The following is a 72,089-nucleotide window of genomic DNA, read 5'->3' as shown; positions in this document are numbered from 1 at the left end:
GTGTAAGCCGCCTTGAGTTGCCATGGGTGAATAGGCGGCAATATAAAATAAATAAATAATTAAATACACAATAAATAAATAAATAAATAAATAAATAAATAAATGTGCAGTATGTTCAATATATTTCGGGACTACTTTTCTTCAGTTGGAACTGGGGCTTAGACATGTTGGAGGGAATTATGAACAATTCCAAATATCAACTATGGCACAAAATCTTTAGGCCTCTGCTAAAACATTGAGGAGGAATTTCACCTTTCAACGTGACAATGACCCAAAGCATACCTCTAAGTCAACAAAAGAATGGCTTGACCAGAAGAAGATCAAAGTTTTGAAATGGCCCATCCAGAGTCTGGACCTGAATCCAATTGAAACTCTGTGGTGTGACTTGAAGAGAGCTGTTCATAGGAGATGCCTTTGCCGTCTGACAGATTTTGGAGCACTTTTGCAAGGAAGAGTAGGCAAAGATTCCCAAGACAAGATGTGCCATGATGATTAGGCTCCTTACTCCAAAAGATTGGAAGCTGTCATAACATCAAAAGGTGCTTTAATTAAGTATTAGTTCAAGGGTGTGCATCATTATGCAACCATTGAAATTTTTTAAATTGTTTTTCCTCCCTAAAAGATTTCAGTTTGTTTTCAATTGAATTATGCAGCTTATGTGTTATATTAAAGGTGGAAGAAATTCTGAAGTGATTCATCTTGGTCTGATTTTTTTTTTTTTTTACATCTCAAAAACCTGGTATTTTAATAGGGATGTATAGATTTTTTTTAAAAATACCGGCTGTAGTATGAACCCATATATTTTCAGTCCAGTTATGGTAGATCTATCCCAAAGTTTTCTAAGGATCCCTTTTAGAAAGCCCACACATGGGAAATCTCAACTAAACAATATAGTTACGTTGGAGCAGAGGCCAAAAATGCCTAGGAACTGAGGCCTTGGTGGAAGTTCCTTTATGTGACCCTACATTAGGCATACCGCCTTTGATTGCAGAAATCCAAACAATCCCTTTTGCTGCCATCTAGTCTCATGGGGAGTTTTGCAGCCTGGATATGGATGGAATAGCTAGCCTAGGTCCAATTATATCAGTTCCCAGCTCTATAAGTAGCCTCAACTTACAACGATTCATTTAATGACCATTTAAGGTTACAAGAGCATTAAAAAATGTGACTTAAAATGTGTCCATTCTCTTACCACCATCAGAGCATCTCCCGGGTCATGTGATCAAAATTTGGGCATTTGGGTTACCAGAATGGGAGCTCTATTATCTAGCAGCGCCATTGTTCTGAATTAGAGACTGAATAATATTAAAAAATAGAAGAATATTACAACTGGAAGGCCATGACCTGCAGCAAGGATGGCACACATTCCTATGGTCTGATAGGCCAGGCACACATCATCATTTCCAACAACATAGAATTAGGCAAGCGTTACTTAAGATTTGGAATAAAATTAAAAATCAAATATATATAGAAATGCCAAACTGGGTATCAGTTCTAGAGGTGATATTACATCCAAATTTGTTAAAACAAGGGGAAATAGTTACCTATAAAGATGTTATAAATGAAATTGGAGAACTAAAATCTAGAAAAGATTTAAAGCAACAAGGGACGAATTTAGAATGGTGGGAATACTTACAGATCCAATAGAAGTATGGAAAGGACAAAAGCGAATGGGGGATTAATGGTCAAGAAACAGTACTAGACAAAATTCTCTTGGTGCCAGATGACAAATTAATAAGGAAAATTTATAAATTTTTATTGGCATATAAATTGGAGGAAGAACAGGTAAAAGAGATGATGGTGATGTGGGCTAGAGGTTTTGGATATAACATAAAATTAGACCAATGGCAAATATTATGGGAAAAGAACAACAAGACGCATGGTGGAGCTGTAAAAAAGCACAAGAGTTTTGGCACAGGATTGGGAAATGGCTGGAAGAAATGATGAGATTTAAAATAGACCATAGACCAGAATGTTTTTAATTGGGAATTATACCAAAAAATATAAGGAAGAGTTATATTTGATAATACACGTCATTACTGTGGCAAGAATGGCATTTGCCCAGAAGTGGAAAGGAAAAGAAATTCCTAGTGAAATGAAGTAATAAATAAAATTCTGACGTGTGCTGAAATGGATAGGCTAACACTAGAGATGAAAAATAAGGATGAATCGGAATATTATACAATTTGGAATAGATTTTACTATTGGTGGGGGCAGAAAGGAAGGGTTTAAGAATGAAAAGAGCTGTTGAGAGGACATGAGACGTAAATAATACCAAGAATGTTGGAAGATGTAAGTAAGGATGAGCAAATGTATATAAGATTTATGTTCTACTATATTTTACTAGAATGATGAAAAAACGTTATGTCAAAACGACTCCACCATGTTCAATGTTTTTTATATGTTATGTTTAATATTTTTTTTTTTTAAATTGGGCATTTGGTATCTGGCACATTTAGGACAATTGAAGAGTTCTGGGATCATGTGATCTCCATTTGTGACCTCTTCAGCTAAGCAAAGTCAGTGGGGAAAAGTAGATTCACTTAAAAACCATGTCATTTACTTGACAGCTGCAGTGATTCATACAATAACCATCGCAAATAATGTCATAAAATCAGGTGTGACTTACTTTTCAACCACCTTGCTTGACAATGTTCCAACCAAAGTAATAAGCCAAGGATTACCTATATTATGTTTTTCCTAGTTTATTTACTTATTCTGCCTTTATTATTTTTACAAATGACTCAAGGTGGTGAACATATCAAACACATCTTCCTTGTCTTATTTTTCTCACAACAACCCTATGAGGTAAAGACATCCAGCTAAGGAGGGATTAGAACCCTGGCTTTCTAGCCTAGTGCCTTAATGACTAGATCAAACTGGAAAATGTATATAGTCCATATACTTGACCTATACTCCAAGATACCAAGAGTAACAATGCCCTACTTATTTGTTTTGGTAGACAGGGAGATGGGAGGGGGGACACTCCTTGAAAGCAGGATTTTGATGGCTGGAGTTGAAGGAAAAAGCATTCTATTTTATTTAAAAGAGGGCCTTCCTGCTATTTGCCAGACAGGAGGAATTAGGTAAAGTCTCTCCGCTTTGATGTGGATTAATTACCTCTGCTGTGTTTTTCCAGATGGCTCAGTTTGGCTCAGTTAGGGAAAAGTCAATCAAAGTGCCAGAATCTAAGTGTTCCTCCCCCATTATATTCTTTACTTCTATCACTCTAAATCCAGTTGTTTCTTAACACCAATAAAGCAGCTGAAATTATCCATTTCTGTTCCTATTTGGATCCTTAGGAACTGTTTACTTATTAACAATATTTGTATGCTATCCCCCAAATAAAATTCACTATGCTAAAAAAACAGACTTAAACATTTAAAAAACATAATAAATAGGACAATAGAAAATAAAACCTATTTCTTTAAACATCAATTTTTAAAATGGTCATATTACAGGAATTAATTTAAACCCTAGGCACCCGACATACGTGGTGGACAGAGAGGCGTGGAAGCAGTACTCAAGGACATTAGCGGACCTCGCCAGAGCGCGAGACAAACGCTGAAGAAAAAGAAGAAGAATTTAAACCCTAGGTGAACAAAAAGGTTTTAATGTTCCAAAGCCACAAAGGTACCCTTCCTAGGAAAAGCCCAGGTGATTACTTATCTTGTATCTTAATGGTTACTTATCTTACTAAGCTGATGGATCACCTTACTTGCAGGGTGTTACTTATGTTACTTACTCCAAGCAAAGTAAAAATCTGGTTAGGTCTCTATAGGTGGTTATGACAGAAACTGGTTGTTTCCAAACTGTCTAAGCCTTCAAAGATTAACCCACATTTTAAAGTTGGTCTGCAAACTGGTCATATCCTGAATCAATGTTGTTGAATTAAAAGCTACTACTTTTCAGTAAGGGAGCGCAATGGTTCCATGGTTAAAGATGCTGAGCTTTTCAGCTGGAAAGCTAACAGCCAGGGTTCGAGACTCAAGCACTGTGCAAGGGAGTAAGCTTTTGTTCTCGCCCTACCTAGCAGTTCGAGCAAATGTGAGTAGCTAAATAAGTGCCAATTCAGTGAGAAGGCATCAGCATTCCATGAATTTCAGCGTATAGTTCTGTTGGTCACAAGATCATAGAAATGTCTTCAGACAACACTGGCTCCCTTGGCTAGGAAACAGAGATGGACACCTCTCTCTAGAGTTTGAAATGACTGGACAGGGGAAATATTTACCTTTACCTTACTTCTCAGTAGCAAGAGAAGGAGAATGTGTCAGGTAGGTACAGTGGGAAATATCTAAAGCAGATGAAAAGCACTTCAAATCTCAACAGTACAAAACTGATTCATTAGAGTACAGTGATCTGCAATAGCTCTTGAACACCATTCAGCCCCCATCTGTTTCCTCTATAGCTGAGGAGCCAGCCCCAAGGAATTCTACCCATGTTTTCTCCACTGCGCAGCTGGGTGATAGGGAACAAGTTACTGTTTCATCAAGCTTAATCAAGATCACTGGATGAAGATGTTAAAACCTCCTTCTGTTCTAGGAAACCTGAGCAAAATTGTTCTAATAGCAGTAAGAAAACAGTTATGTTTCTTTTGTCATGATCCTTGAGAGAGATTAAAATCGAGAACATTGCTGATGCACTGAACGTGAACTAGTCCAGGGCTGTCAAACTCACTGCCCGCACGCTGGATGAATCACATGCTGGCCATGGCCAAGCCTGGTTTAGCAAATGACAAAAAAGTCACAATATGTGATGTGACGACACCGTGACGATGCGAGTTTGACACCCCTGAACTAGTCTGTCAGGGAAGAACCCATCCTATGTACTTAGGTGTGGTGTGTTATGAGAATCTTGAAAACTAATGAAGCAGAATAAATCATGGTTCAGTTTGCCATGGGTATGGGCAGGCAATACTCCAAATGTCTATGAGATAGACCTACCTACTCAGAATTCCAAGTGATATTCCTGGGCAAATGTAAGGTTGACTGCCCATTTCCTCTTTAGACTAATTCCATTTGAAACAAGTTAAACATCACTCAGTAGTGATGATGATTTTCCATTTTATCTGTATTATTATTGCTATTATTGTTATCATTGCTATTATTATTATTATTATTATTGCTATTATTGTTATTGCTATTATTGTTATTGCTATTATTGTTATTATTGTTATTATTGTTATTTGCTTTTCCCCCCCAATCCTTTCCCATGTTAAAGTATTGGTTGGAAGGAGGAGGAGGAGAAGGTATCTCAAACCAAATCTAAAAAAAAAACTACATAGCCAAAAAGGCATTAAGAGTTGTTAACCTAATCCTACGTAGTCTTTTCTCTGGTAATATCACACTACTAACCAGAGCATACAAAACATTTGCTAGACCAATACTCGAATACAGTTCATCAGTCTGGAACCCACATTACGTATCTGATATTAGCACAATTGAGAAAGTCCAGAAATATTTCACAAGAAGAGTTCTCCACTCCTCTACTCGTTGTAGAATACCTTATGCCACCAGACTTGAAATTCTAGAACTAGAAAACCTTGAATTACGCCATCTTCGGTCTGACTTAAGCATGGTATATAAAATCATACATTGCAATGTCCTACCTGTCAGTGAATACTTCAGCTTCAACCATAACAACACAAGAGCACACAATAGATACAAACTCAAAGTAAACCGCACCAAACTTGATTGCAGGAAATACGACTTCAGCAATAGAGTGGTCAATGTCTGGAATACTCTACCCGACTCTGTAGTTTCTTCCCCAAACCCCAAAAACTTTAACCTTAGACTGTCTACTATTGACCTCACCCCTTTCCTAAGAGGTCTGTAGGGGGCGTGCATAAGCGCACCAACGTGCCTACCGTCCCTGTCCTATTGTTTCTCTTATTCTTCTATTTTTCTTATATGTACCCATTTCATGTATTCATAACTATGTATACACTTATACTTATTATCTTGTAAACAATTGGCAAATCAAATAAATAAATAAATAAATAAATAAAAATCTCTAGTTGAATCTCCTAACCGTTTTAAAAATTGATATGAAATAGAAGAAGGAACAGAATCTTAATAGCTGAATCCTAAGAAGTTAAATAATCATCTGAGGTCTTCCAGCATCCTTTTCTAAAAATAGAATTTAAGCAGGAGAGGAGCCATTGTCAAGATTCTTATACTTAACCTAGATAGTTTATCCAGAAAGAAACCACGGTAGATGGTACCAAAAAATAGAGAGAAGATAATAATTAACATTATTTTGTCTTTGGAAAAGTTCATTGCAAAGGGAAATGTGCATTTCTGCTGTGTTGAATTACAGCTCCCATAATCCCCAATTAACATGCCAGTCTGGAAAACACCCTAAATCTTGGTTTAAAAAAGTAGGCAAAAAGTAAAATCCATCTGGCCTTGACCTGACTATTTTGTTAATTTATGCTAATTGCAACCTTTGAGGGATAATTGTGGAAGAAGGGTATAATGGAGATATTCAGCTGATTGCTGCTCCCCCCCTTTATCAAATGAAGTTGAATATGAACTCCACTATTTCACCCACTCTTTGTTGTGGACAGGGGTGGATTATTGGTTTCTCTTGAAGAAAAGCACCCTTTGCATTTAAACAGACAGATTGATTGCATAATTCTTGGGTATATCACTATAATTCAAAGTTAGGGAAGGACTGGCTGCTAAAGCTTTCTTTCTTCCCATCCCAGCTGCTCAAATCTGATTTGCACAATTGCACAGAACAAATGTGCAAAGGGGGAAACACCTAGGTGGATCATCAGTAATGAGACACTGTTCGGAGCAATTTTTAAATGGATGGAATAGGTAAAACCCAAGTGTAAATCACAGGTGGTACAGTACAAAAACCTAGAGGAATGGATACTAATCTCCAACATTATTTTTTGCTATACTTTCCTGCGCCTTTCTATTAACTGAAAAGTTGGCAATTTTCAATATAGCATGCATCAGTTTAAGCCACTTACTTGCAAAGCAAAATATCACTGATAAAGTTCTCCTTTTGCCATAAACCATTTTATGTGGTTTCTTCCCCAAACGCCAAACACTTTAACCTTAGACTGTCTACTATTGACCTCACCCCTTTCCTAAGAGGTCTGTAGGGGGTGTGCATAAGCGCACCAAAGTGCCTACCATCTCTGTCCTATTGTTTCTTTTTTATTTTTCTTATATGTATCCATGTATTCATAACTATGTTTATACTTATACCTATTAGCTTGTAAGCAATTGATAAATCAAAATAAAATAAAAATAAAATATGTCATCAAAGTGAATTTCTGGCTTTGGGGGGGGGGGGCACACTAATTAGTCAGGCCAATTTTAACCTTATGTGTTGAGTGAACACAGCTTATGTGGTTATTTATGATTCAATGTGTCATGCAAAGCCAGAAAAATAAAAGATTTAATGAGGCAAAATATATGGCTAATAACATATAGCCCTATTGTACAGACAAGTATTTTGTGGTATATTGAATTGTGTTTTTTATGGATCACAGCAAGAAAATTCTATAAATGACTTTGTAAATTTATAAATAATAAATGCATTTTTTCTTAAGTTGAAATGTGTATTAATGTTTATGGTACAACAATAGATAATCATTTTATAATCAAATTTAGTAATATATTTGTTTACGAGAAAGTAGCTCAATACTTTTGGGGAAAATGAGCTACGCCATGATTCATGCCTATTGGTATTGCCCCTAGAAAGGTTATGATATAAACTATGAAAGCAATTAGGTTTGGAAAAGATTAATATGCAAAATCCTGCAAAATCTATAGAACAATCAGAAACTTGGTCAATGAATTTTGCTCTGCACAAGCCTTACAATTTTTAAAACAATTTTCCTATTTTTAAAATAGGAATGTTATTTAGAAAATCTTATTGAATATGAGAATGACCATAAACCAGAGAGCATAGACAGAGAGAGGAAATTAACTTAAAACCAACATTAAGAGTGGATAAACTCAGCGAACCAAATGTGAGAATGTGTCTCATTTTACATTTATTCTGTACGCTTGTTCTGTACATTTGAGTGTGAGAGAGATGAAGACAAAAATCAGTAAGCATATTGAGAATTAACTGTTGAGATTTGGTCAGCTTGCATTTAAATGTCATCTGCCCAATTTATTCTACAGTTTTGTTCATGATGCTATCTCTCATTGTTATATCCTGCTTTCTTCCTTTATGAATCTTAGAGTGCTTTTATGGATTCCAGGAATATGACTTCAGCAACAGAGCGGTCAATGTCTGGAATACTCTACCTGACTCTGTGGTTTCTTCCCCAAATCCCAAAAACTTTAACCTTAGACTGTCTACAATTGACCTCACCCCTTTCCTAAAAGGTCTGTAGGGGGCGTGCATAAGCGCACCAACGTGCCTACCGTCCCTGTCCTATTGTTTCTTTTTATTTTTCTTATATGTATCCATTTCACGTATTCATAACTATGTTATACTTATACCTGTTATCTTATAATTGCTTGACAAAATAAATAAAATAAAAAAGTGTCACTTGCATATATGATTCAAGAGTATTAGGTGTAAGAAGTCCACGTAATTAAGTTTGCAAATGATACAACAGTGATTGGTCTCATTCGAGACAACGACGAATCTGCATACAGATGGGAGATCGAACAACTAGCCTTGCGATGCGACCAGAACAATCTTGAACTAAACACACCCAAAACCACAGATAGAAATGATGATAGATTTTAAGAGAAACCCTCCTACACTACCACCTCCTACAATACTAGACAACCAGTACTCATTATCAGCAGTAGAGACCTTCAAGTTTCTAGGTTCTATCATATCTCAAGACTTAAAATAGACATTTAACATAAAAATGTCATCAAAAAGCACAACAAAGAATATTATTTCTGCACCAACTCAGAAAGCTCAGACTACCCAAGAAGCTGCTGATACAGTTCTACAGAGGAATTATTGAGTCTGTCATCTGCACCTTTGCTCTGCAACCAAACAAGACAGACATAGACTTCAGTGGATAATTAGAACTGCAGAAAAAACAATTGCTACCAACCTGCCTTCCATTGAGGATCTGTATACTGCACAAGTCAAAAAGAGGGTTGTGAAAATGTCTACAGACCCCTCACATCCTGGACATAAATTGTTTCAACTTCTACCCTCAAAACGACACTGTAGGGCACTGCACACCAGAACAACTAGACACAAAGACGGTTTTCCCCCCAAATGCCATCACTCTGCTAAACAACTAATTCCCACAACACTGTCAAACTGTATTACTATTATTCTTCTCATCCTTCCTATTACCTGTCTCCTTTTCTGCTTATGACTATAACCTTGTGCTTGTATCTTACAATTTATATTGTTTTATTTAGTTTCCTAGTATGATTTTGATTGCCTATTTAGTATCCTATAACTATCACTAAGTGTTGTATCTTATGATTCATGATGAATATATTTATGAGGACTATGACCATGATTCATCTCTTACATCTTTTATGTACGCTGAGAGCTTATGTACTGAAGACGAATTCCTTGTGTGTCCAATCACACTTGATCAATAAAGAATTCTATTCTATTCTGTTCTGTTCTATTCTATTCTTTGTAATGCAGATTCATGTTACTGCATTGTAAAGAACACATATGCTCACAAAAATGGCAATAGTTAAATTAAAAGTTGAATGCAAAAGAGAAATTCCAGAACCACCCACTTTTCTAAAATACTCATTATGGTCAATGTTGATTGTCACTTCTGGATATCAATTCTGGAAAGTAGTCCTGTCCTAAGTGTTACAGGTCTTTGTTCCAAATTGTGGGCCCCTCCAGCCTATTTACACATTTTGAATCCTATGTTATTCAGAGATTTTGCTTTTTCGGTGCATTTTCAAAATAGGGCAGGTTAAGGAAGTTGCAGGGTGGTGTTTTCTTCTTTACTCTATACAGTGGAAATACCACTCTAATTGCCAGCATAAATACTTAGAGTAACCCTTCAGAGGAAAAGTTCATGATTGGTAACAAAAAGGCAAGAGGACAGTTGGAGGAAAAGGGAGACAGAAACAAGCCCACCAATCCATTACCTGGAAGTAATCTGGCTACACGTTGCTATGACAACAAATTATCAAGCCTTCATTAGAGAAGGTAGTAAAGGATGAAATAGACTGGGCACTGCAGTCTGCTTTCATAGGAAGCCTGAAATAACTTTTTCAGCTTTAAAGGATGAGAGGTTTAATTAACAGACTAACTAACATACCAACTGGGTTCAGTTAAGGAGCAGGTACTGTAACAGTCTTGACTCAAAGAACTGGTTCCTCCAGTTCTAGATGACAGAAAATTGCTTATATATTTGTGCCTACAATGTGACCAAGTGTCTAAAAGTTGGTCTGATGCATAGGATGAGATTTTAGATTTTGGCAAAATCCAGCAAACTCAGGGCATTCATTGAGGCTGATTCTGGGCTCCATCACAGTGTCCGAAAAGTAGTGTATAAATTCCAAGCAAGGAAATCATAAACCCAGATAAGGCCTTCAGCTAGATTATTTGGCCGGTGGTGTAGAACACAGAGATAATATTTAGAGATGAGAAAACCAAAGAGAAAAAAATATTTCCACGAACAGCTTGGTTTTAGAACAAAAGCAACTTGCAAACATTTGCTTAACAACTTTTCTGGTGCAATATTCAAAGTCCAGGCACCAGCAGCATCTCCCAACCTGGGAAGCAAGGATCCATATTGCAGTACAAGATATCAACCATCTTAAATGTGTCATATGCCTACAATATTCCCACTCCCCATCCACAACCCTACTTGTGGAAACAGGCTGCTTGATTAAAATAATTCTTTTTAGCTACTCAACTGATTAACTCTCTCCAAGCTGAGTGATTGGAATAGATGGAATCCAGGTTTTGTTTCCTCCAAAACCCTCTTCTATGTAAGTCTAATTTTACCACAGGTGTCAAACTTGCTGTGTCACATTGCTGTCACGTGACGTTTTGTGACATTTTCCCCATTCACAGAGCTGGGGTGGGCGTGGCCTGCATCCAGCCTGCGGACCACTAGTTTGACACCCCCCCCCCCGAGTTATACAAAGGTATAATTGGTGAAAATTAAACCATGCTTTAGCAAAGATTATTAAGAAGGTGGGTTTAGATAATTAGATAATTTCTTATTGGGAGCTGCTTTCAGGACAACTTATGCGGAGCGTTATTCCTAATTGGGCAAAGGAACAATCAATATCTTCAAAGAGCCTGGCTTTCACTTATCCCCTAGAGTCTAAAAATTGGGAATGTTCAGGGGGGAAAAGAAGGAAGGAACAAGGAAGACCTGCCTATAAAGTATCCAAACAGGAGGCCCAGATGACTCCTCTCCAATCAGCTCCCCTATAAGACTAACAGGTTGCACAGCTATTTCTTGGATTTCAGGATTAAGTTCTATATGTCTAGGCTTCTGGGAAGATCAGAAGAACCTTCCTTCCTCTTTTCCTAGAGGTGGACTATTACATGATGAAATTAGAGCAGAAGGATAAGAACCCAGCTGGACTTACTGGAGGAGATCAGAAGATTTAGTCTGACTGGGGACAGCATGTTTCAACCTTTGAGTAAGGAACACTTGGAAGGGCTAAAAGTATTTCCTCCTACCGTGTACATCTTCTCAAAAACACTGGACAGGCAATCCTTGGCTTAATTTAAAAAAAAAAAAAGGAATCTACCAAAAATTAACTCAAATATTCAAATTAACTTGGAAAAGTGGAAAAACAGTTAGAAAAGGGGGTGGGGAGATGTCTCAGAGTGATTCACTCACTTTGGACATATTCTTTCTTTTCATTCATCTAACAAATTATTGCCATTATAGGGGAAAAAGTTCATTCCTTATGCTAAAGGATGGGATCTTCATTCAGTTCATGCAGGGTCTAAAGATTTGCACAGTACATGTAGCTGTGTGGTCAGAACACCACCAACTAGGGAGGTTCTCAATCATCCAGGTCATGATTCAGTTTTCCACAGATTTTCTAACCGATTCAGTAGGAACTGAAGAAGCTTCTTGGATAAGAAGCAAAATGTTTTAAAAGAAAAAACAAACCAAGAAAGTCCAGTTGCCTTTTAGAAAATCACTTTTAGGACATCACCAGCAGGAATTCATTCCACATGGTCTCTTGAACCTTTTGCAAACTCAGTTAAATCAAATGAAGTGGAACATGTCACATGCCACTCTGTTGTTGGTCCTGCCACTGTCCAAGGCATAAGAAGATTAGTTTATTTGCAACCCCATAGTTGTGTCTCTCCTTATAGAAAATGTTCTATTGTTGGTGCTATTCTGACAAGTCTTTATCATGGTACTGTTGAGTTTGCAGATATAACTTAACAAAGTGGCATCCCTTCCCTTCTTACCATGTGTCTGGTCAATGATAGTGAACAGGACTAAAGACCATGTTTTCCTAGGATTTATATTCAGCAATTCCTCTACTTTCTCCTGAAGCAGCTTGGAAGGTCAAAAACAAAATATGCATTTACCAGAAATCCTCTGACCTTGCTTCTTATAGAAATATTGTGCAAAACCACGAAATTGCTGAACTAAGGAACTGGAAGTAAGCATGTTTCAGTGAATAAGGATGGGTCTGGAAAATAACAGATATGTACTTCTCCTTTTTGGTATAGTTTAACATAAGAAACGCCCTGGGCTAGGCTGAGGTTATGAAATGTATAAAAGTGACGCCTCAGGAAGAGCCAGGGGTTCAGAATTTGCCATGCTAAATGCTCTGAACCTTGTGCACAAATAAACCCGTATTCTCCAACCTTTCGTGGTCTTGTGTCCTGATTTGGAAACAGGATCTGCTGCAACACTCCCACTCTGGCTCCAGAGCATCTGAAGGCACAGACATCTTAGAGTACATATGAAATGGTTATTTCTGCCATGTTGAAAGAGTCAATCCCTTGGCAGAGAAAAGGAAAGAATGAATGCCCTTTGAGTCAGTTACTAACAAGATCAGACTGTGAGGCAAGAGGTATGTCAGGAGTCAATTTAAGGAATAGACATATCACTCTAAGTCATGGTTGTTCAATCTTTTGGCTTGCCTGGGCCACATTGAATGAAGAGGAATGGTCTTGGATGGCATATAAAATATATAACGTAGTTCAAGTATATATATAACAAACTTCCTTTATTTTTATATTGTTATTATATCTTATGGGGCTGCATTACCAAGTGTCCAGGGTTGCATGTGGGGATCCTGGGTTGGACATGCTCTAAGTCATAATGTGATGTTATTTCTGATTGACTCAGGGATTACCTCTCTCCCCTATGCCTGCAGAGGATGACATTTATCTTGAGATTCCCGTCAGCAAAATCTAAGTATTTGTCCATTAACAAGTTTCAGCTCTTACTGTAACCAACATGATCCTAACATAGATTATTGGATCTCTAGGCCAGCAGCTGGGAGTCAACAGGTATCCATAATAATTGCTATAAGCACTGGCTTTTGAGTATAGAGGGCAGATGTAAATGAATGGAACACTTTCCCCCTTCTTCTCTAAAATGATTGTTGCTGGCAAAAATAGCAAAAAGTCAGCAGGTTGCTTCAACTTACCCATTCTGATACATCTACGTTAGTCCTGATCAAAAATATTTTACAAGTAGTCATATTCCTTTGGTCACAGAATGTTAGGCTCCTCAGTTGTTGGTTTTCCTAGTTCCTCCTTTCTCTAGCTACTTGACAATGTCTCAATAATTCTAAGCTTTGTGCTAGGATAGTTAGCAAGCACCTTAGGGGTGGTATATTGTTTAGTATGCAACAAAAGAGTAACCGGTCAGTACGCAGGTTTAGAAATGTACAGAGAATCCTAGTTCTTGCTGTCTGCAACCAGATGGTTTATGCACTGGAGGGCACTGTGGCTTCATTGCCCTTGGCCAATTGTGTATGCATGGAAAGGCTAGGGTGATTTTATGTGGACATCTTCCCACTGCCATGTGTGGATTGGGTCTTTCTCTGTTTGGCTGAGGCAAGGTTACTGTTGCTGTGTTATCTATCCTATGATTGGAATAATTAATTGTTTGGGATGCTGGGCATGGGTCTGTAATGGGTCTAAGTTGTGGTTTGAAGGGTGACTTTTTTTCCTCCTCTCAACTTTTAAATCTGGAATGTAAGTAGAGCAGAATATATGACACCTGTTTTACAGTGACCTAAGAAGCTTGCTGCAAACACGTCATCATGGCAGCATCATGTGATGTATGAGGGCTATCCACAAAATAGATTACGTTTTCGTCTGTAGCAAGAAGGGGTGGAGCTAGTGCGGCCATCTTTGGTCTGTGCGTCCACCGCTCAGTCTGCATCTAGTCGTGCTAGTGGGAGGTTCGTATTGTTGCCCGTTATTTCACAGCAAACGTTTGAAATGTGTGCTGCAATTGAAAATCCCGCGAGTTGTGAGGTGCGATCAGTGATAAGGCTTTTGTTGGCAAAAAACCATAAACCGATAGAAATTTTTCGGCAACTGTGTGAAGTGTATGGGGACAACATCATCACTGAAGGTGGAGTGCGCCAGTGGTGCATTAAGTTTAAAAATGGACGAACTAACGTTCATGATGAACAGCCGAGTGGACATCCGAGCATTGTGACTGATGAACTGGTCGCGAAAGTCGATGACAAGATTCGTGAAAATCACTGTTTCACAGTAACGGAACTTTCGCTTAGTTTTCCACAAATTTCACGCAATTTGTTGCATGAAATTGTTACACAAAAGCTAGGCTACCACAAATTTTGTGCAAGATGGGTGCCAAAAATCCTGACAGAAAACCACAAGAGTCAGCGTATGGCGCATCATTGACATTTCTGTACTCTTACGACAAAGATGGAGATTCATTTCTTGATCGAATCGTAACTGGAGACGAGACTTGGGTCAAACATGTGAACAGCGAGACCAAATTGCAGTCTATGGAGTGGGGGCACACAAATTCCCCCCAAAAACCAAGAAAATGTTTGCAAACGTTCTCTGCAAGGAAGATTATGGCGACTGTTTTTTGGGATAGGCAAGGTGTGCTTCTTATCAATTTTCTGGAACATGGTGCAACAATAAACTCTGTGAGGTATTGTGAAACATTGCAAAAACTAAGAAAAGCAATTCAGAACAAGCGTAGAGGAAAGTTAAGCTCAAAAATTTTGTTTTGGCATGACAATGCCCGACCACACACAGCAAATCGCACTTTCGAGAAGTCCTGAATGCTTTCAAGTGGGAGATTTTTCCTCATCCGCCCTACAGCCCTGATCTTGCACCAAGTGACTACCACTTGTTTCCGAGGATAAAGACTTGGCTTGGAACACTGCGCTTTGACGACGACGCGGAACTGCGGGTGGGCGTGACTGACTGGCTCAAATCTCAGGCGGCTGAATTTTATGACAATGGAATTACAAAGCTTGTTCACCGCTATGATAAGTGCCTCAATTTGTTCGGTGAATATGTTGAAAAGTAGTATTTAAGTGTCACTTTCAAGTGTATATAATAAATTTTTTTCCCTACACTTTGTTTTTTTTCTATCGCAAAACGTAATCTATTTTGTGGATAGCCCTCGTATTTGGACTTTCGCCCCCTTCGCTAAATCAGGTGTGGATGTGACCAGCATGTGACTCATCCAACCCGTGGGCCAAGAGTTTGACAGCTCTGAATTAGGATAAATTGGCTCAAGTTGTACTGAAAGCACAGATACTGTGCTTTCAGTAAATGTCCTCTTTTTTAAAAAAAAAATTAGTTTCTCACATCCAGATCAGGAATCTTTTATTCTTTCAGTTCCAATCAGTGGATTGGCTGCTGGACTAGATGGGCCAAAGATGGGCCAAGGATTTGATCCAATAGAGCACTGCTTATGTTCAGAAGCCTATAACCATATTCAGATTCTTCATTATCCCTTTCCTCAACTTTCTAACCATCTTGCCCATTAAAAACTTTAGAAAAACCTGAAAATACATCAAATTTTCTGGCTTTAAATTGGCATAGTGAAAATAAAGCCTTAAAGATCAGTTTTGGAATTTTAATGTAGGCTATTCAGGTGGGGAAGGGAGTTAGAAGGTAACGTCCCACTCCTTCTCTTTGTGGGTTCCTATCCCACCCCCAAACATTATTTGTTCCACCTAGCAAGCATCAGTCTCTCCACCAATTACTTTCCCCACTTTCTGTTGTACCTCTCAGTGCCAAGCCAACTATGACAAGAACAACAGAGGAAAAGAGAAAGAGGGAGGGGGGAAGCATAGAGAACAAAGCCCATGTGGGATGGAGGAGGTTTATTTCCTCTCTTCAAACATCTCCAGATGCTGAGAAATGCACTGAGCCAACAGTTTGAGGCCTCAAGATGGACAGAAGGGGGTGTTTGCATGTGATGGGGGGGGAGGGTGACTATATACAGGAAAATGAAATAAGAAAAATAGCACAAAATAAATGATGAGAAATAGGACTGAGAAAAGGTTAAGCAAGCAAGAAAGTAGAAAGGAAAAAAATTCAGCAAGAAGATCAGAGAAGAATGTTCAAGAATAAAAATAAAGTGTAAGGAACGAATGATTTAAGCAGCATTAAGGGAGAGGTGATGGAGAAGGGAGAAGGAGAAAGGAACTATGTTCTATGTATAGAAAGGAGTGATTGATGAATGCCCAGAATTGGAATATATCTCTACATTCCACAACATTTTTCCTGAGGCTAGGAGAAGCTCCAGGGAAGAAGGAAGAGGCTATGGTGTAGCTTTCTGAAAAACATTTAAACCATGAAAGACCCGGCATGTTGTATTAAGGTGACACTAACTCACACAGACCCAACTACAGCACTATGCAGCATGCAGTGGAGATCTGTAGAAGTACCAGGAAAATGGTAGAACCAAGCATCGTAGGAAGATTATATATGCCTCCCCTGGCAAATTAAACCATACTGTTGATGCTGTTGTTCTGGTGCCTGGAGGTTGTGGGGATCTAGATAGGGAACCCCAAGCTTCAACTGAACCTTGTTAAGAATGAGTGGATCTGGGTTTGGGGGCCTGCCAGTTCTGAGATCATGCTATATTTAGCACTTATAGGGTTGCCCTGCCCCAAATGAACCTGGTGTGCAACTTAGCAGTTTTCCTAATCTTACAACTCCTGGTTAAAGAGCAGATAGCAATCACGATTAGGAGGCCTTTGCATAGCTTCATGTTGTGCATCAGTTACAACTGTTCCTGCAACTGGAGATTCTGCTCGTTGCTAGCTCGGCTACTATCATGCAATATTCTTCAAGCTGTCCTTGAAGAATATCTAGAAGTTTCAGCTGGTACAAATGCAGTAGTGTACCTCTACAACAGAAAACATTACACCTTTGCTCCACATTGACTGCCAGTTTCCTACTGGGTTTAATTGAAGATGCTGGTTTTGACCTCTAAAACTTTTCATGTCATGAGCCTGGGTTATTTGAAAGACTGCTTCTTCTCAATTACATCTGCCTCTCCCATCAGGTCTGAGTATGTTGCAAGTCACACCTGCCAAACAGTTGCAGCTGACAGAACTCAGGCCTTTTCTGCTATAGGCACCTGCACTGTGGATCATCACTCCCCAAAACATGAGGTTAGCCCCATCTCTGCAACCTTTCAAAAGTACCTAAAAAATCTGGTTGTATCAGATAGAAGATAATGGTGATCTGATGAGGCACTACAGTGGCATTACTTGACACAGGGCAGTGGAAGCAAGTCCATAAATTTGATTTCTCATTCCATCAAGCATGGTCTTAGTTCCACAATGGCACCTGTATTCCCAAATCCTATTCTTTGAAGCTTCAACAATATCTTGTTGCTATTGCTGAAAATTGTAACAATTATTTCTCATCATTTTGAAACAGAAAACAACACTAAAAATAGTGTAATTTATAATAGAAAGAAAAAATAGCCCCATTTACTTTGTATCATTGAGTTCATCAATGGATCGCAACTTTCCCCAAAATGTTTAAGTGTAGCCTCTCTACCATTACTTATCAAAATGTTACCTAGACAATTTTCTGATATCCTCAGCCGCCATGACTTTCCTGCTTGGTGTATGTGGCATTGGGTATAAACTTTAAAGACTTTTAGTGGAATTGGACTGATGGATCAGCATAGGGTTACCATACAAAAATTTTGCTCTCTAGCTGCATTACTCACATTAAATGGACTGAGGGAGCCAAGTGCTAATAACTCAAGCTGTGAGCACTTGATCGAGCCACTGAATCTATTCTCAGATCTTCAACATTTTTGCACCTCTCCATGATTGTGCTTAGTCATCACTGTTACTTTCATTCACTTCATGTTCCCTTTATCAGTCTATCCTCCTAGGGTTGCTATTTACATTGTTCATTTCCATCAAATTTGCATATTTTTAGAGCTGACAGATTAATTATAATTTAAATAGATATAAATTTCACTGCAGTGAGGAACATGATAATTTTGTGTCTTATTTACATAATGATAATTGATATCTTTAATGCTGCTGAATTTCACATCATAAAATTCTTAATCTTTAAACTAGTCTTAGATTGGACAGTCATTCAACAGATCATATGGCCACTTCACACCTACTTCAGAGCATTTCACTTTTTCTCTTGTGCACAGCAACTTTGAACAATATTCAAAGTATGAATTGAATAAAGATTATTTTCTTTTAAGAAAAATGTTCTTGTAGGTATATAAGTTTCCACTAGTTTTTACTTTTTAAAGTCCTAATATCAGGAGGCAGGAAGAGGAGATCAGATTTCTTAAAAAGTTACACAAACATTTTTTCCCTAAGAAAAAAGGTTTGAAAATCATTAAGCATTTTCCAGAGGCATTGACTACGGACTAAACCTGATGAGTGATGGATGATGGAGTTATAATATAGCAGCCTAGAGGTATGATAGCTTAAAGAAATTGTGGTAAAGAGAATATGATGTGATCATTATTGTATTCTTCTACCCTGTAGTTACCATAGCTATAACTTGGTGCGATCTCATCACTGAAGTTTCATGATCAATTTCTCATTGGTATATGTCTTACGGTCAGGGGTGGGATTCAAAATTTTTAACAACCGGTTCTGTGGGTGTGGCTTAGGTGTTGGGCATGGCTTAGGTGGTCATGTGACTGGGTGGACATGGCTTGGTGGTCATGCTATTGGCTGGGTGTGGCCAACTCAATATCACTTACATCGAGGCACACATCTCCTTGCCTGGCCTCTCATGACTGTGGGGATGCTGCAACAGTCGTAAGTGTGGAAAATGGTCATAAGTCACTTTTTTCAGTGCCATTGTAACTTTGAATGGTCACTCCACACAAGCAAAGTACCAGCAAAAGGTGGGGGGGGGGAACTCCAGAGATGTTCCTGAGACAGGAAGTCTAGTCCTGCCAAGAATGTAATAAGGGTTAGCAGAGAGGCAGTTTCTGTAAGCAACACCAGAATTTCCTTCCTGCCTTCCTTACAGGATTAGGCCAGTAATTTCTTCTAACAACCGGTTCTCCGAACTGCTTAGAATGTTAACAACTGGTTCTAGCTAATAGGTGCAAACTGATAGAATCCCAACCCTGCTTACAGTTGAGTGAAAGAGTTTGACACAATGCATCTTAGTAACAGAATATAAAATAAAAGAATTAGAAGGAGACTAGAAGTAGAATCTTCTAGTTCTGCTCTTGCTCATACAGGAGATGCTATACCATTCCAGACAAATAAATGCCCAATCTCTTCTTAAAAACTTCCAGTGATGGAGCACCCACAATTTCTGAAGGCAAGCTGTTCCACTGATTAATTTCTCCTTAATTCTAAGTCAGATTTCTCTTTCTTAAACTTCTACCCTCCCATCTTGATAATCAAGAGAATCATCTCCTGGCTAAGTTAGCATTATTTACTGCTGTGCTGTTTCAGGATTTGCTATAAAGTTGTGGGTGATCCAATCCTTCAATAGATTCAAGGAATTACTATCTTCAGATTGTATATTGTACATTTGCTGACCGAAGTGCCATAGGTTATGTTTAAATTAGCCACTCCTCTTCTGTTATCACACAATCACACTGTTAATATTGACTTTAAATTTTCTCTCTCTTTAAAGTTTATGATAGGTTATTGCTGCCACTTCATTGGTGTAACTTCCTATATTTTAACATAAGCTGGAGTCTGAGAGTCACAGCAGCAGTCCTATCCTCTGATTGGAGTAATCTGAGGATAAGATTTCTGATATTGTTTAAGCCTTTTGTGGTCCCAGAATGGACCAAGAACAATGGGCACTTTGGGTGCATTTCCACACGGCACTTTACCAACCTTCCCATGGCACCCCTACATGCCTTTGTTCCCACATTAGTGTCCTCTCTGGACAGCCCAAACATTTTTTTTTCTAGTTCAGCTATCCACATCTCAAATAGCAAAACTTCCAATGTGCAACCTGAGATGCTTGAACTCTGCAGGATTTAGAGCTGAACAACTTTCCATTGGCTGAAACTCCTGCCAATGCCTACCTCCTGATCCATAGCTTCCCCTTGTTGCAATGTCTCCAGAACATTACATTGGTCTAGGGTTTTTTGCTGACATACTGTTCTCTTCCCCTCATGTGTCCCTTATTACGGGCTGAGCAACCCAAGCATTGGAAGGGTGCACTGGCAGGAGGTCAATCTCTGTTCTCCCTGAATGGTTGGCTGTTAGTTTAGCTGGGCTAAATGAAGCAATATTTGAGGATTGGGGAATGTTGAGCCATAGAGGAATGCCTTTTGAATACATCTAACAAGGCTGTGAGCAGTAGAACAGTATCAATTGGTCATAATGCTGGGAAAAAGCTTGCAACTAACAAGTTACTTGCCTGGACTATGTGATACAGAGAGAAGAAATATCCTGTTCATGCTCTATTATAACCTCCAAGGTCTCAAGATAAACTCTGAAATGAAGACACTCTGAAAGGCTAAATACTCCCTCAATATCCACTGATATTTGCGTCATAAAAGAGGCTACTCACTTGGAATGTAGAGGAATTTTGTTTACAGGGCTGAGTCAAGGCACTGATATTCAATTCAAGTTGAACCTATCTGACAGTATCATTTTATATTGCACTATATTGTATAGTATTTTTTACAAACAACCCAAGGCAGTGAACTTATCCAACACACCTTTCTCCTATTTCCCCCACAACAACAACCCTGTAAGGTGAATTGGATTGAGAGAGTGTGACTGGCCCAAAGTTACCAGGCACCTTTCATGGCTAATGTAGGACTTGAATTCACAGTCTCCTGCTTTCTAGCTTGATTCCCTAACCACCAGCCCAAACTGATTTTCCATTTATACTGACTTGATTCATAAAATTATGTTTTACAAAGTACAGTAGCTACTTTGCCATATCACAAACTACATAATGATTTAGGACATTTTTAGATGGCATCATTTCCATTCTGTAAATTGTCTGCAATGCTGGTATCTGCTTCTCTGTGATACCATCAACTTTGAAGGAGAATTGGTACTTGGCTGCTGAACCTATCCTGAACAATTTTGTTCTCTTTGAAAGAAGGTGGTTGGATTCTAACTCCAGAGAACCTTGGAGGAAATGGATTATCTAGACCTATTTTACTTGGGTTTCAGACCAGAGTTCAGTACATAGACAACCCTGGCCACTCTTCTCAATGATCTATGGCATAGCTGGACTGGGGGAGGGTGCATCCATTGCTTGATTTCCCAGGAGCTCATCAATTATGATCCCCTTCTGGGACAGCTTGGGGCTGGGAGTGAGATGCACCATTTTGCAGTGGTTGTCCTTTCACTATAGCTAGTTTCAAATGGGATTGAGGGGGTAAGAGTTCATACCTATAACTCTTCACTTGTGGGTTGTTGCAGGGCTTGTTTTAAAATTTATGTGAAACCAGTGGGTGAGGTTATCATCTGTCTGGTGATCAGGAACAATCTGTGATTGTTGAAGTCCTGGACAGTGCTTAAAGGCTGTGCAGATCCAGATGGGCAAGACTTAATATTGACCAGAGGATGTGACTTTATTTGCCCTCCTTCCAGTTGTGGGGATATTCCATCTTTAATCTTCAGTAGGACTATACTTCCCCACGGAAGACTGGTATGGAATCTGGAGGTCCTCTTGAACTCCCAGTTACTGTTCAGAGAGCAGGTGGGGCCAAGAGGACCTTTGCACAGATTTACCTGGTGTACTAGTTGCACCTGTTCTTGATCTCAGAGGCCCTTCAGACTGTCACTCACCTTTTGATCGCCTGATTATTGTAATGTGCTCAACATGGGCCTTCTCTTTAAATACATCTTAGAAGCTTCCATTGATCCAGAATACAGCAGTGTGGTCAATGAAGAGCATGTCATGGTATGTGCATGCTGTAGGAGAAGAGCTGGCCAAACTAGAAAGCAAGGTTAAATATATCATGAGTTTGGAGTCATTGTGTTGGCATAAGAGACCCAAATGTAACCCCCTTGAACTCTGTTGATCGTTATCTAATTTAGTTTTGAGCATTAGTTCACTAGATTCTTGTATATAGGTAGCAATAGTAAATTCTATGTTTTAGACTCAATGAATGCTCCTGATTATTTGTGCCTAAAAGCTGCTTTGGAGCCAAGATGGTTTCCAAGTGCAATACAAAGTATGGTTTATTATCTATAAAATCCTTCTGTAAAACATAACTACTTTAGGGAATGCAACCTCTATATGTTTTCCCCATCCCATGAAGTCAGTTAGACTGGACGTGCTCTGAGTTCCATTGATTAAACTAGATTATTTTGCAGAACCCAAGAAGTGTGCCTTCTCAGTGATGGCTCTTGATTAATGGAATGACCAACTTCAGAGGCCCAACTGCTCTCACCTTACTGACTTTTTACAAACTTTTTAAACTTACAAACGTAAAAGCTTGGTTGTTCTCATAGACTTTGGGACTGAAGGTGGTGGAGTCCCTTTGGGTTTTGGCATTTTTTTTCCTGGGTTTTTTCCTCCTTATTATGGCGTTATATTCCTTTTCACTGTTATATGTCCTGAGTCATTGTGGAGTTAGGTGGCCCAAAAACTAAATAAAAACAAACAAATAAATGTTAAAATTGACAATTTGACTATCTTTATTTCTGCTAACCTTGGAACATTGAGAATAAGCAAAGGATATTATTTTTTAAAAAACAAATTTTATTCAATTTTTCACATAAAAACAAAAAGTTCTTTTTAGTGGACAACATATTTCCGGGTCATCACTTTTACATACAAATATGACAATAGTTGTACATTCATATGTGCATGCTTAATTCTACTATTACCATTTCCATTTCAAACTTTCCGAAAGGAGAGAAACCAGCAAATTAATCCTAGTCTCTTACATTAATCTCAATCAAAACATCTTTTCGTTCCATTTCAATTATTTCAAATATAATCCTTTAATATTTATTTTAAAAATAAAACTAACAATATATATTTGCCTAATTAAAAAAAAGTTACCAATGTCTCTCCTTCCTTTTAATAGTCTGTATTAGCTTATTAATTTAAGTGGTTCTTTAATCTGTCATATTTGCTTTCCATCACACGTTCTTTCTATAGATTCTAGGTTAATACAAGTTTTAATACACACAAAAAAGAAACAAGTATAGGTTTCCCCCCTTTTACTGCTTTGAGTGCGACACCTCAGTGGTTAAAATATACCTTTATTCCCTCATCTTAGTTCCCAATAAACCATTATTTTTAAGTAGTTACAATAATAATCATTACATCTTTTCATTTGGATTCCACAACATATTTCCCCCCCTTAATTTTATTTCTAATTTCAAGGGAAGTAAAAGAGAAAAAATTGACTATTCAATTTCTGGACACTGATATTAACCTCATTTGTAAACATCTTCACATCCATTTCAATTATTACATTTCTTCGGTAAACAACTTTTCTTTTGAAAATAAAAATAAACATATATATTCATCTAATAAAAGTTATCAATATCTATCCCTCCTTTGATAATCTATATTACCCTATTTTCTAAGTATTTTTTTAATTGCAAATATATTCTTGTTACCCCTTGTCCCCCTGCAGAATCCCCTTTTTAATTCATCAACCATTATCTCTGAAAAAAAACAATTTCTTTTTATCATTTTACAATTTCCATAGTTCTTTATTTCATGCATCTGTTTCTTACTGCCTCTCCTCTCCCTCTTTTTCCTATATCTTTTCTCATTCCGGTTTAAATCCCTCTCTTTCTTGATATCTTCCTTTCGCCTTTTCTGTTGGATCTTTCTACCTCTCCTAATTTCACAGGTATTCCCTTTTTTGATTACTTTCTTAAATCTCAACTTGTTAACCTTCCTTCTTTCCCCTCGTCTTTGTAGTGTTCTTTGTGTTAATTGTCTATTCAAGATGGCTTCTCCTTGAATCGACTCCTCCTCCTCTGAAGTTCTTTCTTCTTGTTCTTCAATCGCCATTTCCATTTCTTCTAACACAGAGCAAAGTGATTCATCTCTCTCCTGTAGTAATTCTCTCATATTTTTAAGTTCCATTTTTAATTCGTGAAGAGATATCATCATTATACACTCTTATATTTTATAATTGTTAAAGTCCACAAAAAACACTTTTACTTTCCTTCTTTCATCTTCCAATTTTCTAAAGTTCTCAGTTGTTCCAGCCCAGGGTCTATACCAAAAATGTCAATCAATCCCACAATCAGTCTTTCCTTGCTTCTTTCTTTATTCTGGTTCAGCTTTCACTTTCTAAGATACTTTGTTTCAATATTTCTTTAACATTATATCAACACAAGTTCATACAGAAACAGGATGCTTTCCCTTTTGTTTGAATTCAAGTTTTTGACAGAAGATGGCACTCTCCGTTATACAAAGTCCTCACTTTTTCCCCTTATTTCTTTTATTTAGGGTTTTTCGAACCTCAATATTCCAGCACAATCCAGTCTCCAATTTGTAAATTTTATTATTATTATTTTTTGTCAATCTTAAGTCCAGCTTTATTTTATGCCTGTTTATTGCCGAAATATTTTAGTCAATTTAATTAAGTCTTTAGTTCCAGCTTTTTCCTTTCCTGGTTCAAAGCCCTGCTTAGCTGTCAAAATTATTTTCTTATTTTTTTTCCTGTCCCTTTGTATTTCCGCCGCTCACTTTTCTTTTCTTAAAAGTTCAATGTTACCTTAATCCTGGGGTACTTTTTGTTTAGTTGTTTCATCCAATTGTCCCGGTTCAGATGTTATCCACCTCTTTCTTCCCTCCTGCACAAATCTTAGTCCAGCTGACTCCTCCTCTTTGGGGTGGCCATTTTGGACCACCGCTTCAGTCATCTTCAGGGGGAAAAAGACCAAGCCCAGGAGGGGAGATGCGGCTCTCCTCAACCTGGCTTGCGGCTTCCCCTTACTCCACCGCCCCTCCAAGGCAGCTTCAGCTCCTAATCGCAATGTTTGGGGCTCTCCGACGAAAGAGCACAGACCATGGCCACGGGCAGTTGCGATCTACAGTCCGTCAGCGAGGAGGGCTCAACCCGGAAGTCGAGAATAAGCAAAGGATATTATGAGCATCTCCTAGTTCAGTGTTTTTCAACCCCATCAACTTTTTCCCCTTTATTTTTAATTCATTAGACTTGTTTGCTTTAGTATGCTTGGACTTCATGTCTCAGTGTTGTCCAGCCAGCATGATGAAATCTACACATCCTTAAAGTTTTGAAGTTGAGAAACACTAATCTAAAGGGCCAACGTAAATTATTTCATCAGCAGCCTCCCTCCTGACTTATGACACTTAGTTTTATTTTGTATTTGTCTAATTTCACATTAGTGTCATTTCCCATTTTTCCCGTTAGTCTCATCACATGCACTTCAGCAACAACTGTAGGGATGATCAGGCATAGACTTGGATCTGCCCACTCCTAGTGGCTGTTTTCAGTTGCTGCAGGCATTCCTTTCCCTTTCTAGGGATTTCCCTTTATGGCTTTTTGGTTTGGTTTGCATAGCAAGAGCGATAAGGCATTAAATATTTGCCCAAATGATGCCTGACCCAGCACTTTGCAAAGTCACCAGTAGGGCATTACATGGTCTCCTTAACCATACATGTCTAGCATTCTCACACAAGATTGATAAATACTTTTAGAGAGAGAGAGAAAAAAAATGTCCCGAGACAGTTTGGGTGATGGAACTGAAGTGGGAAATCCACTTGCCAAAACCTGTCAACAACCCTGATCAGCTGCTTTTAGTTGGAGTGAGAAAGACAATACAATACATGTGTGTAGGCAAGTGAGACAGTGAGGGAGCATGAGAATCAAGAGCATTGCACAAGCGAGCAACAAAGTGTACATGAGACAGAGAAAAAAGTGAGATAGATGAGCAAGTGATAGTAAATACGGCAAGCATTAGAATAACTATGAAGAACAATCAAGACAAACAAGGCAGACAAATAAAGCAATAGAGTGAAGGATAAAGCTAGAGTGGATGCAGGAAATAGTGTGACCAAGTAAGAGAAAGATGCAGAAGTCAGTGTGAGCAAGTAAGAGGCATCGTTTGTGGAGAGTTCTGCCAACTTATCTAGAAGATCAGAGTTTGACAGACAGCTAACACCATGACCAGTTGAGGAATTCTGGGAGTTTAAGTCTGCAAGTCTTAAAGTTGCCAAGTTTGGACGACCCCTAGTGTCAAAACTCACCTTCTTTCTAACCCCATCCCACATTAAGAATTGTCAGAAGGAAATTGACCAAGTGATGCACCTTAACTTGCTTTCATTAGACAGTCAAGACAATGACACTTGCTGGCCTTTTCATCTAGCTGGCAGAATTTGGACAGGCAAAATTAGGCTGGCAGCTTTTAGCTTCTCACAGGCTGGAGAAAAATGCATTAACCCCTCAGTTTGGTTACAGTGAGTGGAGGCAGTGATGACTCACTGGTGCTGGGAAGCTGGTAGAGGCAAATTCTTAATGCCGTCTTGTTGATATCAGCAGGAAAAACCAGGCTAGGCTATTTTTAAAATGAGGATTATGAAACTGCCTGAAAAGACTACGATCCATTTCCCATAAGAGATGGCCTGTGAAATCTCCTTGAGAGCTTTGGGAGGTGCGATGAGGGAAAAGGACCCAATAGAAAAAAAGACTTTCCCCCAAACCCTACCAGGATCCAGACTGCAAACAGCAATGCTTCTTGTCATTTGAGCTGTACAACAGCCAAGCAAGGAGGAAATTAGTTTGGCTACCCGAGTAGAACCAGGTGGTAGGCGCGTGACATTGATGTGGGAATAGTATCAGAGCCTTGTGCAGAAATGCCCTAAGAATGCTAAACGATCCTAACAGAGTTTTTTTTCACAGCAGAGGTTGAGTGGAGTCTGTGTAGCCAGCCCTGTCCTATCCCATTAGATTAAGTGTTCTCAGTTGGTAAACATGAATCCATTTATTAGGCAGAGAAAGCATTTAACTTGTGAATGATGTTAATTAGCTAGTGTTCAGATGTTACTGGGTTGTTGTTGTTTTGCAACTACAGTCTTCAAATTTTATTTATTTATTTATTTGATTTGTCAATCGCTTACAAGATAATAGGTATAAGTATAAACATGAATAAGAATACAGGAAATAAGTACGAATAAATGGGGACAATAGGGCAAGGACGGTAGGCACGATTGTGCACTTATGCATTCCCTATTAGGAAAGGGGTGAGGTCAATAGTGGATAGTTTGAGGTTAAAAATTTTGGGGTTTGGGGAAGAAACCACAGAGTCAGGTAGTGCATTCCAGGCATTGATCACTCTGTTGCTGAAGTCATACTTTCTGCAATCAAGTTTGGAGTGGTTTATATTGAGTTTGTATCTGTTTGTGCTCTTGTATTGTCTGGTCAATATATCAAATGCCTGGTCACCTTGCCACTTTTCTCACATAGGAGGAAGAGGATGTTATAAGTAGATGGTCATCTTCATCCAGCTTCTATTTGGATCAGCTATAGATGAAGTGGTTGCTAACTACGTATGAAATCTGGTGCCTAAAGCAGTTGTGTTGTTTCATGATTAAGTACACTGTTTGGGCAGACCAGGGCATTTTATGGTTCCTGGGTCACATCTGGCCCTTTGGCTGTCCCTGTCCAGCCCATGTGAGGTCAATTGGAAATTAAAAATCAAATGTAAATATTTGCAACACAGGGGACAGGAGAAGAAGCTGAGCCGGATCTGGCTCTGTGCAACCATCATGCGCTCCTTTATTTGGCCGGCAGTCACAGGAGGGCAAGGTCAAAGTGTAGCCTTGCAGGCAAGTGGACGGATGAGTGGAGAACAGCTAGTGACTGTTGGTTTGGTCCTCCACATCCATCCCAGTTCCTCATGTGGTCCCTTGGGAAAATTAATTGCTCGCTCCTGTGTTAGAGGATCTTCTCTCAGGGAAAAAACATGGCAAACTATAAGTCTTTTTGTTGCTGAAATACTTTTCAAAACCAGGCATTGGGGAAGGGTCATCATGCCTGAAGTGCCAGTGAGAAGTGAGAAGTTATTCAACTTTTTCTTTTAGATTCATGACATTTCTATTAGATTAGATCCAAAGCTGCAATGTTAATTGCGGAGGAAAATTCCTACTGAAATCAACATGGACCTTGGGGCTGAAGGATTTAAATGAAAGTGCCAAGACTTGCAGCCATCTTTCTGTCCCTCAGTTGCCAGAAGGATTTAAATTTCATCCCCAATTATCTATCTTTGGTTACTTAATGGATCAACTCAACTTAACTCAGAGTTACTCTTAGAAATAATGACCAAATTATTTGTAATCTTACAGATTGTTATGCAACTAATAAAGAGTCAAAGGGGCAAGGAGGGTCCATTCATAACATTTTCTATTATACTTAAACCTTAGCTTAGTTTGTAATCTTCTGCTAATAGTTCTCTTCCTGTATTATGATAACATTTAGTTGACACTGGATAATTTGTGGCCTTCCTTTCCATTCCAGGCTTGTCATTCAGGCGGAGATCTTTTTTTTTACGTCAAGAGAGACAGAGCTCCTGTGCCCATATGTTATACGTTGCTCCAGCATCCTGACACTAGTAGCCTCATCTCCTGCCCTTATCCCAGTAGAAGAGGCCAGAACTGGAACAGCACAAATACTTGTCCTGTCTTGTCCTTGCCAGCAATTGGGAACATTCTTCAGGACCTGAAAGAGTAGCTATGCTTCCTTTCCAAGCCTTCCTCTAAGACAAGGCAGCCTCGCAGACAGTGGTTTGGTGAGCATCAGGCCCAGATTAACTTTCCCAACATGCAGTTCTTCCTCCCAGGGGCTCTCACCTTCAGCAAAACAATGCCCTAATGGAAAGTGAACCTCCCCAGACTTTCAAGCTTTGAGGAGAGAAGTTCCGGAACAGCTGTCCCAGAGTTTGCAGGAGGAGGAGGATGGAATTAGCCTTGGTCTGAGAGTTGTGAAGGGAGGAGGCTGTCAGCAATGTGGATGGCTATGAATTCTGGGAATGTTTATGCAGCTGCAGTCTATTAAAGAGGGGAGATCCTTTCCTTTTATTAATCCCAGCCTTAAAGCTCAAAAGGAGCTGGAGTTTCCTACAGGCCAGGCGTGTGCACACTCGCTTGCTCACCCATGTGTGCAAATAGGTGCATTCAGGGCTATCTCTGGGGTTTGCAGTTTAATTCTTCATATTTCCAGTTTGATCTGCAGCTGGCTGGTACTCTGTGCTAAATGCATCCTGGCTGGGCTAACCATAAATATTTGATAAGGGAGAGAAAGCACACTAGATGTTCTCAGATCCTTTGTTATTATTTTACATATCAACATGGATTGGAAAAAAGATTTTCTTGAATCAAATTTGAACTGAGTTATAAACAAAGTTGTGACACCGTTAATTTATCAGAATTAGTCAAATGATCTGGATAAGCAACAAATTTCTGAAATCCAGGGTCCCTTTTCCTAGACCTAATCACTTCCCAACACACTTACAAAAGAGTTTCAGTTATGTGAAGTTTTATATAGGTCAAACTCTCCAGAAGCAGTGCGTGCAGAATTAATAACATGCCTGCTATCAAAGTAGAATCCATCTTGATTTGTGTTCTGCCAGGATGTCTTGTTCTCAGACCCTCTGGCAAGAACTGAATCTTGCTTATAGTTGCCTTTTTTAAAAAATAAAAATTGACTTTTTAAAGATAACAATCAATTGCTAAACAAAACCAGTCTCTTTTTCTTTCCCCATTTAATCCTTGTTGATCATAGTGTGATTTAGGAAGCAGCTGGATTACTTCATTTAAAGTGTTCTCCTAACAAATTGTCCTTACTGCTGATCCCTATTTTGTCTTAGTAAAGAGACCAACAAATTGTGCTGCCCTTGCTATTTTAATGTGAGACAAAGCAAGAGAAGCAATTTGCCATGTCAAAGTGTTCAACAAGTTGCAGAGTCAGAGGTGCTCCAAGCCTATAATCTTCAACTGCTTTGGTTTTGGACTTGGGTTGAGAGCTCTTCTACAAGAGCATTAAGCCCCTATCCAGACTAGCATGGTTGATAGGCCACAGGCATAGAGCAGGATGAAGCAGTAGAGAGTAAAAGATAATTGCATCCACCCTTCTTTTTTTTTTGCACTCTCCTTTTTTTGCACTCAGACAATCGAACTGAGGGTTGATGAGTTAACGGTGTTTTGAGGTCAACATATTTGAAAAAAAATGTTAATTTTAAATTGTTTTGTGAGGAATTGAAGAGTGGAAATAGTGGCGTGTGAAAGTGTTGATCAATGAATGCTGACTCAGAAGTAACTCTTACAGTGTTCACTGAGGCGAACTGCATGTTATTTTACTGTATACTTCTTGTGCAATTAAGATTTTCTTTCAGAATAAAGATTTAAGGAGATTTGTTATTTTTATTCCAGTGATAACTATAATTTAGGCTGCAATCCTAAATATACTTATATGGAATTAAGTCCCATTTAATTCTAGATATTTCATGTATTTTTTTTAATCCCTATGAAAAATTTAGCATATTCAGTGGGATTTTCTCTTGGATAATGTTAAGTTCCACTTCAGTGAACTGAACTAAATTCCATATGTGTGCTTGGGACTGCAGCCTAAAATATCACAACTGATTTCAATAGGTCCCAAGAAACATGTCCAAGTACTTGACAAACAGCAGTATGTAGATGCTGTGGCACAAGAAGAGGAATGTAAAATGGTTTTGGATAAGGAACAAATCTGGTTTTAAGTGCCTTGCTGGGGCTATTCTCCAAATAGGTGGGATGATAAAAAAGGGACTGAGTTACTATGAAAATTCAATTCAATTAATATTTAGATTGAATTAAATGCATGCATCTCTTCTGTCACATTAAATTTTACAATTTCGTGACAAGTTTTAATAGGGATGGCTATGTTCAAATTTTTGGAGGGGTGGGATTCTACCAGTTAGTACCTATTCACTAGAACCGGTTGTTAACATTCTTAGCAGTTCGGAGAACTGGTTGTTAGAAGAAATGACTGGCCTAATCCTGTAAGGAAGGCAGGAAGGAAACATTCTGGTGTTGCTTACAGAAACTGCCTCTCTGCTAACCCTTATTACATTCTTGGCAGGACTAGACTTCCTGTCTCAGGAACATCTCTGGAGTTTTCCCCCCCTCCCCTTTTGCTGGTACTTTGCTTGTGTGGAGTGACCATTCAAAGTTACAATGGCACTGAAAAAATGACCATTTTTCACACTTACAATTGTTGCAGCATCCCCACAGTCATGAGAGGCCAGGCGAGGATGTGTGCCTCGATGTAAGTGATATTGAGTTGGCCACGCCCAGCCAATAACATGAACACCCAGTCACATGACCACCAAGCCACACCCACCAACTAAGCCATGCCCACAGAACCGGTTGTTAAAAAATTTGAATCCCACCCCTGGATATATGTAACTCTAAGACTCAAAACGTGGCAGTTCAAAATGGAGAAATAGATTGGGTACCTTAGTGCAGAACTGCATTGAAATTCATCTAATTTGGTACTCAATGCATTTTGATGAGAAAATTTTTGTCCCAATACTTGACTTTTGTTTGATACTCAACATGCAAACTAGAACTTGTTGGTATCAGTTACCTTGTTGGTATCAGTTACTACCCTTTGCAGCCAAAACCAAAGGTGATACATTAGTCATTTGATAGCTTTTGCCCTCTTCACATCCTCTTCCAGTCTTATTTCAGCTTCTGTAGTCATATTGTATATTTTTGCACTTTTTTCTCATCAATATAGGTAAGTTAAAGTTTTTATTTTATTTAAGTATTTATTAATTTTTATGTTAATTTCTCATGTAAGGTAATGATTTACAACCCTATCTTTTTACATATTGACTTTAAAAAGTGCATTGTCTTTGGTTTGGGAATGCATTAAAATTATTTACATTATTCCTTATGGGAAAAATTTGTTAAGTAGGTACAACTCATCATTTTTGGTACTCATCGTACCTCCCAGAAGCAATTAGCAACAAGTACTGAGTACCACTGTACCTGCTTTCAGTTTCAATTTGATAAGACTTTCAGATAATATGATTAGTGGATTTCGTTAAATTAAGAAAGGGAGGTCACTTTTCATATTCACCTTTAAAGCCACATTCTCACTCTCTTTCCTTGCAGTTTTAAGTGGTCAATACCAACAAAGAGAAATCAACTGTGGATTTTTTCCAATAAGCTATTGGGAAATCAAGATAAATCTGCAAACGAAAGGAAAGACATAAAAATTCATGGAATACAGAAATTCAGTAACTGCAGAAAGGACATACTTCTGCCACATAGAAAGCAAGATATAAAGCAGAAGACTTCAAGAGTGCACAAAATTATTCAACCATGTAACTTTCTCTGCAGTCAAAAGCAGAACTCTACAACTTTAAAGTGATTTGAATGAAGACCTCCTAATGGACAGGCATTTTGCTTTGGGCAAATATAATATCCAGTCTACATGGCACTGCTTTCTCTCCCTCTCTCTCTGGCAGACATGCACAAGTATACAGATTAACAGACTAACACAAATACAAAAGAGCACATCATACAGAATTTGACAGTTGAAAACAATATGACATGCACATTGCACAACAACCTAATTGCAGCAGGATGTTCTAGGCAGCCATTGGGATGTGATGTGCCAGGATATAACATCACCTGCAGCAACAGAAATTGGGATGTAGCCAAAAGCCACACATAGCAACAGGAATAATGGCACAACAGGACACCATGGACAGCAATAAGAAGAACCCTGCACACTCAGGCTTTATGTCAATGGTTTCTCCTATTTGTCCTTGTTAGCATTCTACATCTCTCCGATTCTGGGAGTTGAAGTTCACAAGTCTTAAAGTTGCCAAGTTTGGAGACCTCTGAATTAAGCAGATATGACCATTCTCCAACTGGCTTCTCTGGAATGAACTCTGAATGTGAGAACAAGTAGGAATTCTTCTACATGCTACTTACAATGGGAGCCTATCTATAGTTTTAATCAGTGATATGATCAAAGTAAATAATCAGAACCCATATGGTATGGACATCACCGGGTCACAAACCCAGATGGATACAATGAGTCATCTAATCCATCAGGAAAGGCTGGCTTGTTGACCCTAAAGTTAATGATTAACACAACCTTCCATTTGACTGCATTGACCTCCTGTCTCTGTAAGTCTGGGTCGTACTGAAAATCTATATTTTGAAGCAAAAGCTATTTTGACCGTTTTTGAAGTCCTAATAAAGTTCTGTTTCTGGTTTTAAATCCAACAATTGAAACAAAGGGAAAAAGAGCTTTTAAAAATACAACTTACTTTTTTGTCTTCTCTGAAACCTTGCAAACATAGTTGAACTGAAAACACACACACACACACACACACACACACACACACTTTCCTTTCTTCAGCAAGCAATGAAAAAAATAAACACAACAAGCATAGTCTATTTTGAGCCTTTCTGAAAAAAATAAAATCTAGTAAGAAAACTCTAAACTTCTATGAATAAAGATCTAGCTGCAGATCTGCAACTGAGTAGAGAAATATTCTTACAATGACTGCAGAGATGTGAATAATCTTTGAAAAATCTTTCAGCACCAGCTCCTTGCCAAAACTATGGTCACAAGCCACGGTCATCCCCATCTTCAAAAAGGGAGACCCTAGTTGAAAATTACAGACCAATCTCCTTATGCTGCATCACCTGTAAAGTCATGGAATCAATTATTAACCAATCCATTATCCTCCACTTAGAGACAAACAACCTACTCTCTAATAAACAATTTGGTTTCAGAAAAAAACTATCATGTAATCTGCAACTCTTACACTGCAAAAACATATGGACTACACAACTCGATCAGGGCAAAGCAATAGACGCAATCTACATAGACTTCTGTAAAGCCTTTGATTCAGTGGTACACGACAAACTACTCCTAAAACTAAAATCTTATGGTATCTCTGGACCTGCATAACTGGAGAGAAGCATTCCTGTCAAACAGACAACAAATGGTCAAAATTGGGAGTGTCCTATCAAATTCTGTACCTGTCAACAGTGGTGTCCCCCAAGGCAGTGTTTTAGGACCAACTCTCTTCACACTCTACATAAATGACCTCTGTGATCATATCAAGAACAACTGCGTTCTCTCGCTGATGATGTAAAGCTATTCAACACCACAGACAATACTACTACGCTCCAAAAAGACCTTGACTATATATCAGAATGGTCAATCAAATGGCAACTTCAAATCTCAACAAATAAATGCTCTTACATATTGGCAGAAAAAATCAGAAAATAAAATACAAGCTAAATAGTCAAGACCTTGTTGAGATCCAAACTTTGTCAAGGACCTTGGAGTACTCATCTCAAATAATCTAAGTGCTAGAGCCCACTATAACTACATAGCCAAAAAGGCATTAAAAGTTGTTAATCTAATCCTATGTAGCTTCTTCTCTGGTAATATCACACTAGAGCATACAAAACATTTGCTAGACCTATACTTGAATACAGCTCATCAGTCTGGAACCCACATTATGTATCTGATATTAACACAGTTGAGAAAGTCCAGAAATATTTCACAAGAAGAGTTCTCCACTCCTCTACTTGTTGCAGAATACCTTATGCTACCAGACTTGAAACTCTAGACCTAGAAAACCTAGAACTACGCCGCCTCCGATCCGATCTAAATATAGTATATAAAATCATACGTTGCAATGTCCTATACTTCAGCTTCAATCATAAAAATACAGGAGCACACAATAGATACAAACTCAAGGTTAACCGCACCAAACTTGACTGCAGAAAATACGACTTCAGCAACAGAATGGTCAATGTTTGGAATACTCTACCTGACTCCGTGGTTTCTTCCCCAAAACCCAAAAACTTTAACCTTAGACTGTCTACTATTGACCTCACCCCCTTCCTAAGAGGCCTGTAGGGGGCATGCATAAGCACACCAATCGTGCCTACCATCCCTGTCCTATTGTTTCTTTTATTTTTCTTATAAGTATCTATCTCATGTATTCAAAACTATATTTATTCTTATACCTGTATCTTGTAAGTGATTGATAAATCAAATAAAATGTAAATGTAAATGTGCAAAGAGTATCATGCAAGAGGAGGTAATTTACACGCCTTGGCTGCTCATAGTAACTTTTAAACATTCACAGCAGATATTGTGCAAATATAACTGCCTGTCTCTTAGTAAAGGGGGTGTTGGTTACAAATCCTGGCACACTTGGGCAGATGCATGGACATTTTTCAAGTCAAATTGAGGCTAATTTGTTTGATGTGAAATTAACTTTTGAAGTTTCAGAGCAAAGGGTAGGAGAGTTTGCATTCTTGAATCACACATTCTTTTTTTTGGTAAAGTTTTTTTTTATTTTAAAAAAACATGCATCAATATCATATTGTGAACCATGTAATATCTGAGTGTCATCATTTTGATACAAAATCAATAATATTACAAAAACATTACTAAATTAGTCTAGTTTATTTAGTCTAATGTTGTTATATGTAACTGTATCAGCACTTAGTCCTTCATTTTTCAATTATTAATATTTGCTACATTCTTCTAATAGTAATACTGTTTACTTTTGAGCATACCTAGTAAAATCCTTTTTCAAATTCTGATCTTAACCTTTAATATTCACTTTATATGTATTGAATAAAGGCAGTGGTGGGATTCAAATTTTTTTACTACTGGTTCTGTGGGTGTGGCTTGGTGAGCGTGGCTTGGTGAGCGTGGCTTGGTGAGCATGGCAGAAGAAGGATACTGTAAAATCTCAATTCCCTCCTCATTCCTGGGGGAAGGTTACTGCAAAATCCCATTCCCTCCCCACCCCATTTCTTGCTTTCTAGCTAATCTAAAAGCAGAGCTGAGCCTGAAGCTTCTATTATTCAGTGCAGAATCAGGTAGTAGATGGCAGAAACACAGATCTCTAAGTGAATATGTGATTCTGTGAGCAACTCAGTCTGCCTACTTTGCCTGATTTTGGGTAAAAGTTGCTCTTTTTTAATAAAAAAAATCAATATTTACATAAATATTTATAATATTTACATACAAGTCATGCCCAGCCAGCAAACCATGCCCAGCCAGTCACATGACCACTAAGCCACACCCACAAATTAGGCCACACCCATAGAATAGGTTGTTAAGAAATTTGAATCCCACTCCTGCCCTACAGGGTAACTTTAGCCATCTGGGAGGCCCTCCACAAAAATGATTTGGCTTGGGGATACGGAGCTCTGCTCCCATGCACTGATCACGCTGTGACATCAACCGGAAGTCTTGAATCACACAATCTTTTTTGGAGGAGAATGTATAAGTTGGAGTTATGCTATCTTATTATTGTAGGTTCTGCAACATAGTAAATGATTAAGTACAAAAAGTAACAAAAATAGTACTTCAGGTTAGTTCTAATGTCCTAATTTTATTTTTTGTGTTATTTTTAGAAACAGTGAGGTCTCAGGATATTAGCATGACTCAGATCCAGAAATCCGATATGATTAAGGAAAAAAAAACACACCAATTTTTGTCTGAAGGCTTGTCTGTGTGACTAAGATGAAGAAGTTGATGGCTGCACTGAAACAGAATTAATTAAAATGTTTTGCTGTAGCTTTACAGAGCTGAGCCTCTTTGGCTTTTTATAATAAAAGCTATTTTCCTGTAAAACAAGATGTTTTAATTGTTTTGGAATTGGAATTGGAAACAGGAAATCCATGTTTCTATCAAATGGGTTTACCCCACCATCACTATAGCTGCAAGATAACTCTTTTCAGTTCCATTCTGTGGATAGGCAGCACCTAGAAGCCAGAGGTGGTATTCAGCAGGTTCTGACCAGTTCTGGAGAACTGGTAGCGGAAATTTTGAGTAGTTTGGAGAACCGGTAGTGGAAATTTTGAGTAGTTTGGAGAACCGGTAGAGGAAATTTTGAGTAGTTTGGAGAACTGGTAGCAGAAATTTTGAGTAGTTCGGAGAACCGATAGTGGAAACTTTGAGTAGTTTGGAGAACCGGTAGAGGAAATTTTGAGTAGTACGGAAAACCGATAGCGGAAATTTTGAGTAGTTCGGAGAACTGGTAGCAGAAATTTTGAGTAGGTCGGAGAACCAGTAGCAGAAATTTTGAGAAGTTTGGAGAACCGGTAGCAGAAATTTTGAGTAGTTCGGAGAACCGGTAGCGGAAATTTTGAGTAGTTCGGAGAACCAGTAGCGTAAATTTTGAGTAGTTCGGAGAACCGGTAGCAGAAATTTTGAGTAGTTCGGAGAACCGGTAGTGGAAATTTTGAGTAGTTTGGAGAACCGGCAAATACCACCTCTGACTGGAGATTTTACAGTATCCTTCCCCTGCTACTCCCACCAAGCCACACCCTCAAAACCAGAAGTAAAAAATTTTGAATCTCACCACTGCTAGAAGCAATCTGCAGGATTGTTGTTAGTGCTTCCCAAATAGCTGATTGTGCAGAGTACTTGAGCAGTCTTGTCTTCAGCATCTACATGGTTTTCTCTGCTAAGCCTTCTTCTGCTAATCTGGTTTAGGTCATATTGCTGAATCTTTTAAAAGTGCAGTTATCTACTATCTTTAAAAATCATTTCAAAGTATGGAAAAGACAAATCCAAATAGGTTCTTCAAATTTGTGTGTGTGCCATATTATGAAGTTTCATCATGTTAATTTACCGACACATTGTCAAACACCACGCCATCAAATCCATGTGTATTAACATATTCATTGCCTGTTTCACCATAACTTTTTACCAGCAAGGAAGAATGAACACTAAGTAACAGTAACAGAGTTGGGGAGGACCTTGGAGGTTGTCTAGTCCAACCCCCTGCTCTCGCAGGAGACCTGTACTATGTCTAATAAATGGCTGTGCAGTTTCTTCTTAAAAACATCCAGTGATAGGGCACCCACAACTTCAGAAGGCAATTGTCCCATAGGTTAACTGTTCTTATTAGGAATTCTCTTCTTAGTTCTAGGTTGCTTCTCTCCTTGGTTATTTCCACCCATAGTTTCTTGTCCTGCTTATAAGTGCTTTGGTAAACAAGTTGAAACCCTTTTCCTTGGGGCAGTCCTTCAAATCTTGAAAGACTGCTATCATGTTACCCCTGATCCTTTTTTTTTCCTAGACTAGGTATACTCAGTTCCTGCAATCAGGCATTTTGTTGTGATTCCGGCATCTGCTACAGGTTTTTTGAATGACAGCTCCAGCGAGGAGGACTTATATGAATCAGCAAGTTCTAACGATGAGGAGGAGATGAATGCATTTGATTTGCAAGATCGGCTTGAACCTTCAAACTCCTCCACCCTTCAATTAGGTGGTCAGCCGGGAACGGGTGATAATGAGGAACCAATGATATCTTCAGGTGAAGAAGATGATAATTTGGATGATTGCTGGGTAGATGTCAGGACAAGACGTCTCCTGACAAGGAGGAACCAACGAGGATACAGTAGGAGAGCAGACCAGCAATTAGACTAATTAGTTACTCTATAAAGGGAGAGATATGACTTTGCACTTTGTCCGGAACAAAGTGATTTTGCAAGGAGAACTGAAGAGCACAGTTTGGAGGATTTTGATCTGAAATATCTTGTTGGGATTTGGATTTAATTCGTTGGAACTTCTACTTATTGGAATTATTTTGTGAAGGATTTTGATCTGAAGAATCTTGTTGAGTCTTGGATTTAGTTCGTTGGAACTTTTACTTATTGGAGCTATCTGTGAAAATTCCTGTTTGCTGCCTTTCTTTACAAGGACTGTTGCTTTCAGCCTTATCTGTTTACTTTAAAAGGTGGGACATAACATTTTCCTGTTTGCTGCCTTTCTTTACAAGGACTGCTGCTTTCAGCCTTAACTGTTTATTTTAGAAGGTGGGACATAACATTTTTGTTCGGACCCAACAGACCATCTTTGCAACGATGGATTCAACTCAAATGCAACAATTGGTGGAGCAGCAACAGATGCAAATAAATCAATTACTTCAGAGCAACGTATCCCTTCAAAATCAGGTAACACAATTATTATCGTTCGTTGCCAATTCTCAAACTGTTTCAGCTGCAGCTGGAGTTCCCCTGCACCCCTGTGAGAAAAATTCGATAGCTATGCCAGATAAATTTTCTGGGCAAACGGACATGTTTTCAACATTTTTGGGTCAGTGCCAATTGTATTTTTCTGTGAGGCCGGAGGATTTTCCAACCGATCGAGTTAAAATTGGCTTTATTATTAGTTTGTTAACCGGGCAGGCTGCCAAATGGGCTACTCCCTTATTAGTACAAGATAGTCCATTACTGGACGATTTCCAGGGGTTTATTCAACAGATGAACATTATGTTTGAGAATCCAATTAAATCTCAAACTGTGGACAGAAAATTGAGGGATATTATTCAAGGTAAACACTCATTGCAAGAATACGTTGCAGAATTTCGCTTGTTGTGTATGGACTCCACCTGGAATGAACCAGCTCACATGGCAGCATTCCAAGAGGGTTTGTCCGACATTATCAAGGATGAACTAATTCATGCAGAGCGTGCTTCAACTTTGGACACATTGATTACTCAATGCTTACGTATTGAAGCTCGCCTACAACATCGTGGGTGTAAACGGACCGTTGCAGAGCCACCTGTGTTTCCTCGTTCACGCACCCCGTCTATGAGGGTTTTCCAATCCAGAATTCCAGCAGAGGAGCCGATGGAGATAGGCGCACTCCGCCCTCGTTTAACAGTTCAGGAACGATCGAGAAGATTTCAGGAAGGTTTGTGCCTTTATTGCGGGGGTTCGGGACATTTTGCAAATTCCTGCACTCGGAAGGGGACTCGTGGACCTGTATCGAAAACCCATTGCTGGTCCGTTGGGAAACGGGGTAGGCCTGACCTCAGGGAAACCCTAGGTCGGGCACAGTATTCACTTTCATCTCAAATTGCTGAAGTTAATTCTGGCCCTCCTCGACATTTACTTTTGGACACTCGCATATTCTTGCAATCTCGGAAGGAGGGAATCCCTGCCGTGGCACTGGTGGATTCAGGGCTACGACTAGCTTTATGGATTATGATTTTGTAAAACATTTCAAAGTTCCTTTAGTGCCTGTGAATCCCCCATGCAGGTGGAAACCGTAGATGGGCGCGAACTCAAGTCGGGACCTATTCGCTGCCACCCAACCACTGCGTATGCGTATTGGGATCACGAGGAGGCGATAAGTTTTTATATCACTTGAACCTCCATCTTCCTTTGGTGCTCGGAGTATCCTGGCTGCGTCTACACGATCCGTTGGTGGCTTGGGCGCAGAACGCTGTTTCTTTTCCAAGCCTGCAATGTGTGGACCACCTGAGACATGTCTCGCGAGGCCAACATATTGTCGCTTCTGCTGCCTCGATTCCTTCAGAGCTGTCGGATTTCCCGATGTTTTCAGTGAACAGGAGGCAGATCAATTACCACCACATCGTGTTTACGACTGTCCCGTGGATTTGATACCGGACGCTCCATTACCAAAGGGGAGGTTGTATTCTTTGTCTGAGCCTGAACTAGTTGCACTTCGAGAATTTTTGAATAAAAATCTAGCTCGGGATTTATTCGACCTTCGTCATCCCCTCTTTCAGCACCCGTTCTCTTTGTCAAGAAGAAGTCGGGAGAACTTCGTCTTTTGTTGTGACTATAGACGCTTAAATGCTATCACTGTGAGAAATAGCTATCCTTTACCGCTCATCTCCGAATTGTTGGAGCGGTTACGGGAAGCTACAATTTTCACGAAACTTGACTTACGTGGAGCTTACAATTTGGTTCGGATGCGTAAGGGAGACGAGTGGAAGACGGCTTTTGGCACTCGTTATGGTCATTTCGAGTACACCGTTATGCCATTTGGTTTGACCAACGCTCCTGCTGTATTTCAACATTTAATGAGCGATATCTTTCGAGACATGTTGGATAAGTTTGTTGTCATATATTTGGACGACATTTTGATTTATTCAAAATCTAAAGAGCAACATCTTCAGCAGGTGCGTCAAGTGCTTCAGCGTCTTCGGGAACATAAACTTTATGCTAAATTAGAAAAATGTTTCTTTTTCAGTCGTCTATCGAATTCTTGGGACACATTATTTCTCCTGTGGGCATTGCTATGGACCCCAAAAAGGTTGAGGCGTTGTGTAGTTGGGAAGCTCCTCGTCGGGTTAAAGATGTGCAACGACTTTTAGGATTTACCAACTATTATCGGACTTTCATTCCAGGTTTTGCGAAGATAATGGATCCCATAACCCAGCTTCTTTGTAAGAAGGTTCCATTTGTGTGGGGGCCTCCACAACAACAGGCTTTTGACACTTTGAAAAAAGCATTTATAACTGAACCCATATTGAAGCATCCTGATCCGGATCGCCCATTTGTGGTCGAGACAGATGCTTCTAATGTTGCTATCGGAGCAGTGCTGTTACAAGCTTCGGAGGATGGCGCTCTTTTGTTTCCTTGCGCTTATTATTCTAGGAAGCTTACAGCTTCGGAACGCAACTATACCATTTGGGAAAAAGAGTTGTTAGCTATTAAGGTTGCTTTTGAGACTTGGAGACATCATTTGGAGGGAGCTCGACACAAGGTGGAGGTTCGGACAGATCATAGGAACCTGGAACATTTGACCACGGCTAGGAAATTGAATCAAAGGCAGATTCGTTGGTCGTTATTTTTGCCAGATTTAATTTCTCGGTTACTTACGTTCCAAGTGGTCAGAACCGGAGGGCGGATGCATTATCTCGGAAACCGGAGTATACTTGTGCCGAAGATCCTCTTCCTTTACAGACAGTGTTACCACCGGAATCTCTAGCCGTACTGCAGGAACCGGTAGATTTACGGGCCCAACTACGAGAGGCGTAACGTTTGGATGCGTGGACGCAGCAGAGACGGGAGGACATTGGCCCAACTTCTCCATGGTCTTTTGAAGACGATCTGCTTCGATATCGGGGTTTATTATATGTGCCTACCAGATCGTTGAGGGCTCTCATCATGACACAATGTCATGATAACCCAGCCGCTGGTCATTTTGGATTACACAAGACCTTGCATTTGGTCACTCGGACTTTTGGTGGCCTCGAGTTCGTCATGATGTGTCTTCTTACGTCGCTTCTTGCGTTCAATGTAGGCAAGCGAAAGCAGCATCCGTGCACCTCCTGGACTTTTGCAACCCTTGCCGACTCCAAGTAGACCATGGGGAGCGATCTCTATGGACTTTCTGACACATTTACCGTCTTCATCAGGGTTCACAACAGTGCTTGTGGTAGTGGATATGTTGACTAAAATGGCCCATTTCATTCCCTGTCGGAAATTACCATCGTCCCGCACTACGGCTCAGTTATTTTTGCAACATATCTTCCGTCTACATGGACTGCCTGATAGAGTGGTTTCTGATCATGGGGTCCAGTTTACGGCAGAATTTTGGAAACAGTTAATGGCGGCTTTGCAAGTGAGAAAGTATGTTTAGCGTCAGCGCACCATCCGGAAACTGATGGCGGGACGGAGAAGGTGATTGGGATTCTTACTCAATATTTGAGATGTTTTGTTAATTTGCGACAAAACGATTGGGTGAAATACCTCCCGTTAGCAGAATTCGCGTTTAACAACTCGCAGCATACCTCCACCCGTGTCACGCCATTTTTGCAAATATGGGTTATCATCCGCGTTTCTTCCCATTAACTATGATGGATTCCCGGTTCCTGAGACCCGAGAGTTTTTGGAAGAACTACACGCAGTTCGCCGTCTACTGATACAACAATTGAACAAGGCAAAAGAAGATTATAAGCGGTTTGCAGATCGGTCCCGTCGAGATACACCTCCGTTAGTTGTGGGTGATAAAGTGTGGCTATCTACAAAACATCTGAAGGTCGATCGCCCTATTAGAAAACTTGATCATCGGTTTATTGGTCCGTTCCCGATTGAGGCAGTTATTAATCCCGTGGCATACTGCCTCACTTTGCCACGATCCATGCGTATTCACCCGTCTTTCATCGATCTCTTTTGATTCCTGATTCTTCTGTTTGTCGATTACGTGATTCTGCTGAACCGGGTCCGTTATCATTGCCTTCTGAGGAGCCTGCTGTTGACGATACGGTGGTCGACGTCCTTGATTCCCGTTGGCTCAAAGGTCGCTTCCAGTATTTGGTCAGGAGGAGGGTAGATGACTCGGAGGTTTGTTCCTGGACGGATGCGTCTACACTTCATGCTTCGGATCTGCTTCGAGACTTTCATGCACGCTTCCCTTCAAAACCGCATCCGGATCGCCAGACCCGGGGGAAGGGCCCTGCGGTGAGGATAGTGTTGTGATTCCGGCATCTGCTACAGGTTTTTGAATGACAGCTCCAGCGAGGAGGACTTATATGAATCAGCAAGTTCTAACGATGAGGAGGAGATGAATGCATTTGATTTGCAAGATCGGCTTGAACCTTCAAACTCCTCCACCCTTCAATTAGGTGGTCAGCCGGGAACGGGTGATAATGAGGAACCAATGATATCTTCAGGTGAAGAAGATGATAATTTGGATGATTGCTGGGTAGATGTCAGGACAAGACGTCTCCTGACAAGGAGGAACCAACGAGGATACAGTAGGAGAGCAGACCAGCAATTAGACTAATTAGTTACTCTATAAAGGGAGAGATATGACTTTGCACTTTGTCCGGAACAAAGTGATTTTGCAAGGAGAACTGAAGAGCACAGTTTGGAGGATTTTGATCTGAAATATCTTGTTGGGATTTGGATTTAATTCGTTGGAACTTCTACTTATTGGAATTATTTTGTGAAGGATTTTGATCTGAAGAATCTTGTTGAGTCTTGGATTTAGTTCGTTGGAACTTTTACTTATTGGAGCTATCTGTGAAAATTCCTGTTTGCTGCCTTTCTTTACAAGGACTGTTGCTTTCAGCCTTATCTGTTTACTTTAAAAGGTGGGACATAACATTTTCCTGTTTGCTGCCTTTCTTTACAAGGACTGCTGCTTTCAGCCTTAACTGTTTATTTTAGAAGGTGGGACATAACAATTCTTTATATGTTTTAGTTTCTAAGCCCCTAATCAGTTTTGTTGCTCTTATCTAAACTCTTTTCAAAGTCTCAACATCTTTTTTTGTGGGTGACCAAAACTGGATGCAGAATTCTATGCTTGGTCTTACCAAGACTTTATAGAGGGGTACTAGTACTTTGTATGATCTTGATTCAATCTCTCTGTTAATGCAACCTAGGATTTGTGGTGCCTGCCACACACAGTTGGCTCATATTTAGATAGTTGTCCACTAGGACTCCAAGAAGCTTCTTGTAATTACTAGTGTTGAACCAGGTTTCACCTAGTCTGTATCTGTACTTTTGATTTCTCTTGCCTTAGTGTAAGACCTTGTTTTTCTCTACATTAAATTTCATTTTGTTGGGTAGAGCCCAGTGAACATATATATCAAGTTCCATCTGGCTCTTGAGCCCATCTTCTGAGGTGTTGGCTATTCCTGCCAGTTTAGTATAATCTGCAAATTATACCATATAAATCATGGTCACCAGAGGTGGTATTCAGCAGGTTCTGACCAGTTCTGGAGAACCAGTAGTGGAAATTTTGAGTAGTTCAGAGAGCCAGCAAATACCACCTCTGACTGGAGATTTTAAAGTATCCTTCCCCTGCCATGCCCACCAAGCCAGGCCCACAGAACCAGTAGTAAAATAATTTGAATCCCACCACTGATGGTCACAATTGGATATGATGTGAACAAATGTGGAGATTGAGCATAATATAAAAGAAGTAGAAATTGAAATGAATATATGGGCCGACTACAATCCTATCAAAATAAACTGGAAAGGACTGAAAAAGAGAAGATGGATGTTAAATCAGATCTTAAAAGAAAGGGAATGTGTTAAGATGATGGAGAAGGAATTGGAGTACTTTTTAAAAGAAAACAAAACACAGCAAACATCAGTCCAGAACCTATGGGATAGAACAAAGGCATATATTAGGGGTCTAGCAATTTCATACACAGCACATAGATGTAAAGAAAAGGAAGAAAAACAAACCAAATTAAAAGATACACTTATGGAATTAGAAAAAGTCCCACAAAAACCTCCACATAATAAAGCAGCAAATGAAGAAAGAATAATCATGAAGCACAAACTGACCATGCTGATGCAGGATGAATGGATACAAGGTATGAGAAAGATGAAACAAAATAATTTTGAAAATGCGAATAAGCCAGGAAGGTGGCTAGCCTATAGACTAAAGAAAGAAAAGGAAAAAAAGATCAATCCAACAATTGAAAGATGCCGATGGTACCCTACAATATCAAATGGAAAAGAAAAAAACACATTACTAAAACCATTTTGAGGAATTATATAGGCAGGAGGATGTACCAGAGGAAAACATTCAACAGTACTTAAAAAAAGAAAGGGCTAGCTACAATCCCGGAAGAAAGCAAGGAAGTGATGAATAGAGAAATAACGCAAAAAGAACTGCAAGAGGCAATCCAGAAGCAGAAAAATAATAAGACGCCAGGACCAGATGGTCTCCTGGGGGAGTTGTATAAGACACTTCAAGACAAATTAGAAATTCAACTATTAGAACTTCAACTATTAGACGACAGCGAACCTACCTAAATCGTGTTACGAGACATATATAACATTAATTCCAAAAGAAGATTCAGACCACCAATTAGTCCAAATTTACAGGCCCATATCATTATTAAATGTTGATTATAAGATATTTATGACTATAATGGCAGAAAGACTGAAAAGAATATTGAACCAAATTATACGTAATGATCAAAATGGATTCCTGCCGAATAGACAAATTAAAAATAACACCAGAATGGTAATGACTATATTAGAATATTATGAGGCACACCTGGAAAGCAAATGGCACTGGTCTTTCTCGATGCGTAAAAAATGTGTTAATTGGCAGTTTATGATACAGCAATTAAAAATATGGATTTTTGGTAATAAATGTATTAAGATGATTTTGGCAACTTACTCGATCCAGGTGGCTAGAGTAATATTAAATGGAGATAGAACAGAAACATTTAAGTTTAACAAAGGAGTAAGGCAGGGATGTCCATTGTCATCCCTACTCTTTATCCTCACACTAGAAAATTTATTGGAGAATATTAGGAAAAATAAAGGAATTAAAGGGGCTTCAATTAGAAAAGAGCAGTATAAAGCACAAGCTTTTGCCGACAATATAGTATTTTTTCTGGAAGATCTAGAGAACACTGGAATGATACTTGTAAAAGAAATAGAAGAATTTGGCAATGTTGCTGGAAATAAATAAAAATAAAACAAAGATTCTGACCAAAAACTTAAAGGATAAACAAAAACAAAAAAAGAATTAAAAGGAAAATTGGGAATGCAAATTGTAAACTTGATCATGTGTATTCAAATATTAAGCATGCTTATAGAGCAAAACCTCTTCCCCATTTAGGACAATCAGACCATTTCACCCTGCTTTTACTACCAGCCTACACCCCACTTAGGAACAAAATTAAAAAGAATCATTATGTCAAAATACCACACTGGCTGTCAACTATGGAAGCACAAATTTACCCAAATGCAATGGATCTGGTGAAAATGAAGAATTATACAGACTTATTAGATGAACAAGGAAGGCTGAAAACAATACAAGAACTATAACAGCAAAATATAGACATAGACTGGTGGCCATACATGCAAATACAGGTGAGATACAAAAAAGATAAAGAGCAATATGGATTTTATATGGAAAAGCATCAGCTAGATGGAATCCTATAAGGAACCCGGAAAAAGATTATATCAAAAATATATAATTTCCTTTTAGACTAAGATGGAAGAGGAGGTGGTTAAAGAAATGATGGTAGAATGGGTGAAAAATATTGGACATAATATAGATTTGGAACATTGGGAAAAAATGTAGACTGTGGTTGGCTTGTTTTTTCAAAACAAGCTCACTTTATTGCCTGCTCCAGGTTGCCATTGGCCAAGAAATTGGGTAAGATGTTCATAAAGCATATATATTAACTGCATGGAGTACCTTGCAGAGTCATGTCAGATTGAGGGGTACAGATCATAGCAAAGTTCTGGAAGGAGTTCTTTAAATCCATAGGATCGATCCAGGGGCTTAGCTCAGCTTTTCATTTGAGTACAAACGGGGCCACAGGATGTATGAATGCCATGGTAGAGCAATACCTGAGATGCTATGTGGACTATCAACAAGACAACTGGGCAGACTTGCTGCCATTTGCAGAGGTAGCTTACAATAACATAGTGCACAGTAGCACTGGACTGACCACTTTTCAGGTCACTAGCGGCATGGAGTTTTTCCCCATGCCCGAGTTGCCAAGAGAGCCTCCTTCATCCATAACCTTGACAGAGTGGATGGAATCACTAAAGATGGGCTGGGAGAATATAAAATGGGCCCTGGCTGAAGTCGTAAAGGCATACAAAAAACAAGCAGATAAGTGCCGGTCTCTCCAGCCTACCTTTTGAGTGGGAGATCGTGTGTACCTATTGACAAAATACCTTAAGCTAAAATTAGCTAGTAAAAAGCTGGGACCTAAGTTTTTAGGGCCATTCCCTATACTGAAAGTAATTAACCCGGTAACTGTACAACTTAATCTTCCACAACTGTTAGGGAAAGTACATCCGGTGTTCCACAGTAGCTTGTTAAAGCCAGCCATGGATTCACATATAAGACTGAGGGACAGGGCAGAGCCTAAGCCAATTGTAGCACAGAGTGAGACCCACTATGAGATTAAGAAAACATTGGACTCTAGATTGTACCAGGGTTGCTTGCAATATTTAGTCCACTGGAAGGGTTATCCCTTGTCTGAAACTACTTGGGTAAAGAGCTGGGATGGTAAACAGATTGGTAAAGCAGTTCCATGAGAATTTCCCTAATAAATCAAAAGGATCCCTGGGAGGGGGGGGGAGGATTAGGGATGATACAACTAACCCCATTCTTTATTTCATTTCAGGAGGTCCTCATCAGCTAAGGAGGGGGGCAGCCTGTCAGCCCTGCAGCCATCTTATATGAGAGTCTACAGGGCTGCCACAGTGATGGTTCAGCAAGCTGTGGGAAAAAAGGGGGGGGGAGGTGTAGATAGTGTGGGATGTATAATTATAACAACATTCTGTCCCTTGGGAGCCAAGGACATCTAGCCTGTACCTGGGAAGGTGTAATAGAAGTTGGCTGAAGTTGGGATGCTGAACTGAATGGACCATGTGATGCTGATGTGGTTGCAGGGGAAGGAACTTTGGGGTTTTATTTTGGGTGGAGAAAATGTGGGAGTTTAGATTTGGGCTTTCCCCAGATGTGCCAATATGATATCTCCAATAAATTTATGCTTTGAGGAAAAAACCTGCCTTGGGGTTTTGACTCCGTTGGGGGGTGTTACTTGGAACCCTGATACAGAGTCCCCAATGCATCACTACCAAAGTTTAGCCCAGTAAGAATACCAGTGGTGTCACTGTGTGATGAAATAGTCTCCCATGGTAACATCTAGCTGGTTAAACAGTGAAACTTTGGAGTAGTGATCAGGGCTACTCATGTACCATTTCAATATCTGTACCATCAACCTTTATAATGTTGAACTAAGTTTTTAAGTCTGTGTAATGTTTGCTAGTGATACAAAATAAATAAAAAATAAAAATAAATAAATCCAGGGGCATTCCAAGGGGAGGGTGGATAATGGAGGGATTTCAAGATACATACCATTTTCAGATCTGGTTTGTATGAATGTCACTTGAAAAAGATCCAGCTCAGATTAAGCACATTCTTCAGAGACCTCGTGGATAAAGGTCATTTTGAATTAGAATGTGTCCTGCTTGTCACAATGCTTCCTCTTCCATCAACATCTCCTCTTTGTATAGTACAGTTATTTCATGATGTTCTTTTTAACTTGGTGCATAACTTTTCCAGATTACAGCCATATCCAATCTTCTGCCCTCCCTCAACAAAATGAGCTCATTCACATCTCTTACAATATTTCTGGCTGCAGAGTACATGTGCTGTTTAATAATGCTAAGCCTTACTTCAGAAAAGTCCATGGAACAATCTTTCTAAATTTGGCCAATATATGATGAGAGTTCTTCACAAGCCTGCAAGATCTCCATTAGCTTGTGCTCTGTAGTAAGAAATGAAATTAGAGGACTTCAACAATCCTTCATCAAAACTGTGCTTCATAATTCTGCAGCCTAAAATAAAGTTTAACAACCATTTCCCCATGATTAAAAATGATTATTATTTTTGTTCTGGCCAGTTTTAATTTCCACAGAAAGTCTATTGTTATAATGTTTGCTCCCTGCTTCTCATAAGTTACCATGATAAAAACACTATACAAGATATATAGATACACAGTAATAAGATATAGAGGTCACAGTGCCTACATAAACATATATAGTCTTAGCTTAAAGACCATTTGAAGTTACTACTAATCTCTCTAGAGCTGGTTATCATTTTTTTGAAGTTCTGACAGCTGCACACACCCCTCCCCCATGGTAATGTGTTTGCATTTTGGGTGCATGGCAACTGGCTCACATTTATGTTTGCAGTATCCTGTAGCCCTGTGACTATGATTTTCAGTGGGTTTGCCAGTTTCTGTCTAATTCCAATTTTCAGCAGTAAACACCCATTGGAGAAAGTGGACTCATTGAACAACCACTTGAACTGCCACGAATGTTTATGATCATTGCAAAAAGATTATATAATTAGGAGTGGTTGTGTGGTGACTTACTTAACAACTCCTACAACTTATGACTGTAATTCTGGGCTCAATAGCTATCATAAGTTGAGGACTACCTTCAATATGTTGAAGCCTTCAGTAATGTATGCTGCAAATAGGAATATTTTGAAACACTAGCTAGAAGAACAGACCTAATGCATATAAGTTCAGGTAGTCCTTGACTTACAAATGAGCTAAAAAATTCTCTTGCTAAGCAAGATGTTTGTTGTGTGAATTTTGCCCCACTTTACAAGTTTCATTGCCACAGTTGTTACATGAATCACTGCAGTTATTAAGTTAGAAACATGGTTGTTAAGTGAACCTGGCTTTCCCATTGACTTTGCTTGTCAGAAGATTGCAAACAGTGATCACATGACCATGGGATGCAACTGTCATAAATATGAGTCAGTTGCCAAGTATTTGATCATGTGACTATGAGTATGCCGCAACAGTCATTAAGTGTGAAAAACTGCCATAAGTCACTTTTTTCACTTCTGTGCTGTTGTAACTTTGAATTCTCACTAAATGAACTGTTGTAAGTCGAGGATTACCTGTATTAGTAAAATTGTTCACTAGCTAGAATGGTAACTATATAATTTCCTTTAAAATTATTTTTTGGAGCAACAGATAATTCTGGAATGTCATTTTAGGACCATCCTTGGCATCTAATATAAAATTGTTCGTATATTCCAGCAGTGCTTTGATACTGGCCTGCTTGTACTTGCTTCTCAAATAAAAAATCCATCTCAGTAGCAATTTCAATAATAATAATAATAATAATAATAATAATAATAATAATAATAATAATAATAATAATAATAATAATAATAATAGTAATGACTCTGACAATCATTTTAAAGAAGGTGAACTATTGATACAAACTTGCAAAGAAAGGATTGAAAATTTTTCATTTGTTGTACATGGATGATTTGAAGCTGTTTGGTAAATCAACTGAACTGAATTCACTAATTGAAAGCACAAAAGAATTTAGCCAGGACATCGGCATGCACTTTGGAATTGACAAATGTGCAACAATGGCAATCAAAGCAGGCAAGGTCATAGAAGATGATGGAATAGAACTTGACAACGAAGAAATGATAAAGGCAACGAAACCAGAAGAAGGCTACAAGTACTTAGGGATTTTAGAAGCATCTGATTTAATGCATAATAATGTCAAGGAATCAACTTCAGCCAAGTATGTTAGAAGAATTCGATTTTAAAGTCCAAATTGAGTGGTAGAAACATCATAAAAGTAATAAATACCTGGGCTATACTTGTGATTCGATACTCTGCAGGAATAATTGACTGGACCCAGATGGAGCTGGACAATTTGGATAGAAAAACAAGGAAGCTTATGACTATGAATCATGCCTTGCATCCTAAAAGTGATATTGATCAATTATATCTACTGAGAGTAGAGGGTGGCCAAGATCTTCTACAAGTAAAGCAGACTGTAGAAGAAAGAATGGCTTGAATGACTACATCCAGAAAAATGAAGAGCCAATGATTAAGGAAGTACATGAAGGAGGCCTTTTGAAGACAACCAAGTAAAAAGCTGAATGCAAAAAAGAAGTAATTGAGAAGCGAATTGAAAATTGGAAAAGCAAAGCTAGGCATGGCCAATACCTGAAAAGTATTGAAGGCAAAGCTGACCAAAAGCTTACTTGGAATTGGCTAAAATCAGGTATACTGAAAAAAGAAACTGAAGGCTTTATTTTGGCTGCTCTAGAACAAGCCTGCACAAATTGCATGAAGGCAAAGGTTTAGCAAGTCACCACCAACAGCAAATGCCACCTCTGTAATGAGGAAGATGAAACAGTTGACCATTTAATCAGTGGATGCAGCAAAATTTCACAAACTGACTACTTAGAACGCCATAACCGAGTTGTTAAAATCATTCACTGGAAACTATGCCAAAAGTTTGGATTGGAGTATAGTAACAACTACTTGGAACATCAGGTTGAGAAGGTTCTGGAGAATGAAAAAGTTAAGATCTTGTGGGATTTCAGAATTTAGATGGACAGGCACTTGGCAATCAAACACCTGACATAACAATAGTTGGACAGAAAAAGGTTTGGTTCATTGGCATTGCAATACCTGGTGATGCACGAATTGTAGACACACAGCAAGAAAAAAAATGTTTTCATATAGAAACATTTTAAAGGATCTGGAAAAATGATTACAGGTCAACTTAAAATCATATTTTTATAGATGAGTTAAATATACAGAATACAGAGGTATACTTTTCTACCTAATCCATGAATGAATGCTGTAGCTACAATTAGGCTAATTTTTGCTTGAATGACAGCACTCTAGCGCAGTCATCGCCAACCGGTGGACCACGGCCCACTGGTGTCTGCGAGAAAATTTTGGTGGTCTGCAGAGAAATGTCATCCCAGAGCATTCCCCAAAGCAATTAATCCAGGCTGCGCGGGAACACAAGGCTACGCCGCCCACATGGCCCAAGGAACCCTCCTTGCCCACTCACTCCTTACCTGGCAAACTTGCTTGCTAAGTTGCTATTTTTCCTATTTTTTTCTGACCATCAGCTGTTCTGCTGTGCTGGGAGATTTAGATTAGCTAGAAAGCAAGAAATCGTTGAATTTCTTGCTTCCTAGCTAATCTTTAGATCTTCGGCTTTGCTTTTAAGCAGAGCCAAACCTCCCGTAGGAATGAAGGGTCTACTATTCAGTACAGACTCAGGCAGCTGATGACAGAAAGATAGATCTCTGAATCTGTGATTCTGTGAGCAACTCAATCTGCCTGCCTGCTTTGCCTGATTTTGGGTAAAATTTGCTCTTTTTTTTATAAAAAGTTCAATATTTACATAAATATTTATAATATTTACATACAAGCCATGCCCAGCCAGTCACATCACCACCAAGCCAAGCCCACAAATTAGGCCACACTCAAGAACCGGTGGTTAAGAAATTTGAATCCCACCCCTGCCTCTGTGTATTTGTGTGTGCGTGTGTATCAGAGAGAGGGGGGAGAGGGAGAGGGAGAAGTTCTCTCTCAGATCTCTCTCTCTCTCTCTCCCATCAACATCAGCAAGCCACCATCAGTCAAAATTCATATTAGTGGTCCCAGGGATTTAAAATTATGAGTTGGATGGTCCCTGAGGTCCAAAAGGTTGGCAACCCCTGCTCTAGTGTGGCCTTTCTACTAGAATGGGATCATAGAGCGGCACAGTGGTTAGAGTGTAGTACTGCAGACTACTTCTGCTGACTGCTTGCTGACTGCAATTTGGCAGATCGAATCTCACCAGGCTCAAGGTTGCTTCAGCCTTCCTTCCTTCCGAGATGGGTAAAATGAGGACCCAAATTGTTGGGGGCCATATGCTGACTCTGTAAACAACTTAGAGAGGGCTGTAAAGTGGTATATAAATCGAAACGGTGGGATCTGATCACAAACTGTTTCAACTCCTCTCCTTAGGATGCCCCTATAGGGCATTGCATGCCAAAACAACCAGACAAAGAGACAATTTTTTCCCTTGTGCCATCACTTTGCTGAAGAGCTAATTTCCACAGTACTATCTTAAGTCTAACTATATTTATTCATATAGTATGGCTGTATTACTATTAACCTTCTCATCTTTTCTACCACCTTCTCTTATTGGTATTATTATTATGATTTGTATTACTCTGATGTATCACACTTAGCCAGTGGTGGGATTCAAAAAAAATTTTACTACCAGTTTATGGGCATGGCTTGGTGGGTGTGGCTATATGGTCATGTGACTGGGTGGGTCAAAAGACAGAAACTCACTTTAATAATGCTCTTGCTTAGCAACCAAAATTTTGGGCTCAATTGTTGTCATAAGTTGAGGACTATCTCTGCCTTCCTCTGCATGGTAGCCTTGCTAGTAAAATCCTTCCCTTTTCTGGGAATTTCTCCTCTGCATTAGAGGCACCAAAATAACCAAGATGATATAAGGTCTCCTGCTGGAGCAGGGGATTGGACTAGATGATCTCTGAGGTCCCTTCCAGCCCTGGATTGCTGTGCTGTTTCAAAGCATCCTCTGAAGCGGCATCTAGTGCCAGGGTTTGTGGTCCTTTCTTCCTCTCCTTTTTCTCTCCCTCCCTCCCTCTATCCTGTTATGTATTAGCATACTTACCTGCTATTGGTTGGTCCATGGTGGAGGGAATTTTGAAGAGCCGTCACTGGCCACAGCCGTGAGCAGCCCGATTATAACAAGGGCTGCCGCGGTTTCTTCGGAGCTCAGTCCTATGCGGAAGTAAAACAGATTGGAATCATGCTGGTGTCTTGAGTCTCATTCCCGCGACTTAACACTGGCAATGAAGGTGGGATACTGAGACAAAGGGAACCAGCTAGCATGTGGCGAACGATGAACACTGGCAACACATCGAGGTGACATGGCCAGAAACAACACGCCACCCGCACCATTCGACCCGGCAACCGAAGACTGGGAATCGTACATCGACTGATTCCTCATGCTCCTCAAAGGAAGCGACCTCCATAATGTATCCGAAAACAGGAAGAGAGCTGTATTCCTAACCCATTGTGGTCCAGCGGTATTTAAGATGGCCAAAGCGTTAGTGGCACCTACCGACATGAAAATGATGGCCTGGCCGGACCTGGAAAAATTACTGAGGGCTCACTACACACCAACCATTTCCTGCTTAATCAAAAGACATGAATTTTATTGACGTAACCAAAAAGAAGGCGAGAGCATTGGTGATTTCATTGCAATGCTGCGGGATCGCCAGAGCATGTGAATTCTAAACTTGGATGAAGCCATGAAGGACCGAGTGGTCCTGGGACTGAGAGACCTTACACTCCAGGGCCGATTATTAACAAAGCAATAGAGGAAGCTACCGCTGCAGAAGCAACGCAGAAATCGGCAGCCGCCATGCAGAAGATGAACAAAGTGACACCGGAGACCCCCCAAAATACCGCCACAACCCACCATGAGGACATTGAGTCCCCATCAGAAAACGACAAGGAAGAAGAAATCAACTCTGGGCAGAAAAGGGCAGAAAGGACTGGAATGGGAAAAGGAGAGAATTTCATTGTGCCGGTTCTGAGGGGAACCATCCACGTTCCAAGTGCCGTTTCCTGGATGCCATTTGCAAACACTGTGAACAGCAGAGACATATTGCTAGGGCATGCCAAGCAAGAAAGAACTACAGCCCTAGACAAAGATGGAACACCCCCCCCCACCCCCCCGACAGAGAGAAAGACAAACAGGGAGCCATTGGAACCAAGACAACAGAAGCAGGCGAGGGAAAGAAGCAAGCTATGGAAAGGAAGAAACACACTAGATGGTGACCATCGGACACTCCAACACAACAAATGCCAAGGAAGTATATGTCCAGGTCACCATAGAAGGCCAGCCGTGCCGGATGGAAGTGGATTCAGGATCATACTTGTCAATGGTATCATGGGACACCATAAAAAGACTGATACCAAACATGAGCTGGGAAGAACTCGAAAAACAAACAAAAACACTGAAAGACTACCAAGGGAACACAATCCCCGTAGTAGGTACCAGAAAATTCAAGGTAACATTCAAAAAATACACCAAAATTCTTCCATTAACCATAGTCGACCAGAATTGACCCAGCCTTTTGGGACTCGAATGGTTTGCACCATTAGGAATCAAGGTCACAGGGATGAACAGCATAACCGAAACAGAGTGGAAAGGCGACCTGATGGAAGAATTCCGAGACGTATTCAATGGAGAACTGGGCAAGTACCAGGGCTCCCCAATTTCCTTTAGTCTAAACCCAAATATAGCCGCCATAAGACTAAAAGCAAGGCGCATTCCTTTTGCACTAAAACCAAAAATCGATGAGCAATTGGATAAACTCATCGCACAAGGAGTTTTAGAACCAATTGACCACGCTAAGTGGGAAACCCCAATTGTTACACCAATCAAACCGGATGGGTCGATGCGCATCTGCGGGGATTAGGGACAAGGCACGCACTGACAGTGCTGGGACACCCAGCCATGAACGGATGGGTGGAACGCATAGTACGTTACACAAAGGAAACGTTACAAAAGCTGGGGCCTGGGGACACACAAGAAAAGATAGATAAGCTACTAAGCATTCAGCACATGACACCCAGTGCCACAAGAAATAAAAGTCCAGCAGAGTTACTAATGGGGAGGAAACTAAGATCACACCTAGACAGGCCACACCCCACATATAGCCCAGAAAAACCAGCAGATTCCTCCAGTAATTGCCGCACATTTCAAACAGGGGACCCAGTATACGCAAAAAATCTCATGGAGGAACCATTGTGGATACCAGCAAAAGTGACCCAGATAATAGGACCCCGTTCATACAGGGTAGACACCAAGGACGGGAGGAGCTGGAGGAGACACATAGACCAGCTCAGAGCTAGAGCCATGAAGGGAAACCTAAACAGACCCATGGAAGAGGGGGGGAGACCCCTCAAACAGACAAAACCCAAATAGAAAGGGAGGAGGAGACCCTCCACGAACAAGAGGAATAACAGAACAAACCCTGACAACTATGCAACAACCACTACTAACACTAGCCCCAGTCGGGAAATGCAAACACGTACCTGAGGCCAGGGAAGAAGGCAGGTCGAGGAGACAGGAACAGGTCCAGAAGGATAGCGGAAAAGCCCCTGGCGGGAGTGGCCAAACCAACTCAACCAGCCAGGAAATTCCTGGCAGGAACGGCATGGCCGACTCAACCTTCCAGGAGCTTCCAAGAAGACGGACAGAAGGAACAACAGATCTGTCCAAACAGTCCAGAGGCCAACCCACAACTGAGTTGCGCAGGTCCGGTTGAACCCATAAAAGCCCTGCCTACCTATGTGATTACGTACGGTGGCGAGGCTCAGGTGGTTGGACCAGACCAGGTGGGGAGGGTGTTATGTATTAGCATACTTACCTGCGATTGGTCGGTCCGTGGCAGCGGGAATTTTGAAGTGCCATCACTGGCCACAGCCGCGAGCAGCCCAACTATAACAAGGGTTGCCGCGGTTTCTTTGGAGCTCAGTCCTATGCGGAAGTAAAACAGATTGGAATCATACTGGTGTCCTGAGTTTCATTCCCGCAACTTAATATATCCATCCATCCATCCATCCATCCATCCATCAATCCATATCTCATTCAATTTCTCTTCCCTTCCATCTTTCTCCCTTCCCTCCCTCCCTCTTTCTTTCTTTCTTTCTTTCTTTCTTTCTTTCTTTCTTTCTTTCTTTCTTTCTTTCTTTCTTCTTTCTTTCTTTCTTTCTTTCTTTCTTTCTTTCTTTCTTTCTTTCTTTCTTTCTTTCTTTCTTTCTTTCTTTCTTTCTCTCTCTCTCTCTCTCTCTCTCTCTCTCTCTCTCTCTCTCTCTCTCTTTTCTTCATTTCCTTTTATAATTTCCTTTTTGTTCTATTAGATACAAACTGCTTTCCATCAGATGATTGAATACTGAATTTGCCAGTACTCTTGTAAAAAATTTGAACATTGTTGTTAGACAAGTAATTGGGCAATAGTTGTTTGGTTCTGTGCCCTTTTCTGGATCTTTCATTATCAAGTATGTTCAACCAGCTGTTAGCCATTCTTTGCTTGATGCATTTTGAAGCATTTCATCAAATTGAGTGGCCATGCAATGATGGAGGCTGGTCAGATGTTTTAGCCAGTATCCATGCGCACTCCAGTTCTTGACCTTCTTTGCTTGTTTTGCAACCATGTCAGTTATTATTACAATATTCTCCACTGTGTTTCATGTTGTTTGTTGTTGAATATCTTTGATCCAGTTTTGTTGTATTCCACTGGGTTTTCCCACAGTTCTTTCCAAAAGTTCAAAGTTTTTTCTTTACATGGGTGAACATTAGTTTGGACTCGATTTTCATCAAGGGACCAATAGAAGAGGTGTTGGTTTCTTCTGAGCTGGACATTTTCATGATGTTGTTTTATTTGTCCTTCGTATCTTTCCATTTTCTTTGCTGTTGCTATTACACATTGTTTTAGTTCTTCCATAATTTCCATTATTGTTTTTTCCTCCAGGTTGTATTTTTCGCATGAACTATTTTTTTGTTCTCTAGTTTTCCTTCTTTCAAATACTTTAAATTGCTGACACCCCCTCGTAGTTTTTTTTATTTTATTTTCAAGTCAAATTTTCCACTTTGGTGTTCTAGTGGGTTTCTTTTTTGGCATTTTATAACCCAGTTCTGCAGTTATAATGGCGGCTGTGCTATACATTAGTTGGTTGGATTCATATAGTGTTCTGGATGGGATGGAAGTTAAAATATTGTTCACGGCAGTTAACAGATCTTTCATTCGTTTGCTATGCACTTCGCGAATGGTAGGAAGTCTTTTTCGTTTTATGTTTTCTTTGATGTGGTTTTCAATCTTTTATTTCAGTATTTTTGCTAGATCACTTAGCTGTATACTTTTGAGTTGTTGCACAGGAGGATCTTCATCCTCTATGTTGGTTTCTTCCACTGGCTGGTCAGTTTGTTCAGGTGTTGGAGCAGTTTCTTCAGCTTGTTCATCATTATTTGTTAGCTAATATTTTAGATGTTGCATCTCCACATCTGTGAAAACTTTATTATGGATGATTAAATGTCTTTTATCCATTAATCTTTGTTCTGTTACGTCACTTTCCGGGTGTTTTTCCTTTCACAGTTGCATGGTTCTTTTTTGAAATCCCCTGGCTATTGGTTCTGACTGGTAGTAATATTTGATGATTTCTAGATATTATTCGGTTGTCCAAGTTTTGAGCTTTTGTTCCAGTCACTTTGCAGTTGCACACCCTGCAGTTTCTGGTTGTCTTGCAGTGACAACTGAGCCCTGTAGCCCCTTTTTCGACAGATGTCCAGGAGCAATAGCATCTGACGTGGTCCTTGTTGACCTGAGCAACAATCGATCCGGTGTGGAATTTTGTTGATTTCTTCTCATCATTAGTGATGGTAAGTGCCTGGATTGGTTCACTGTGGCTAAGCCATTATTGATCCAAAGACGGTAATCCCATAACTGTAGGAAACATACCGGATCAGGAATTAGGGATCAGGAATCATTATCATTATCATTATCATTATTATAATTCTCAATTCAATTCACAGAGTGGGACAGGTAAAAACTTAACAGTTCAAGTTCTAACCAAGGACCTAATAGCTGTTAAAGTAATGTCTGAGTACGTAGGCAGTTCCAAGTAAGGTGATTTTTTTTGCAAAGTCAGAATATTCAGACCTAATACATTTCATGTATCTAGGCAACCTTTTGAGTATTGCTCCAAGGGCTCCTATCACTATTGGCACAAACATTGATTTCTTCCTCCATAATCACTCAACTTCAATTTGCTAACCACAAAATTTTGATATTTATTCTATTTTTCTTTTCAATTTGTGCAATCCCTGGTATTGCAATATCAATGAACCAGACTTTTTTCTTTTCCACAATAGTGATGTCAGGTGTGTTGTGGGCCAGATGTCTGTCTGGATCCCAAAGTCCCACAGGATCTTGACTCGCTCATTTTCAAGAACTTTGTCAATTTGGTTTTCCCAGTAATTTTTTCTGCATTCAAACTCAAACTTCTGCCAAAGCTTCCAATGTATGATTTTGGCAACTAGATCATAACGTAGATAATCAGTCTATGAGATTTTGCTGCAGTCACTAATATGGTAATTCTAGTGGTGGAATTCAACCGTTGTAACAACCGATTCAGTGATTGTGCGCTTCACACTTGCATGGTGCGTTCCACTGCTTAATTGTTCTCACTGTTAGTTCTAGGTTACTTCTCTTCTTGATTAGTTTCCATTAATTGTTTCTTGTCCTGCCTCATGGTACTTTGGAAAATAGGTTGACCCTCTTTGTTATAGCAGTCCCTCAAATATTGGAACACTGCTATTATGTCACCCCTAGTACTACTTTTCATTAGACTAGATGCAACCGTTCTTCATGTTTTAGCCTCCAGCCTCCTAATAACCTTTGTTACTCATTTCTGCATTCTTTCCAGAGCCTCAACATCTTTTTATAATATGGTGACCAAAACTGGATGCAATATTCTAAGTCTTACTAAAAAAATCACAATCAAAGGTAGATTGAAGATCCATACCCTCTTTACTTCCAGTAACTTAAGAAGGCTAAAGAGAAGGAAGAATGTGTCATTCAATTGCTGCCGTGTTCTAACTATCGCAGGTCCAAAACAAAAATTTCCCCTCCCTCCATTCCCTTCACACAAAAGATTCAATTTCACCCGTGCTTGTTTTCCCTGAGTTACTGAAAGGAAGCCATGAAGCTGGCAAATCAGCATTCTCTTTCAGGATTTGCAGCAGGTCATGAGCAATGAATTCTAGTAAGGCACAAATCTTCCATGGTCACAAATACAGAAAGAAATATAGAGCTAAAAGTAAATTGTCTCAGTTCTCCAACAATCAACTAGAAATAAAATAAGATAAAATGACAAAAAAAAGTTGTCATAAAAGACAGAAGAGGAATGCAAATTAAAATAAGCAAGAAAATGGTAAGGGAATGCCTGGCCATTCTAGAAGAGTTCAAATAAATAAGGACATGACAGATTACACCCCAGAGTTCTGAAGGAACTTGCAGACATGATCTATGAACCACCAAACCGTGTTTGTCAAAGATCCTGGAGTACCCAGTAACTATCTGAGAATTGGAAATAGTTGTTGTAGTTTCCATCTTCAAAAAAGATAAGGGGCCGGGTGGTGGTGGGGGTGGCGTTTGGTGGTGGTGGAACAGATCAAAGAAACTATAGACCAATCAGCCTGATATCAATACCTGGGAAGATTCTGGAAAAAATTATCAAGCAACAGATCTGGGTATATAATCTGTAGATATAATCTCGTATACTGTAAAGTGTGAAATGTGTGCACAGTTCTGATTACCATATTTCTCAAGAGCTATTGGAGAGCTGGGAAGTCACAAGCAACCAATTCAAGCAGTGAAATGAATGGAGTAATAGTTCTTTTAAATGGCAATGTAGAAATGGTTTGTTGCTACCTTCCTCTAGATTTTTCTTTTTAAATTTACTAGTTTAACCTAAAATCTTAGTATTCCTTAGATGAATCCGAATCCTGTTTAGTTTGGGGGCCCAAAGCTGGCTAAATGGTGCCACCTGCTGAGACCCTAGTTTTTGGCACAATATAACAATTCTTCCCCAACTGTAACACACAATGCTGCGCCTAGAAAACCTTTTTCTGTTTTTCCTTTCAGTTTCTGACTCTCCTCATTCCACCACATTTGCGCTGTGTACTTCTCCATTGCAACCATCTCTTGACTCAACCATTGCAGCTAGGAGCTGATTCTGCCACTTCTATGCACAAATACCAGAAGTGGGAGGAACTGGGCAGCCTATTGAAACTACAGGAGCAATTTTGATGGCGAATCATAATGATTTTTTTGGGGGTGGGCCTTATGTCGAAGTACCCCAAAAGTCAATGACAAATATTTCATAAATATAAGTGACTGAGACTTTATCTCTGTGTCACACCTAATAATGTTCAAATTAACCAAGCCTTAGACACAAGTATTTGGTGCTATCGGTAATATTTTGTTCTCTCCATTTCTCCTCTCCATTCCCATTTTCCCTTGCAATAATTTTGAACAATTATCTAGCACTATCTGCCATTCCACAGTCAGGCACACACTACAAGATGACAGAATAAATCAGAAAGAAAACACATATGTCCATAGTGATATATGCAGACCTGCACAATTACTTAATCCTAAAGTAGCTCACGAATATACAATATTCAATACAACATGACCTCACCCCTTTCCTAAGAGGTCTGTAGGGAGCGTGCATAAGCGCACCAATGTACCTACCGTCCCTGTCCTATTGTTTCATTTATTTTTCTTATATGTATCCTGTTATGAACTAATAAAAACTATTTAATAAAAACTTGTCAACCTCACGAGAAAGCAGGCTCGTAATCCTGCACCTTTGATTGGCCCATGGATAGTGAGCAGGGATTGGTTCTTACGGAGCAGCCTGATTGGCTATTAGTTGAACATCTCTCATTGGGCACAATTTAAACGTTTGAACACAATTCATTGGTTAACGGGTCAGCAGCCAGCTCTATAAAAGAGCTGCTGCTGCCCAAGGTTTTTGCTCTGTTCCGAATCCTTAATAAAGAGTTGAAGTTCACTAGTTCTCTGACTCCTCTCCGTTCCTTGCGCCCATGCTCAGAATATAACACTGGCGACGAAGGTGGGATACGGAGACAATAGAGCTGACTGAACACTACAGAGCGGCAAACAGAGCACGTGGCTGAACGCGCACCAACAAAGGCAATATGGCCAGTGGTGCTATACCACCCGCTCCATTTGACCCGGCAAACGAAGACTGGGACTCGTATATGGATCGGTTCCAGATGTTTCTGGAGACCAATAACTTAAAGGATGCTACAACCGGCAAGAAGCGAGCAATATTCCTGACCCATTGCGGGCCTGCCGTATTTAAGATGGCGAAATCACTTGCAAAACCGGCTGAGGTGAAATCGATGGATTGGGACACCCTCGCGCCCCTCCTACGGGCCCACTATGCACCCGCAGTGCCAACACTTGTCCGTAGGCACGAATTTTACCAGAGGGACCAACGGAAAAATGAAAGTCTTGCAGACTTCATCGCTGACCTCCGGAACTTGGGTGGCCTTTGTGGGTTTTCCAACCTCGAAGAAGCTTTGCGAGATCGCATAGTTCTGGGATTAGATGACCAGACGGTGCAGAGCAAGATCATGGCCAAAGGGGACATTGATCTTGCCGATGCCATCGCAGACGCTACCGCAGCAGAAGCAACCAGGAAGTCGGCCGCTCGAATGCGCCGCACCAACGCACCGCTCCGTCAACTCGCGAATGATACCTCGCCTCGCCCCGAGAGGCACTCAACAACAGCGCACCATGAAGACCTGGAATCCCCATCAGAAAGTGATGAGGAAGAGGTCAACCGACTCCGGTCCGAACGAGACCAACAAAACCAACGATTTCCATGACAATGCGCGGGTTGTGGGGCAAACCACTCACGACCCGATTGCAAATTCCTCGATGCACTCTGCCGTTCCTGTGGGAAAAGAGGCCACATCGCAAAGGTCTGTAGAAGCAAGCGAGGGTCCAGCCCAAAGTGCAGGGAGAATAATTGCAGCCAGTCTACAGGATTCCCTCCTGCGAATCGAAACCGCCAGAACCACCAATGGAACAACCACTCCTACAGAAATAAAGCACTTGCCACTTCAACGAGACAAGAAGAGGCACACCAAATCATTACCATCGGCCACGCTACATCCTTAGATGCAAGAAAGATCCGAGTGAAGGTCGCCATCGAGAACCAACCTTGCGTGATGGAAGTCGACTCGGGGTCATCTCTCTCAATGGTTTCCTGGAAGACCTTCAAACAACTAATCCCGGCCATCCGTCGTCAGGACCTCAGCCCCCAAAGGATCATACTCAAGGATTACCAGGGCAACAGAATCCCGGTCGTCGGTTCCAGCCAAGTCCAAGTCTCCTTCAAAAATCGTATCGCGTCACTACCGCTGACCGTTGTCGACCATGACCGGCCTAGCTTATTAGGCCTACAATGGTTCGCCCCGCTCGGGATCGAGGTAGCCGGCGTCCACCGAGCCGAGAGCAACGACTGGGAGGAGTCTCTCGTCCAAGAATTCCAGGACGTTTTTTCAGAAGAGCTAGGCAAGTACAAGGGGACCCCAATATCGTTTAACCTCAATCCTGAAGTAGCTCCCATCCGCCTTAAGCCTCATCGGGTGCCTTTTGCACTAAAACCAAAGATCGACGAGCAGCTCGATAAATTAATAGCCCAAGGCGTTTTAGAATCAACCGACCACGCCCGTTGGGAAACCCCAATTGTAACACCCATTAAATCAGATGGATCGTTAAGAATTTGTGGGGATTATCGGGCCACTTTGAACCACGCACTTCAGCAGAGTGCTTACCCGGTGCCGGTGGTTCAACACCTTCTCCACTCCCTGGGTGGTGGGAAGATATTCGCTAAATTGGATTTAGCACAAGCGTACCAACAGTTGCCCGTAGATGCGGAAACTGCGGAAGCACAAACTATCGTTACGCATAGAGGCGCTTTTAAGTGCAATAAACTCCAATTCAGAGTGAGCGTAGCTCCAGGAATTTTTCAAAGTTTAATGGAGAGACTTTTACAAGGCATCAAAGGGGTCGTGCCATATTTTGATGATGTTTTAATCACCGCCCCTAATAGAGACATCTTAGAAAAGCGTCTCAGAATGGTTCTAAGGAAATTTAAAGACGCCGGCCTGAAGGTTAAAAAAATAAATGTCAACTGTGTACTGAGAGGGTGGAGTTCCTGGGATACCTTCTCGATAGTCAAGGAATCCATCCCACTGATAACAAGCTAAAAGCGATTAAAAACGCCCCAACGCCTAAAAATAGAACAGACCTCCAAGCCTTCCTGGGGCTCATTAACTTCTACAACATTTTCTTGCCCCAGAAGGCGACCGTAGCGGAGCCCCTACACAGACTTCTCGATAAAAGAGCAACCTGGGTCTGGGGACATCGAGAGGAGCACGCCTTCCAACAAGTGAAAGACTTACTAACCTCCAACGCTGTTCTGATGCAGTACAACGAGACTTTACCCTTAACTATTACATGCGACGCTTCACCGTTTGGAGTGGGAGCAATCTTAAGCCATGTACTACCAAACAGAAATGAAGCACCTATTGCATTTTTCTCACGAACATTATCAAGAGCTGAAAGGAACTATAGCCAACTCGATAAAGAGGCCCTTGCTGTTGTATCTGCTGTGAAGCGCTTTCACGAATACGTGTATGGACGAGCATTTACAATAATCACAGATCACAAACCATTGCTTGGTATTATAGCGGGAGACAAGCCAACCCCCTATATATTATCGCCAAGAATGACTCTTTGGTCTGAGTTCCTAGCTGCCTACAATTATCTGTTGCAACATCGCCCGGGGAAAGCCATTCCCCACGCTGACGCTTTAAGCCGTTCCCCACTTCCGGAAACTGTCAACGACCCAGCTCCAACCCTCACGACGCTCCAAATCGAAATGCTGCACTCGCCGCCACTAACAGCAAGAGACATCGCCATCGAGACAAAACGGGATCCTGTCCTGGCACGAGTTCTCAGCTGGGTCGAACGAGGATGGCCAGCCGACCAACTCCACGACGATTTCGCGCCATTCAAGAATCGGGCAGACAGAACTTTTCTCCCAGAGAGGCTGCGTTCTCTGGGGGGATAGAGTCGTCGTCCCAGAGAGGCTACAACAGACTGTTCTAAAAGTATTACACGAGGGACATCCGGGCATCGTGCGCATGACGGCGCTCGCACGAAGCTACGCGTGGTGGCCGAGCATCGATAAGCAGATCGCAGCCTGGGTAACCACGTGCCAGAAGTGCCAGGACGTTAGCAACGCCCCACCTAAAGTGACGCCAACCGAGTGGGAAACCCCTTGGGGTTCGTGGTCCCGCATCCACGTTGATTTTGCGGGACCCACCAAAGGACACATGTTTTTATTTACAGTTGACGCCTATTCAAACTGGCTAGAAATCCAGAAGATGAAGACAACCACAACAGAGTCAGTCATTAATAAACTGAATAAATTATTCGCAACGCATGGGTTACCAGACGTTTTAGTTTCTGATAACGGGCCCCAGTTTACTGCCCTAGCTTTTGAACAGTACCTAGCGGACCGGGGCATCCGCCATGCACAAACCTCGCCAGCGCACCCTGCGGCTAACGGAAGGGCGGAGCGAATTGTACAATTCATCAAAAAAAACCTACATAAAATGGACTATGGGGACATCGACGACAAGCTCAACCGAATACTCCTGCTTCAACACATCACCCCACACAGCATCACGAATAAGACGCCTGCCGAACTGTTAATGGGGCGGAGACTTCGCTCCCACCTCGACCATCTCCATCCTTCTTATTCACCAGAAAAACCTTTCGGATCTAGCAGGAAGTGCCGCGAATTCAAGGTAGGCGACTTGGTGTTTGCTAAAAACTTTTCTGGCGACCCATTATGGGTCCCTGCAACCATTACCCAACCCACCGGCCCCAGATCCTACCGCCTACAGACTAATGACAGGAGAGCATGGAAACGCCATATAGATCAGCTTCGATCCAGATTGGCACCCACCTCCCGTGACTTCCCTAATTCGCAAACTAAGGGGGAGGGGATATCGAGGAGGCCAAAAACGAAATAGATGACAACGTAATCATGGGGACCCAGCAACCTAACCAAAGAAACGCGCAACCTGAAGAAGAATCAGGGAGCGGGGTGGCATCACCGCGGGGAAATAGCACGAGGGAGGCAAGCCCACGGGACCCGGAAGTAAGCCTAGGAGACTGGGATAACAACAACGATAGCCGTGCCGAGTCCTCCCGCACAGAAACGGAACTAGCCGTACCAGAAAATCTTGAAAGCGTTCCACTGGAATCGGACTGCAGACAAAAACCGGTGGAACAGCGAAAATCAAACAGGCAGGTAAAACGACCTGCATATCTACACGAGTATGTTACCGCACCCCTCAAACGGAACCTAGGGGGGAGGGGTGTTATGAACTAATAAAAACTATTTAATAAAAACTTGTCAACCTCACGAGAAAGCAGGCTCGTAATCCTGCACCTTTGATTGGCCCATGGATAGCGAGCAGGGATTGGTCCTTACGGAGCAGCCTGATTGGCTATTAGTTGAACATCTCTCATTGGGCACAATTTAAACGTTTGAACACAATTCATTGGTTAACGGGTCAGCAGCCAGCTCTATAAAAGAGCTGCTGCTGCCCAAGGTTTTTGCTCTGTTCCGAATCCTTAATAAAGAGTTGAAGTTCACTAGTTCTCTGACTCATCTCCGTTCCTTGCGCCCATGCTCAGAATATAACATATCCATATCATGTATTCATAGCTATGTTTATACTTATACCTATTATCTTGTAAGCAATTGACAAATAAATAAATAAAACAATATTCAGATTTATAATCAAGACAAATTTATAGGCCAATTAAAACTATAATGCTGAAAAGGGCTCTCTGGAAGAACTAAAGGAGCAAAATGCTTCAATGGAAGAATTCAGAAGGCAATCCTATTATTCTTATTTGAATGCTTTTTAGGAAGAGTAACTTTATTTGAATTAAGAAATTAACCAGGTGAATGAATCAACTTTCTTGGAGGTTTCAAGCCACTTTTGAGCAGAAGGATTTCAGTCTTTTTAAAAAAAATAAATACTCTGAAATGCTAACTGAAAATAAGCTGTAAACGTTCCTTCATTTCCAAAATATACAGTGTCGAGCTCACAAATTGTATTATACAGATTTTTTTCCACTATTGTGCATTCAGGGTTAAGCCTTGGCTGAAATAGAATTCAATGTGTACACGTTGTGCTAAACTGAAAGCAAGCAAATTATGTTCTGATTCAGGGTATTACAGGTTGTCCCCCGACTTACAGTAGTTCATCTAGTGACTGTTCAAAGTTGCAATGGAACTGAAAAAGTGACCTATGAGTATTTTTCACACTTACAGCCTGTTGTGAAGCGGCGGAATAACCTGAGGCAAACACGGAGCGAACTTCAGCTTTTACTTTATTGTAACAATAAAGGGTTGCCGCGGCTGCTGCGCTAACAAGGCAGCCAGCTGGCGGACAACAGCTGATGCCGTTTGACAGCTCCCTTTTATAGCCGGCTGTCAAATGGCATCAGCCAATAGGAACGGTCCATGTTCCCGCTGGAAACACGGACCGGAGTGAAGACTTCAGCTCAGTCTTTTCTGAAATCCACACTCCTTTCTCCCAGAACGGAGCATGCGTAGTCCTTCAGATAACTTGGGCGCTTGCGCAGGCGGCCAGATCTTCTAAGTTCTGACGAAGCTGCTGCTGGAAGGAACTTTTCTGCTTGTTGGGCAACTTCTGGTGCTGACGAAGCTGGTGTCTCAGCTTCAGGCATCTCTGGGCGAGGGATAGATGGCTGTTCAGGTAGACTTGTGTTCCTGTCAGATTCGTGGGAAGTTTCTTCGGGCGCCGGCGGTTTCTCTGTTGCAGAAACGTCTTGAGGGCCATCTGCAGATGAACTCCAACGCCTTCCAATCTGCCCAGGCATCCACAAAGGGTGTCCCGCATAGTTCCGGGCATAGACCTGGTCATTCTCAGCGAAATCCCTTGCCTGGCTATTTGACCCTAGGGGCGTGACCGGGGCGTAATGCAGATGGAGTCTGTCTAGGGTGGTCCTCAGACGCCTACCCATGAGAAGTTCAGCCGGAGACCTATTAGTGGTGGCACAGGGAGTTGTGTGCTGGGTCAGGAGATACTTAGCGAGCCTAGAGTGCCAATCTATGGGCCCAAACCTTGCCAGGGCCTCCTTAACTCCTTAGCCCTTTCAGCCAGGCCATTACTGGCAGGATGGAAAGGAGCTGTAAGTGCGTGCCTTATTCCTAGGTTGGCTAGGAAGACTTCAAACTCACAGGAAGTAAACTGGGGGCCGTTATCAGACACGATGGTGTCAGGGAGGCTATGGGTAGCGAATATCCTTGATAGAGCCTTAGTGACAGCTTCTGAAGTTGTGGTGGTCATCAAGGTCAGCAATACCCATTTAGAAAAAGAATCAACCATCACCAGGAATGTACGCCCATGAACGGGGCCAGCCAGATCAATATGGACCAAGGGGCCATGGAATCTTCCCACCTGCCTGGAGTGGATGTGGGTGGAGCAGGTCTGGTAGCTTGGCATGGCTGACAAGCATTCACCCAACTTGTAATCTGAGCATCCATGCCTGGCCACCATACATAACTGCGAGCTAGGGCCTTCATCCTGACAATGCCAGGATGGCCCTCATGCAGGACCTTTAAAATTGAGTCTTGCAACTTGGAAGGGATAACTACCCTAGTTCCCCAAAGTAAACAGCCTTGCAAAGAAGATAGTTCTTGCTGGCGAGTTTTGAAAGGCACGAATTCGGGGGCATAAGGAATTGCTGGCCACCCCCTTTCCACCCAGTCAAGAACTTGGGCGATTACCTTGTCCCTGGCAGAGTGGGCAGCGATATCAAGGGCAGTGATGGGAAGTTTGAGATCGTTGATCTGGAAAACAGCATTAGTTGGTGCAGGATCCTCCACAGGAACAGGCAGGGGGCAGCGACTAAGAGCGTCAGCGTGGCATAGACTCTTGCCAGGACAATGAACCAGTGTCTAGGAATAGGCAGCCAGAAATAATGTCCACCTGGTCATTCTTGGAGACAAAATCTGAGGAGTTTGTCTTTCACCTGACAGAAGGCCTAACAGAGGCTTGTGATCCGTAATCAACTCGAAATAGTGTCCATATAGAAACTCATGGAATTTTTTGACAGAAGCAACTGCAGCCAAAGCCTCCTTGTCAATTTGACTGTAGTTGCGCTCTGCTGGGGAAAATGTTCTGAAGAAAAAGGCAATGGGTGCCTCAGAACCGTTAGGCGGTCTATGACTTAAAACAGCACCTATGCCAAAAGGAGAAGCATCTGCTGCTAAAACTAAAGGTAAATGCTCATTAAATTGGATCAGGACAGCATCGGATGTAAGTAATGATTTGACAGCACGGAAGGCATGAGCTTCCCTAGGTCCCCAGTGCCAGGAGGATTGCTTATCCAAGAGTCTGTGCAGAGGCTCCGCAATGGAAGCTTTATGTGGCAAAAATGAAGCATAAAAGTTAAGAAGTCCTAAAAAGGCCTGGAGCTCAGTTTTGTTAGTTGGCGTGGGTGCCTTGTGAATAGCCCTTACTTTGGATTCGATTGGGTGAATACCAGAGGCGTCAATTCTGTATCCCCAAAATTCTACCTGTGGAGTGGCAATAGTGCACTTGTCTTTCTTTAACTTAAGACCATGCTTCTGAAACGATCGAGGACCCCTCTGACTCTTTGCAGTAACTGAGACTTGTCAGGGGCAGATATTAAAATGTCATCAAAACATGGAATTACACCCGGTAATCCTTGAAGAAATCTTTCCATTAAGGACTGGAAAATTCCTGGGGCCACACTTACGCCAAATTGGAGGCGCCTACATTTGAAAGTGCCCCTGTGCGTTACAATAGTTTGTAGTTCAGCGGCTGTGTCATCAACAGGGAACTGTTGATAGGCCTGTGACATGTCTAATTTCGCGAAAATGGTTCCTGGCTCAAAAGAATGTAGGTGCTGGATAACAGCGACTGGATAAACGCTGATTTGTCAATATTTATTCAATGACGTCTTGTAATCTGTGCAGATTCTTACACTACCATCTTTCTTCAGGGGTGTCACTATTGGGGTTTCCCATTTTGCGAAGTCCACAGGCTCTAATACACCCTGTTTAATTAATTTGTCAAGCTCCATGTCTAATTTGGGGCGGATTGCAAAGGTACCCTTCGAGGCTTTAAACGGATTGGTACTGCCTGAGGGTCCAAGTTGAAAGATATTGGGGTTCCTGAATAACAGCCCAGCCCCTTGCTGAACACATCAGCATAGTCATTAAACAAGGTGTCTATTTCAGCATTTGTAATAGAGTGGATTCCGCTTATATGGAGGCCAAGGGCAGGGAACCAGTCTAACCCCAACAGGCTAGGGAGTGCACCATCCACTACCACTAAAGGCAAGTGACCTTTAAAATTTTGAAATTGAATAAAAAACTTGCCTTTTCCGAGGATTGGGATGGTTCTGCCTTGGTAGTCACGTAGGGTTAACTGGCAGCCGTGAAGCTTCTTCTTAGCCATTCTGGGAAGTAGTTGTTTCAAGGTGCTCCATGAGATGATGGACAGTGCTGAGCCTGTGTCAACCTCAATCCTGCAAGGTTTCCCTTCTATAGAAACAAAAACACTGATTTTGTTAGAGCCTTTGTTAGTCAGCTTGGCTTGATAGCAGGTAAAACAGTCTTCAACTTGTTTTTGGAAATGTTGGGTTGTCTGAGGCTTTTGGGCGAAAGTCTTTCCTGCTTGACAGATCCTGGCTAAATGACCCTTCCTCTGGCATTTTAGACAAATGGCATTCCTGAACTTGCAGGATCCCCTGAGGTGGTTTCCCCCACATCTTAGACAAATGGGCTGAGGCCGTGGAGGTAGATTGGGGTTTGGCCTGTTCTCCCTTTGACTGGTTTTTTTTGCTGCCTGAGGTGATTTACATCATTAGCCTCTTCATAGCCTTCTTCTGTGGAGGCTTCATCGTAATGGATGGCTGAGCTGCTCTGGCTAATTGGATTTCCCTGAATTTCTGCTGCTGAAAGTGCTGATAGTTCAGCAGCTTGAGACTCTTCAATTGCTAATTTAAGGGTTAAATCCCCTTTAGCCAATAGACGCCTTTGTAGCCTTAAATCCCTGACTCCACAAACTAGTTGGTCTAATAACATGTCTTTCAGATAGTCTCTAAACCCACAATGCAAGACAGCTGTTCATAGGGCAGCCGTGTACCCACTAATAGTCTCTCCCTCAGCCTGAATCCGTCTCCTAAAAGCATGATGCCTGGCAATTCGGGATGGCTTAGGGGAATAGTGGTTGGAAATAATTTCCTGCAATTCTTCCCATGGAACAGTCTTAATTGAACGTGGAGCCAATAATGCCGTAGCAGTGTCAAACACTGTGGCTCCGCAAAAACTTAAAAAGTAGGACTTTTTCCTATGGTCGGAAATGTCAGCAAGGTCTATGGCATCTAGGAAACAGTCAAATCGGTTTCTGTAGAATTCCCATGTTTCAGCTGTTGGTCTGAAAGGCGGGAATGCAGGGTTCGAAGTCATCTCAACTCAGCGGTGCTGGATCTTTCGAGGAAAGTTGAAATTCGCGCTCGCGAATAGTGACAGAAGCTCTTAAAGTGACATACAGCTCAGTAGTGACTTCGGCTCTTTTTGTAGTGACTTCGCTCAGCGATTCTTTGCCCGGTTGCCTCTTATATATATCCCGCCCTCATCACCAGTGTTGTGAAGCGGCGGAATAACCTGAGGCAAACACGGAGCGAACTTCAGCTTTTACTTTATTGTAACAATAAAGGGTTGCCGCGGCTGCCACGCTAACAAGGCAGCCAGCTTGCGGACAACAGCTGATGCCGTTTGATAGCTCCCTTTTATAGCTGGCTGTCAAACGGCATCAGCCAATAGGAACGGTCTGTGTTCCCACTGGAAACACGGACCGGAGTGAAGACTTCAGCTCAGTCTTTT

The sequence above is a fragment of the Notechis scutatus genome, chromosome Z (genome assembly GCF_049901735.1).
Source record: "Notechis scutatus isolate UNSWTSFEM ecotype Mainland chromosome Z, rNotScu1.2, whole genome shotgun sequence".
Classification (NCBI taxonomy): Eukaryota; Metazoa; Chordata; class Lepidosauria; order Squamata; family Elapidae; genus Notechis; species Notechis scutatus.
The sequence above is the reverse complement of the archived record's forward strand: the minus strand, read 5'-3'. Positions refer to the sequence as shown.